Source organism: Prunus mume, linkage group LG6 (assembly GCF_029339155.1).
Source record: "Prunus mume cultivar Tortuosa linkage group LG6, ASM2933915v1, whole genome shotgun sequence".
Classification (NCBI taxonomy): domain Eukaryota; kingdom Viridiplantae; phylum Streptophyta; class Magnoliopsida; order Rosales; family Rosaceae; genus Prunus; species Prunus mume.
In genome coordinates this window covers 21,971,799-22,024,095 of record NC_142703.1, presented here as the reverse complement: position 1 = coordinate 22,024,095, position 52,297 = coordinate 21,971,799, and the positions used below count along the sequence as shown (strand labels likewise).

Genomic DNA, 52,297 nt, shown 5'->3' with positions numbered 1-52,297 from the left:
TGAACAAAACCACCATTTCTTCAGGCACAGAGCCAAACCAGTGAGGACCCAAGACAAGGGTGCTAACAGTGAAGAACGTTTTCATCAAAGTTCTTCCATGCATATGGATGAAGTCTGCTACGAACTTCAATCGCATACTGATCAATCCCATCTCCGATGAGTTAGGCAAGAGTGCGTAAAAAAGAGGAACTCTTGGCATGAGTGTTGGGAGAAGACATATTTTTTCTCTCTTTCTAAATCAGGCAAACACAAGGGGGAATTAGAAGGAACGGAACTAAAAGAACATGGGGTTTTCGAAAGAAGTGGAAAGTCGAGACAAAACTAGGTTTCTGGAACAGTGATTTGTTTTCGGCAAATTTTATAAACTGAGTAGAAAGATCGTGGGAAGATAGAAAGAATGGAGTTTTTTGTTCAGACTTAATTAGCCAATCATTAAGTCTAAAGCCGTTTTCAAAACGGTTCAAACATAAAGAGGCATTGTTTGGGCCAAAAGAAGTCACATGCCAGCCCACTTTTCACAAAGGCCCACAAATCAGAAGGGAACAAAGGATTGGGCTTCGATTACTACAAAAGAGAAAGCCCAATCCACGTCAGTAAACCCACGACTTTTTCAAAATGGCAGAGTTGTAAAAAATTAAATGGCGCTATAATTAAGATCAATGGATTGGGCCCACCTCAAAAATCTACCATTTCTCTCAAAAGCCCAGAACAAAATTGGCACTTCTTTCTAAAAAAACATGCTCTCAAGGAAGATTACGTGACTACCTGACTTTGAAAAGTCAAAATTTCAACTGAAATATGGATTTAACAGGGAGTTAGTGAAGGCACTCTTACAAGAAGATTTCCTCAGTCTATCACAGACAGAGAAAAGATCAAAATCCTTTCTATATTCAGAAAAATTCGGCATACATCATTTCCAAGGGATAAGCAGGATGTATTTCCTAAAAAGAGATAAGTAGAAAAGCAGGGAGTTGTTCATTTGAAAAAATCAAACTAACCATCACAGTTTGAGCTCTCACAAGGGGCAGTTAAATTGGGAAAAATGGATTAGGTTTTCTTTCAAGAAAAGCAGGGAGATGATGGCCATAAGAACTAACTGCTGAAAGCTTGCCCGCCACAATTGATAAAAACCCCCTTTTCCTTTGCATTTAAAAATGAAAGATCTTTTGAGAAATTTTGCCGCCCATTATTAAAAGAAAAAAAACCCTACTCCAAAGCACTTCTTATAAATATAAGAGGGGGTGAGCAGGGCTAGAGGACACACTCAATTCAACAAACAATAAAACAACCAAAAATCAACCCAAGACAAGAACTCAAAATGATCACTTGATCCTTAAGAACCCTCAAACAAACTGAGGCAACCAAAAGCTCAGTTAAGCCGCAGAAGAAACCAACTATAATTCAGAACTTCCAAATTCATACTTAGAAAATAAGTCATTCAAAACAAGATTCCTCTCGTTACAAATTCGGTTCAGCAACAGCCAAGACAAGCAGAGTTTGAATTTTCACAAATATGAAAACCTCAACAAATTTATGGAAAGCCCTGACCAGCAGAACAGATACCATAGTGCAGCCCTCAAGAATCCTCAAGTTCAGCCACTTATGTCCCTTTCACACCAAAGAAGTTGCTCTGCCCGTTCAAAAGCCTTCCAGTGGCTTGAAATAGATTAAATCTTTGCCAAACTCACACTTTGATATCGATTTACAAAGCTTAGCAGTTGAAGTTGGTGATAGTTTAGTTCAGCTCGGATATACCCACCCAGCCCGGATCGGTTACTATCCAGCAGAATGGAATCCCAAACTTCTTTTGTCTTCCTAAAGTTGATTTTTCCCTTCTAAATCTTGTAAAAGGTAGTTTGTCTAAAACTGTCCACTTTATTATCTTTTTTTATGGCCAGAAATGCCAATCTTTTACTAAGATAAATTGTGAAGTCCTCACCAGTTTGAGGCAAGAAAAGAACTTACTTGGGAAATCTTCCTCACCCAAATTCACAATCGCTTGTTTAGAGATTAATAACTTGGGCTGCAAGTTATCTATTCTTAAGAAGTCTGCTAGAATTTTTATTGCTAGCAGTGGCATGCTCACACACAAAGAAAGTTGACTTATTGATCAGTAGATGGTTCTCAAGGCAATGGGGAACTTTACCCTTCTATCACAGGAACAAACACAAAGCGGGTGAACAAAATCTCACTTCAGAATTTTTTATAAATATGAAAGAAGGTGAACATATTAAAGACAGCAAAAAAATCAATCAAAAACAAAAATAAAAAATGATCACTTGATCTCAAAAACCTTCAAAACACTGAAGCAACTAAAGCTCATTGAGCCACAACAAACAAGTCAGGTAGAATTCAGAATCTCTAGAGTCAGTTCAATTTTAGAAAAATAGTCATACAAAGCGAGATTTCTCTCATACAAATTTTGTTCAAGATAAGCCAAAACAAGCAGAGTTCGGGTTTTACAAATATGAAAACCTCAACAAATTTATAGAGAGCCCTAATCAAGCAGAATGTACTACAAAGTGCATTTTAGCTCAAGAATCATCAAATCCAACCACTTCCAGATCAAAAGGTTCTAATTCGCCTGCTCAAAACCTTCCAGCTTGAAATATATTAAAGCTCTGCCAAACTCGAACGTTGGTATCGATTTATAGCTGAAACTTGACAATTGAAGGTGTTGATAGTCCGACATCAAAGATGTATACATCCAATCCAAATTCGGATCAAAAGTAGATATCCATGTAGAAATTGAAGTGCAATGCTCTTTTGTCTTTTTTAGAGTTGGTTTTTCCTTTTTAGTTTTGTAAAGGGCAATTGCCTCAAAACAGCCACTTTCTTATCATTTATTTTGGCAGAACTACCAGCTTTATACTGTGAAAATTGTGAAGTCCTCACCACCTGAGGCAAAGAAAAGAACTTACTTTGGAGATATTCCTCACCTAAATTCACAATCGCTTGTTTAGAAATCAGAACTTGAAGTAAGTTATCCATTTTAAAGAAGTCTGCTAGGTTTTTACTGCTAGCAATGCCACGCTCATACACAAAAGAAAGTTGACTTTGTTGACCACTCAATGATTTTCAAGACAATGGAGAACTTTACCCTACCATCACAGGAACAAATCAAAAACGGGTGAACACCTACACCATTTAATTTCTATGAACACCCAAAAAATGACAACGTACCCTATTGAATTTAATTTTGATTATTAAATTACTTTGATTCCCTATTGAGTGTTTTGAGTTTTTTTTTTAAAGGCTTTGGGGTTTGGCTTGTTTTAAAAAATCGATGGCAGTTTTGTAATTTATAAGAAGTTAAAAACCTTTTTGTTATGTTGTAAATAAGTTTTGGGTGTGTTTCTAAAGTCCATTTCATATGGTTTTTTTATAAGTTGGGCTCTTATATTGAGTATAACAGTGAATCTCCTAACTTTTTAAGTGGAGGAGAGAAGATCAAGTTTGAAGCTTCATCAACCTTGGTGGAATAGTTGGATAGGGTTGAAGGCTCGCTTCTTCCATCTCCTTTTTACTTGGCTTAAAGATTTTGCTGTTGAACAAATGAATCTTTGAATAACCAAGGTTTCCTTCAAGTCGCGCCCATATTCTACAGACATTCATGAGTACAAGCTACATGTTGCATAACCCTTGTGGATTATGACTTGAGCTATATGTAACAACCCAATCCTTAATTATTTCTTAATTATTATTTTATTCAAAGAAATGACTAGAATACCCTCGGAATATTTTATTAGGTTTAAAAGTTGACTTTTTTGACCTGGAAGGAATTTGGAAATTTCAATTGTACTGCTGCATAGAGCACGTTGGTATGAGTTTGTAGACACGTAGTAACGAAGAAAATATGATCAAGTTACGGTGATGGGCAAAATGGTAATTTACCATATCATACTTTTAAAACCCCTCTCTCTCCTCTATGTGACACACACTCTCTCTCCTCTCTCTCGACGGCTCCTCTCGCGCGACATAGGTTGGCCACGCTTTGGTCGGCTTCTAGGCAGCTATGGCCATGCTAGGTAGTGGGACCGGCCGGAAAATGACCAGCGTTAGCTAGCGACCTGTCTGGCCTGGAGCCCCACCATGCTAGGTCGCCATGTCACCGCCATGAGCCGGGAAAGACCGGTTTCCTTTAACTTTCAGACGCGATTTTCGACAACTCCGGCAATGGAATCCGTTGATCCATGTATGGTTTCTCACCTACTCTATAAGCTCTAGCTGGTGGTTGGGTAGGTTTTCTTTAATTCGAAGCATAGATAGTTCGATTTTCGAGTTAAGGTTCGGTCGATTTTGGGATTGCTATTCCAGCCACTTCCAGCCAATTTTTGGGGTAGGTTTAAGAACAAAAGTGGCTCCAAATCATCTATGAACCTAGGGTAGGAAACCGGGCTTACAATTTCAAAGTTTTCCGTCATCGAATTAATCAAGCCACCCACTCGCCGCCAATGCATGTGGCGGCGCAGGCAGCATGGTGGGAGACCATATTCACCCTAGAATAATCCCTTGGTCCTCACGAGTGTGTAGGGACTCGAGGATTTCACTCCGGATAACGTTTGAACCCCGAACGGATCTCACATAGTGTGTGATTTCTAGGTTCGATATGTTTGGGCCTTTGGATCGTAGTCATTTTCAGATATGTTGATCTAGATAATTCCAAGATCGTATAGGATTTGACGGATCGTAAAACGGAGTCCCGGATACCCCAGAAACGCCAACCCTAGGGCTAGGTTTACAGTAACCGCCAGATCGTGTGATCGCGATTAATCCGATTGTTCAATCGAGACCAAACTCTCGAGACATGTGTCATAGGCATATGGGAACCTTTAGGGGACTCCTGAAGCCTGTGGTGTGAGGATTGCGCTCGGATGGAAGTGGTATCTCCGAGGCCTACGAGGAATGCGGTTGGGGCCTGCGAGGGTTGCAGCTCAGATGGAAGTGATATCTCCGAGGCCTGCGAGATTACGGCTCGACCGCGAGGATGGAGTTGAGATTAGTGGAATTGATGGATCAGGAATGGGGTATGCCTAAGTTAGGAGAATTTCAGTTCGAGATATTCTTAAAATAAACTAAAGGGAGTTCAGTGTTTGGTATATTTATATTCAATATATGACTATATGAGTGTTCACCCGCTTAGCGCATCCTATGATGGAAGGGCAAAGTTCCCCACGCCTTGAGAACCATAGACCGGTCAACAAGTCGCCTTTCTTGGTGTGCGACGCCAACGCTAGTAATAAAAATTCTAGCACTTAGTTTTGAATGGATAACTTGCGCCTAAGTTACTGATTTCTGCAAACAAACGACATTGTGAATTTGGGTGAGGAATATCTCCTAAGTAAGTTCTTTTCTTGCCTCAGGTGGTGAGGACTTTAACAATTTATCTCAAGTATAAAGAGGTTGTTCTGGCCAGAACGTTGATGGAATTTAAACTGTTTTTAGGCGGAACTGCCTTTTACAAAACTATAACAATAAATACTCATGCTAGAGAGAGATGAAGATACAGCTGGAACTCCATTTCGCGAGATGGAAGGTTCGATCAGTGGCCGGAAATGCTCGGGCCGGATCGACCATTGACAACTTTGATCTGCTAGGTTTAACTATAAATCGATACTAAAGGTTGATTCGCAGAGCTCAATGTACCTCAAGCTTTCAGAAGCTTTTGAGTGCGTAAGCTGTGGTTTCTCGCTTGCGCGCGTATGGATCGCTTTTGAGGGCTTTAGGGGCTAGAGACTGCACTGTGAATTTTATTGAGGTTTTCCATGTTTGGGGAAAGCTCAAGCTCTATCTATCTTAGTTTTTTGCTAAACCTAAATTTGTAACGAGAGAAATCTCGTTTTGAATGACTTATTCCTTAAGTCTGAGCCTTGGGACTTCTGATCTAAAGTTGGTTTCACTTGAAATTCAAGTGGGCTTTTTGGTTGATTTTTGAGTTGTCCATTTGACTGAGGGTTTCCTTGTGTAAGATTTTTGTTTGATTGGATGATGATTTTTTTTTGTGTCCTTACCCTATTCACTCCTTCTTGTATTTATAGTAAAATATTTTTCTGGAGTATGGTGATTATGTTTAATATTGGGCGGCAAAAAGATATCTCCCCCATTTTTCTTCTTTAATGGAAAGAAAGAAAATAGAATTTCATCTTTGCAGATAAACTCTCAAATAGGCAATCACTTCGCTTTTCTTGAAAAAGAACCTAATCTCTTTTCCCACTCTAACTCGCCTGTGAGATTTCACCGTGATGGTTAGTTTGACTTCTTTTCTCGATGCCTGCTTTCCTCGCTTATCCTTCTCGAGATTGTAGCTTGCTTATCTCTTTGGGAGAATTACCTTCTCTGTAAAAATAGAAGAAAAAATCTCTGAATATATATATGTAAGAGGGATTTTGATCTTGTGTTTTTCAAGTTTTTCTGAGCGATGCTTGATGTCATAAACTTTTCAATCACTTCTTCTATGGCGATGCCATTGTTGACTTTTCTTTATCCTAGAGATGTCACGGGTTTTGTTTCTGTTCTAGGCTCCCTTCTTATCGTGATCGAGCGTGAGGCCCAAAGTTAGTTTTGTTTGCTTTGATAAGCTTTGGGGGCTTTCTCGTTTTTGGGCTTCTATCTTCTTTTCAAGACCAAATTGCTTTGATTTTTTGCACTTTATTCGGGCCTTATTTTGGATCGTGTGTCAATTTTTAGGCCCAAACAATGAGTATAGGAAAGAACTACGTATGGCAGTAAGGGTACATAGGCAGCTTGATGTTACAAGGTGCAACCACGAGTTGGAGTCCTTGAGATTGCTAATATACCATTGGTATTCTAAAAGTTGAGATGAACTTTACTAACAAGATGATTCATTAGATTGGTTGAGGCCTGGGGCCAGAATTATATGATGTTTGATTTCTTGGACATAATTCGATACATGCTGGCAGTTGGGTTACATATGTATTATCACATCCCGGGATCGGCTCTGCCGTAGCACGATATTGTCCGCTTTGGGCCCCCCTCTCTACCCTTATGATTTTGTTTTTGGGAATTCATGAGCAACTTCCTAGTGGGTCACCTATCATGGGATTGCTCTAGCCCCCAACTCGCTTAACTCGGGTTCCTATGACTTCGCCGAGAGCTCCCAAAGGCCTCGTGCTAGATAGAGGCGGACATGTACATATAAGGCACATCACCCCCTCTCCGTTGGTCGATGTGGAATGTTACAATCCACCCCTTAGGGGCCCGACGACCTCATCGGCACAATCGCACCATACGGCAGAGTGGCTCGATACCAAATTGTCACATCCCGCATCGGGTTCGCGTAGCACGATATTGTCCGCTTTGAGCCCCTCTCTGCCCTCACGGTTTTGTTTTCGGAACTCACGAGTAACTTCCCGGTGAATCACCCATCCCGATATTGCTCTAGTTCTCAACTCACTTAACTCTGAATTCCTATGACTGCCGCTGAGCTCCCAAAGGCCTTGTGCTAGATAAAGGCGCATGTACATATAAGGCACATCATCCCCTCTCCGTTGGGCAATGTGGGATGTTACATGTATATGTTTATTTGATAGGTAGAAGTTTTGGGGAAACGAGTAGATTACAAGGAGACTCTCTGAATTTTCAGCAGAAGTCTAGTGATAGATAAATTGGTTTCTAGTTAGAAGGGCATTGTGGTCATTTGTGTCCGAACTGCAGTGCCTGACACGCATGAGATTCGACTCGGATTCCAAAGTAGAATTTGGGTCGGGTCTTGTCACTATATACTTTACTTCTTGATTATACTCAAGTCCAAATACCCTTTGTATGTTCACAAATAATTATATTGTTTTGCAAACGAACACTAATTCGACTTATTAATAACATGTTATTATCGTGTCAACTCATTATAAACCCGATTCAATAAGGATTGACTCAAAAAACACTTACTAATTTTTTTGCATATTCAAATCGTGTTATTGTGTGACGTGTCGTCCACTCTTTTTCCTGAAAAAAAGGCCTAAACCCTTGTTTTAAGTAATGTTACTTTGGCAACTACATCATGATTGTAATATAGTTTCGTTGCAACTTGGATTACCTACCTTCAACACGAGCCTCACGATATTCTTTTACTTTTTTGGATAAACCTTAGCATATTCATTGAATATGCTGAAAATAATTTCATTTACTAGAAACACTAAAAAAACCTAGCTTAAAAACCTCAAATGATGCCAACGTGGTCTAGTGTCCAGTGAAAAAGACTTTATAAATTAGTGATCTCAAATTTGAACTTTCATGGCGTCTTCATTGTGTGTGTGAAAACGTTATCCTCTCTTTTAGAGCATTTCCACTCATTTGCCATGGCAAAAGACAAGCGAGGCATGGGTTGTTACTATTTATTTGAATAGTATCTGCCTTAGCAATTTTTTTTGTTGGTTTTCCACCCATTGTCATGGCAACTCAAGAGTAACTACTATTCATATGAGAGATGAGAAGAGGAATTTGTACAGAGTTTTGGTGTGAGAAGTGAAGAATATGACTAGGTATTTATTTTTAAAAATTCCAAATTTTTTGTATTTTTTCACTTTTAATTTTTTTTTTTTGTTATTTAAATTGGCAACTGACGTCACAATGATGTCAATATTAAGTCATCTTCACAGTAACAACCAGCAGTCTTGTGCCTACTTGCCAGTATCAGTGGAGCCAGCGCTTCCCGGCAAGAATTGAGCGCTGGGAACAGGATTAGGGGCCTAGGAGGCCTCTTGCTTGGGCTAGCCCCTCCTATTGGAAATGCTTTTATAATTTAGAGAATCGTCTATGTAAAAGAAAAAAAAAAACTCAAATGGTTTCAGTACCTACCATATTGTTTTGTAATAGTATCACACATATATTACAATTCCTTTCCAAACTGTAGACCACTAGAGCTTTCCTTTGGCTTTTCCACTTGATAAACGAACCACCAAACCTTTGACTTGGACATAAAGTTAGAAACATTTCTCTGTGTTGTATACAACCCTCTTGGAATAATCTTTTGAGAGGTTCCTTCAATAAATGCTCATTGTTTTATAAGGCGTGGGCGGCTTTTCCTTGGTTCCAAAAACTTTGAATGGTATGTCGGTACCTACTACCCACGGCAAGATAGTGACAAAGGAGTGGTTCATTTTATTTATTTTGGTGCACACAAATGGGTGGTCCTTCTTCCTTTGATTACATGGAGGAATTTTGGTGCTCTATAGTTGGCTCTCAACTCTTAGCTCCCATAGTTTTTCTAGCTATTTTATTTAGGCATAATCATCATGACATTAAAATTATTGAGACCCAAGTTTTTTTTTTTTTTTTTTTTCGATTTAGCTTTATAAACGTTCACACAAAAAAAAAATAATAATAATAAATCAATTAACTTCTATTTAGGCCATTGTACGACGGGTAAAGAAGAACACTCCTGTGCAAGTAGGATGTTAGCAAAGACATAAATCATCATTTTTTTCCCCCATGAAAGATTGAGCAAGGGACTTGTGGGGAGGATTTGGAGGTGGGAATGGGTGTCGTGGAGGGAGGAGGCTTTGCACGATTGGAGACGGGAATAGGTACATTAACAGATGTACAATAAACTAATATTGATCTTGACGAAGTTAGATGAAGGTGGTACATTTCACACTGAAAGTGAAGTATGGGTGTCACATTGTCAAAAGTTTTTGTGTGTATGTATATGATGGATAAACTCTTGAAATAATTGAATATATTGCCCTATCATATTGATATCTTTTAGTTTCTATGGTCGAGGAGAGTCTCCAATGGGTTTTAGGCTTTAGCCCATCTTTGTTTTGTTAAATTTTTAAGAGATGGGTCAGCATTACTATTAAGAATAATTGATATCAGTTTTCAACTTATTTACTTACAAAGAGGTATGAAATTTTATTACAAAGGCCTCAGCTCCAAATGATATTAGTAGTAAACCGATTCATTACATTTTATATTATCGATATGAGATTTATATTCCTTAACATCTTATTTATAAAGAAAAAAAAAATCATCGGCAATAAACTCAACTGCATGCATTGGCAATATTCCAAAATTTAAATAAAATAAAATAAAATAAAAAAAGAAGAAGAATCAAATCCTACTATAAACTCAACTGCATGCATTGCAGCTGTGTACAGTATGAACTCGACCCACTTGGAGCATATCATCATCAGTACATAGTTGGCAAGTCACTCACAGACCGGCCTCTTATTGTATAGCGTCGGCAACTTGCCCTGTCCTAATTAATCATCTTTTTCTTTAATAAATTATTAGCTTTTGTCAATACACGAGGAAGATCAATAATATGACAAGATCGACGGACCAGATTTTTTCTTTTTTTCTTTTCGGTCAACTTGGCTTCATCTTGTTTGTCCATTGGTGATATGATCAACTGGGATGTGGATATTCAGACCACCACCTTAATTATTATTCAAATTATTCAACTAGCTACGAATTAATGTGGCACACGCAGAGCTGGCTTCCAACTTTTGGGGTCTTGCAATTTAATTTGGTCAAATAATTTTAATTTAATATATATATATATGTACATAATTTTTAGTCGCAATAGTCTTTGAACTTATAACGAGTTTTATTTTGATCATTCAACTCGTTTTTTAATTTATGCATTTCTTTGATTCTCTCCCGTGTGCCAATTAAGAGTGAACTAACAACTTTATGGACACAATTAAATAGTAGGGTAGGTCGTTTAATATGATAGCTGTACCAAAATTGACTCTTTACATCTTAAATAAATGGTCAAATTGACATATTTTGACGTAAGAACTAAATTGGCACGAATGAAAGAGAGTTGGAGGACGACATGACCTAAAAAATGAGTTTTGAGAATCAAAATAAAATTCGGGTATAAATTCAAGGACAATTCTAGCTAAAAACATTATATATATGTATAAGAATTTTATTGAAATAAATTTTAATTAAGGATTTGAAAAGAGAGTGAGGACTTTAGTCCTTTTAAAACGTCAACATTACGACAGAAAACGAGAAAAGGAAAGACAGAAACAATCAAAAACCAAAAAAAGAAAACTCCAGAAAAACGGAATAAACACGAAAAATATGGTTGTTTCATTGTTTGGTCTCAATGAGCCGATCCCACCTAGTTGAACAAGCAATACGAATCAAATCAAATGAAAAGCAGGCAAAGGGAAGGCCATGCAATGCATGATAATAATGCACGCAAAAATCCAGCTGCATTATTTTGTTTCCTTTGTCGGCTTGTGACATTCTCTACATGGGTCGCTATTCTAATTTTCTCAAACCTAAAGTCTTGGTGATGTAGGGTCGATTTATCCCCATCACTCCCCTAACTCCCACCAAATGATTGGTGCATATACACATCCATTCATGCACATACATATCTTCGTCTTAATTTGACTCAAAATCTTATCACTTTATAGATATGGCAAAATAAGAAATTATAAACACCACAAATTCAGTAAACATATGATGATTGAGAAAAACATTGAACATTTTATGTGTGAAGGGGTGTTATAGTAGAATCTCTCTACATCATTACGATATTTGGATATAGCTATACTAGTTTGTACCCTTTTGTACATACTAATTTGTGATTCTAAACCTGCTTGTCGATTTTCAATTTAATTAAGACATCATTTTAGATAAGTTCGATTTTCTTCTGAGTTGTGCTTCGGTTAATCGCTCATTCTTATATGGGCCTTCTCAAATGACGCCATAATCTATTCTAATGTACGACAGTGTATCGAACTACTTCAACAAATTTGAATATACCGTTGTTCATAGTCACGTGCTCTAATCATCTGATTTACAATTATAGGATGTCTCCGCTGAAATTGCCCCTTACCTTTCTTCTTTACTTAATTAAGTACTTGGTTCCAATGCACTTCATTGTACAAATTGAAGTACGAACATCGACATTCACATCACCAGGATCAATATCTTCTTTTCGTACACCCAAATGGATAAATAAATAAATAGAGTTCTTTTGGTCGTATTAGCAATTTACCAGACGCTACCACATCTCGTAATGGCGAAGCTTATCCTTATTGCATCATTTTCATAGCACACTACGTCCACAGTGTGGGCCACTACAAAGACCTAAAAGACCTCGAAAATGAGAACACGTGTCAATTACAAAAAGGTTTTTTTTCTTCTCTTTGGGGTCAAATTTAGAAAAAGTTATTTACCGAAAGGCAGAAGTGAGTGAAAGACGGTGCATGCATGCCTTGGAATTATTCTCCCAAAGTCCCCGACACCGCCATTTGATGGTTGACCAGGGCTTTTTGTCGACGTCTTTGCCGACGTTGCTTCCCCTTCTTGCCACTCACGTGAAACCAAAGCTTTTTCTTGTGCTCGAAACGTGAATCATGACCTAACCTTTTTGCCTTTTCCTCCTTCATTTTCTTGTAATGTTGTTTGGACGTGATCAAATTATAGGGTTTAAATGCTAAAGTTTTTCTTGTGTTTTACTATTTGGTCCCGTGTTTGGGTGTCATTATCTAATTAAAACGATAGTATCGTGAAGTCAAGATTAGAGAAAGATATTATATAAAAAAGCGACGCCGGTACTGATAACGTGTTCTGAAAATAAGGTACGAAAATAACAACATAGAAAAATAGCGAAGAAAGTAATTGTATTCCTTGCTTCTTCTCATTAGCACCTCTATTTGTAGGGTTCAATTTACGATTACATGGATGACCCACAAAAATTCTTAGTGATAACCTCATTTACAGTGGCCGAGCCATTAAGGGACCAAACTATATATTATTCTAAATTTTTTGTATACATATATATTTTTCTTTTACACAAGTCCGCCAAATCTAAGAGTCATTTTCACCTATTTCTCTTGCTAGATTTGTGACTATTTATTCTCTTATTCTCCATATAATATATTATTAAGTTTTAATTGGGTTGACTCACTTAATTAAGATTTGTTCATCTTTCTCTTATTTTTGTATTGTTTTCTCTCTGCTTATGGTTCGTTAAGGTTTGTGAACATTTGATTTATTCTCTATTGAGTTTAATGGGTCTTTCAATTAATGTGTAGACTACCAAAATAAAAAATTGTAAAGATTTCATTATATATGTATTATGTATGGTGTTTTGGTCTTTTTGGTTACTTTGGAAAGTATTGCGAGTTCAAATTATATACATATTTTTTGTAAAAAGCCTCCTCACACATAAAATCATGGCTCCACCACTGCTCATTTATTAGAAATTTCATAACATTAAATTATTTGAGGAAATAAATTTTCTTTCCCGGCGGATCGCTCGTCGAAGAGAAGATGAGAGGTTCAGTAACTATCTTTTCTTAGAGCATCTCCAAGGGAGATATCAAATATCAAACATTAAATTTGAATTTTATGGATTATGTGGTAATTAATTTAACATATAATAGAGTTTTATATTTCACCCGATATGTCACATTAATTGGAAAATAATAATAAAATAATGAAATAACTTCACAAAATCAAACAACCAAAATAACAGTATGAGATGAAAATGTTATTCCATGTAGAATTTAACATTTCAGTTAGAGTAAGACTTAGCTATGTATTCCACCCGTTAAAAGTACCACCTTAGATTTAACATGACAATACACATTAGTTTGCCATATCAAATGATACTGATATTTTTTTAATAAATAATTTTACATTTTTCACTTGGAAAGAAAAAAAAGGATTTAATTACCCTTACAAAACTGATGGAAATTGTGGATGGGTTACAACAAGTACTGATCTACAGTAGTATGAAATTTGGTTTAAATTACATGAACGCAAGAGGTGAAATTTGGTGTCCATTGTAGTAATTAAATTTTTTTTTTTTGGGCCAAAAAATCATTTTATTTGTTTCTTTCTCGGAAGCAGAATTATTGAATCTGTCACGTGCAGTCGGCAACTTGGACTCGCATGTTTAATGTTAGCCTGTTGCGTTAACCAAAAGCAAAGGCAATGTTTGGAAACTGCAACATTCAAGTTATCTGACGGCCAACTTTCCATGCCTACCATGTAGACCGTGGACCACCCTGCACACAATCATAACCCATCAGACCTCTAACTGTTGATACTCCGAGCTCTCACCGATTGAGAAACACATATTTAAAACCGCGATAACACTATTTTGATATTCCCGATCGATAATGATAACTTTTCACGATACATTGCTTTATTAGCCAAGATGGTAAAATAGTTATATTCCTGTTGCAACCAAGTTTTTCCCTTCCGCAAAAGCTGACGTCAGTTGAAAGCGCCAAACAAAATACTTGAGGGCCCCACTGCCTGAGTAGCTCGAATGTCCAGCTTCGAGTCCTCTAGAGAGCATCAAGCATCAAACACTATCATTTAATTTAATTTAATTTATTTTCAAAATCCCTGTTTTTAATTGCAACTAGACACAATCATGGGGGAGCTTTATTTTTAAAAATTAATTTAAATAATCCCGAAGCGCTGAACCATTCGGTCTCGGAGTCTGCGCCAAAGCAAAGCTTCTACTCTTCCTCTGGGTGATGATGTCATCACTTAATCAACTCCACAGTGGCCCTCCCTCTGACTCTGTCAAGTATGCACCAAGCGCTACCTAAGGCAGTCTTCTGTCCACGTCATGGCTACGATGGGTCATGGAAACCCTACTGGGGTGGGGCCTACTCTACTGGAATGGGTTTGGTAAAGGATGAGATTACTTTGGAAAAGAAAGGATGGAGGTTAGAGAGAGGAAGGTGCGAGAACAAAGACAAGAATCGTTTTTTTCATATGAAAAGACAAACAATCGTATGAAATGAAAATGATCGAGTACTCAAACGATCATAGACTGGCGTTTAAAAATTATAACAAAAAATAATTTGCACACTAGTCTTAAATTTGAATTTTCATAACACTCCCGTTCTCTTTCTTAACTTCGAAAAGGGCAAAAAAAAAAGTTGCAAAAGAGAAAATAAAAGGTATATACATGTAGGCGAGTTAGTTTTAAATCGTCGAGCTAACTATTCTCAACTTTTACATTTAAATTGATGTGGAGCATAAAATTACATTTATTACTAATTACGTAAATGAGATATTAGTTGGTACTCTTAAAGTTGTTGTAAACATGATTATCCAAAAATAAAAATAAAAAATTTGTTGTAAACAACGAACAAAATCCTAATAATTTGGGCAAATGCAAATGTTGTCGGGAGAGAAAAAGAAAAAGTTTTGTATTTGCATGTTCATATTTGATATGAAATTCTGATTTGAAATTGATTATAAACAAAACAAAACGTAATGTAATCGGAACTTTCAAACTTCAAATGATATAAACCAAATTGAAGATTAATTGAAGACTAAATATAGCCCATAAATAATGATGTAGCTTTGCAAATATGGTAAATTAACAAAAACATAATTTTAAATTTTTTTTATAAAACGGAAATAACAAGCGTGATAGCACTTTTATATAACGTAACATTATTGGCTGAAACTAGTAATAGCATTAATATCTAGGTGCACGCGGGGTAACGAGTCTGTCTTACGGTAAAGTCAGCATCAAGTGCCTGGAACAAACAAGCCCCCTTCCCTCCGTAGACCACCCACGTCAACCCCCCTTCCTACTATCAGAAATTTTACAGCCTGGCATAAGCCTCCAGTCTCGAGAGCTCTTTTCCCCCCAATTAAAATCCCCCACGTGTCGTCAGTCTTCGATGTTGACAACTGTCCTCTCTACAGCTGTTCCCCTTATCGTCCTCAAAACCCGAATATAAAAGCACACACGAACCCAATTCAGCTTCATTCACTGACTCACCTCCCCCACCCCATACAGCCTGAAAATCTCTCTGTGTTTGAAAACCCTGAAATTCTCGCCCTTCGAGATGGCTTCTATTTACCACTATGCCACTTCTTTTATAATCCTCCTCTCTCTCATCGGCCCCAATTTGAGCGCTCTGGTAGAGCAGCAGCCTCTGGTACTCAAGTACCACAACGGCGCGCTTCTCAAGGGCAACATAACCGTCAATTTCATCTGGTACGGCCGCTTCACCCCGATCCAACGGTCCATCGTCGTCGACTTCGTCCAGTCCCTCAGCTCCAGGCGGGCCCCGCCCGGCTCCGCGGCGTCCTGGTGGAAAACGACGGAGAAGTACAAGAGCGGCGCCTCGAACCTCGTGGTCGGGAGGCAAGTCCTCCACGAGGCCTACACTCTGGGAAAGTCCCTCGGCAACCAACACCTGGTGGCCCTCGCGGGCAAAGTCAACGCGCTCAAAGCAATAAATGTGGTTCTGACCGCGAGTGATGTGGCGGTCGCCGGGTTCTGCAGCCGGTGCGGGACCCACGGGTCGACCCGGGATAAGAAGACGGCGTACATCTGGGTCGGGAACTCGGAGGCCCAGTGCCCCGGCCAATGCGCCTGGCCGTTTCACCAGCCCATCTACGGCCCACAAACGCCGCCGTTAGTTGCGCCTAACGGCGACGTCGGGATTGACGGCGTCATCATAAACCTCGCCACGCTGTTGGCGGGAACCGTGACCAATCCGTACAACAACGGCTACTTTCAGGGTCCGGCGAGCGCGCCGCTTGAGGCGGTCTCCGCGTGCACGGGAGTTTTTGGATCTGGAGCTTACCCGGGTTATCCGGGTCGGGTCTTGGTGGATAAATCAACTGGGGCGAGTTACAACGCGGTTGGGGCCAACGGGCGCAAGTTCTTGCTGCCCGCCATGTGGGACCCGCAGACCTCTGCATGCAAGCCGCTTGTGTGAGTGATGTGGCAAGCATCTGGGGCCGCACGTGATGGTGTAGATATTATTATAATAATATAATATTAAGGTTGATATATATTATGGTGATGTGATGGTGTACGATGGGCTGGATAAGGTTTTTAGAAGGGGGTTTTGTACACACTTGAAGGTTGTCGTCTTGCGTGACGTGTAAATTTTATTTTCTCTGTCTTAAAAAAAAAATAGAGCGAAAATGTTTGTGAAAGCAAAAGGAGAAATGAAGGTGGCATTGGCATTATGAAGTTTGGGTTTGCTTTTGGGCAATATTTTATAGGATAAAAGAAAGCTTAATGATTTTATGCTAGGCCCTGGGAGACCATTGTGACAAGTATGCGAGAATAAACTTACCTATATTCGCAACCCATTTTCCTCGTTTATATCTATATCTCTCATCACGGAATTTTTTCTACAAACCAGACAAGCGATGTGAGAGATCGATATAGGACAAGAGGAAATGCATGCAAAATTTTATTTTATTTGGAGTGTAGAAACTGTCGTCTATAATACTCAATGCGCGTGTGACATACATAATTAATTTAAAACGTCGAGATGTAATTCTTGTGTCTATAACACTCATCGCGTCAATTGGTATAACACTAATTAAAGACGTCGAGATAGATGTAGACATTCTAGCTCCTATGCTTTCTCTTATGTAATATGCAACACTAATGGTTCAAATGGAATGGAAGGTTAACTTTAATTAATTAATTAATTAGTAAGAAAAAAGTCACGAGTTGGGAGAGACTTTGTTTTATTCTTCCGCCAAAAGTCTGCATATTTTTCGAATTTAAAGCGTATTGAATGGACCATGGAGTAAGTACATTTACGGTTTACCCCAAAATCAAAAGAAAATTAAGTACACTACAAACAAACTCCAATAAGTAGGCGGTGGGCCCTTTGGCTTTTTATCTTTTTCCCCCTTTTTTCCCAATACATCTCTCCAATAATCCAATTCTTGCTCCAACCATGTCGTTTCCCCATTGATTAAGGAGATATTTAGTCATATATCAATTCTTAGTACTAATATTATAGATAAATTCATTATTATTTAATTTTTATAAATAAACTCCAAAAATGACAGTTGACCCTATTGAATTTAATTTTGATTATTAAATTACTTTGATATCCTATTGAGTGTTTTGAATTTTTTTATGAGGTTTTGAGATTGAGATTGTTTTAAGAAATCAATGATAGTTTTGTAATTTAAAATAAGTTAAAAGCTTTTTATTATGTTGTAAATGAGTTTTGGGTGTGTTTCTAAAATTCATTTCATATAATGTTTTATTTATTTATTTATAATTTGGGCTTCTATATTGAGTATAATAGTAAATCTCCCTTGATTAAGAGGTTGTATTGTACCAATACCATGGAGGAATTAAATGGGGATATGCTTGCTCAATGCCATATGCTCAAGTTTAATTAAATGGAAGGAATATGTTCCAACATTTTCTTTTTTATAAAACCTTTTACCACTCTGGTGGGTGAGCGGGACTAGACTGAACTATTTGAATTAAAACGGACAAGAGTCCTATCGTTATTTGATGCTAGGACCGGTTCTTAATAAAATGAACAACTGTCCGTCTTATATAAATCCCACCGAGAGAAATGAGACTCATGAAGCAGGCCGAGATATAAAAGAACATTTGAACCACAAACAATATCATGCTGAAGACCCGGAGAAATGAGAGCTTAGGTCAAAATTACCTTTATACATATATAGAGAAATACATCATTACATGTCTGCTGCTATACATTTTAAACCATCATCACAAACATAAGTATCATCTTTGTAACTTGTCAAATCCATCGATATCATATTTGTTCGATTTCCTGATGCAGTTGAAAGCCTTTTGCTTTATATATCTCATACTATCACAGCTTCTACTCTATACATAATACATACAGCTCACCACGATTTTCTGAATTCAGATTCAAGCAAAGCCGGAATCTCCTATATAACAGCAGAGGCCGGAAAGTGCCTTGATCCAAGCCTTCTCTTACGTAGCCGCTCAGCAATGATAAAGGCAAGTTCAAGAGATTGTGAAGCGTTGAGCCTTGGGTCACAATGAGTGTGGTAGCGTGAACTCAGATCATTATAAGTTATAGTTCGTGCACCTCCGACACACTCTGTCACGTTTTGCCCTGTCATCTCTAAATGAACACCTCCTGGGTAGCTTCCTTCTTGATCATGGACATCAAAGAACGCTCTCAGCTCAGCCTGACAGTATAAAACAACAAGATCATTGCTGCTATTAGTATAGTTGGAGGTGTAATTAAAACTTCAACTAAAGAGAACAAAAATTGAACGTTTTGGACTTTGAAAAGCTTAACGATGCAAGCTTCCATGACTAGTAATCTTTCCAACCTTCTCAAGGTAGTCATCAATCAGGACAATTATGAAGGATCAATGTTTCAAGCATTTTTCTGACCATCTAGAGATCAATACATTACTCTATCTGAAATTGCAATCATATGTACAGTGTGAAGAAAGAAATCAAGCCCATTTGTTGGATTTTCACATTTCAAAGATATGTTCAAAGAAAAAAGTAACATGTATTATATGATAAATCATACAGACAACTTAAATAATTCCATGGACTAAGATATCTCATTTCAAGAGTGTCCTTGTCCAACCTACTGGACATGGGTCATCATGTTTTATTGGTAATTGACTATTGACCAATTGTGTCATGACAATGAAACACATAATGGAATGGATTTTTGAAAACGGACAACACTTAAAAACTCAGTGATAGAGAGAGCCATAGACTTCAAAAGATGCAGTTAATTTCCTTCTTTATTGTTATTTTATTTTATGAAAAGGTACCTTAACTTGAATAGATATTGGCAGACTTACTTGAACAGAATAGACAATTTAATTTATATATATAAGCAAACAAGTGGCAAGAGTGAAAGTGTGAATTTATAACATCATACCCTAATTGCATCAAACGAACGAGTTTTGAGTCCACAAGGAGCTTTTATTGTGTTTCCGTGCATAGGGTCACTAACCCATGTGACAATTTGACCTGCTCCGCGGACAGCCCTGATCAGATGAGGAAGCTTCACTCTCATGTTCTCAGCTCCCATTCTCACAATTACTGTTACTCTTCCTGGTTTGTTCTTGGGGTTTAGGATCTCTATGAGTCTAACAAGCTCATTTGGATCCATTTTATCACTCACCTGCATTACAATATTGTCTGTCATACACTGCCTACATTTTTCTGGAAAGAAAAAAGAAAAGAAAAAAAGAAAAGAAACCACCAGCATATCTCTCTACCAGGTTCACAATTACAAACTAAGATATTCAACAAAGACTTAAAATACATGACACATAATAGTGTTACGCTTGTTCATGCCACCGATGCAAAGGAATTTAGTATGAGAAGAAAAAGGAAAACGAGTGTTTTTAACATAAATGAAAGCAAAAAATGTGCCGGATACCTTGATGCCAAGGGGATTAGAAACTCCTCTCAAAAACTCAACATGTGCACCGTCCAGTTGGCGGGTTCGTTCCCCAACCCACAGCATGTGAGCAGAACAGTCAAAGTAAAGCCCAGAAGTAGAATCCTCCCTAGTAAGTGCTTGTTCATAAGGCAGAAGCAAACATTCATGAGATGTCCAAAACTCTGTTGTAGTCATGATTGGGTGGTCAACTGTGAGTCCAGTAACAGCCATAAATCCAAGAACTTCATCTACCCGGTTAGCCAGTTCACGGTACCTATTGAGCCAGACCAATTATATGGTTAAGCCTGAATTTTTCCCAAGTACTAAAAACCATGTTGAACTCTAGAGCTACTTCAAATCAACCCACATAGAAATAAACTGCATACACCCAATTTAAGATCGACAGAATCCGTATAACATTATAAATTCTATTTTAAAACAAAAACACAATAAACTTAAGTGCGAAGCTTCAAAACAAACTAATAACATTTCTATACATGATCACCTAAAAGATGCGTCACCTTATGCGTATGAAGTTATGCTAGAAATAGAAAAAGGACTCAACCATCCAAAATGGGGTCATCAAATCAATCATGACCAAATCATTAACTGGTTTTCTGGGCATTCTGGCACAAATTATTTAACTAAACTTTACCATCACTCAATATTCACCATATTGGCACCACTTGAAAAGAGAGTTCTACTTAAGATATCAAAGTTGACGCTGTGTGAAGCATAATTTGAAACTATAATATTCCATTAGAAAAAAAAAAAAAAACCGAATTTCCAGAGCAAGTTATAAATTTGAAACTAACTCACAGGAGTAAGAACCATACCTATCTCCCTGCTCGCTATGCTCTGTAAAATCCAGATTCCATTGGGTGACTCTCTGCATGGCGGCATACCCTCCAGTGGAAAATGCCCTCAAGAGGTTCAAAGTTGCCACAGATTGGCAATAAGCACTAACCATCCTGTGGGGGTCTGGAAGTCTTTCCTTTTCATCAAACGCATCACCGTTGACATTGTCACCTCTGTAACTAGGCAGCTTCACGCCATTTTTCTCCTCAAATGGATCCGATCTTGGCTTCGCAAACTGACCCGCCATTCTCCCTACCTAAATTATATACCCATAGTTTATGTCATCTATCAGCACCATTAACAATTATTATAATGTCCATCAGTTAAAATTCAATGGCTATTTATTATAGATACGATTTTTTTTGGCATGAACCATTTCTACGACTACAGTTCAATTATAGGAAAACATATCTCTCACAAATTAGCATTCCACCACCAATGAAGTCATATTATTTTAAACTGATATTTCAATATAATTTGTAATTCCACCAAGTATTATTTCTCCAGGACTAATTCCATCACTCACATATTATGATTCACAAACTATCACCAACCCAGAAGAAAAAAAAAAACTACACCTACACCACACGCATGATCCTGTTTCATACATAGTAGATTGATTCAACATTTACCAATCTAATATAATCTTATGCAAATTTCCACCCCAACCAACACCAAAAAAGAAAAAGGCGCAATATTTAAACACCAAAAAGGAACAAGAACGAGAGACGAAAGCAATCATAACCTTAATAACAGGCATTTGGCCACCAAACATAAGCACAACGCCCATCTGAAGAAGCACACGGAAGGTGTCCCTTATATTGTTAGCATTAAATTCCTTGAAGCTCTCCGCGCAATCACCACCCTGAAGAAGGAAGGCCTGTCCCATGGCAGCCTGACCCAGTTTCTCTTCCAAGCTCCTGGCCTCCCCGGCAAACACAATGGGCGGGAAGGTCTCGAGGGTGCCGAGGACCGAGGCCAGCTCCTCCTGATCTGGGTACTCTGGGAGCTGCAGGGCCTTCTTGGCCCTCCAGCTGCCGAGGCTCCATTCGGGTTGGGTTGGAAAGGTGGGTTGTGGTGCACCGGAGGGCTTTGATGGATCGGCGGCATGGACGGCTGAGATGGGTTTGTGGGTTGGGAGCTGAGGGAGTGAAGGATGGTGTTTGATGGGTTCAGGGTGGAGGAGGGATTTGAACGAGAGAGAAGAGTAAGCTGTAAATGCCATTTTCTTCGTCTTGTGAGACAATTTGGATGTTGGAAATTGGTATTTGGCTTGGCAGAGACGATTTTGTTATTAATTTTGGGAATTTGTACGAATATTTAAGAGGTGTGTGAATTTACTGCCATGTGCTATGTTTTACAATTTTGTCAACTGGCTGTATAAATTGAAACACATCCCCATTGTATCAAAGTTCTTCTTCGCACTTGAGCTTGACGCATACCCTTCCCTGTCTCTTTCATTCAGCCTTCCGCTCTCCCGTAGAGTTAAAAAAATAGGGTGAATTTGACTTTAATACCTGAAAGTCTACTTTTTTTGCTTCAATTTCGTACTGAAACATTCATTTTAGGGAGCTGGAGTTTCAGGCCCACTATCGGGCTAGAAACAGTACAAAACCCACCCATTTAGAATTTTTTTTTTATAAAAAAACCTACAAAAAAAATTACCACTAACTGAAGCCCAGCCCAAGTTTCATTAAGAAATCCAAACTAAATTACAACTTTCCCACCAGGTATTTAATAACAAAATACTTTCATAGAATTTGTTTATACCAAAATGAACAGCCAATGAATATCGAACGCGTGGCTAAATCAGGGACGGGTGTGCCTTCGACACCCCTTTTCGGCAACAAACCTACCGATCGTAACATTAGGGCAACCTCGCCCCCTACGGCCGCGTGGCGACCTCTGGTCGGCCCCGAGTCCCACATCGAAACTCTGACAAATTGCACCTCCCAAGGCCTATAAAGGGACACCCATCGGCGGCAGGTAATCAATCGGGTGTGGCATCTGCCTATTGATCTGTAGTTCAAACTTACTAAATCCGTACTTACTAAAGCATCGGAGCCTTCGGCGGTACCACACGGTGCCCTAGGATTTACCGTGTGTTTGTTATCTTGGATCGCACACCCTACCAAGGACATCATATATGAGAGATCTAATCACTAAATTCTGCGGGAAAGTATTAAACCATTTTTACTGCGTCAGCGGTTTAGCGTCGTCTGTGGGAAAATGATAAATCAACCTACAATTCCTAAAAACAAAACAAATGGGAACCGCCGGGACCCGATTCCTTTGGAGGGCGGATTACGTCACGGTATGCCAAGTGGAGCAAGCCCGCGCGCACCTAGCACCCTTTTCCGGTAATCCTCAGCGCTGGACCACGGTCGGCGGGCTCTAACTCAAATGACCTCCCGCCGGAGGAGATGGCTAAACTCAAAGCGTAACAATCTCCTTTCGTCCAAAGTAAGGCGAAACCGCGATTACTTAACGGGAAACACAAAGCGTTGGACCAAGATCTTCCGAGTCGTGGACCCGTGTCGGCGAAGAAGAAGCGGAGCAAAACAACGTCTGCGCCCTCAAGCAGTGGTGGTCCGCCACCCCAGAACCAACCTCACGTACCAAAGAAGGTATATCATTGCCGTCATCGGATAAATGATAAAAGGATGCGAGCGGCATAGGTCCCCAATCGAATAAGCGCCCGTTTGGGGACTCCGGATGAGGTCACGGGGATAAGTCGCCCATTCGGAAGGTTCGGAGTTTGGATTGGCCTTTGAGTCGATGATGATGCGTCCCAGCGGGGACAAAATCAAGCTACGTTCGGAAGGCTCCCGGAGTACTCAAAGCGCGACGCCAAGTCAGAGAGCTTAGAAGACTTGATTCTGAGCGTCCCGGTAGAGACCAGCCATCCGCCTACTCTTTCAAGAATCCGAAGATGGAGGATGGCCGACCCGATCGAGTCACGATTGGGAAAAGCCGGCCGGGACCGTTTACGTCGCATCAAGAAGTCTAGATCGGACGGGAGTACGGCCGTTGCGCATACCTTTCTATCACGGTGTGGAAGACCCTTGGCGCACCTTCACTCCTTCAATCGGCGGTTGGGTGTAAGGGCCTCGCTGACGAGGGCAATATACGCTATTCCGTCTTCCCCGGTACACTGGCCCCGGTTCTCGTCTCGAACCGGGCGGTGAACTCCTTTGATGGTGAAGCAAATTTTCCTCAACCACTTCGCAGATCCGGGACGGACCGTTTGTACTCTGCCGATGATTTATACGATTCGGCAAAGGCGAACCCTTACGTGAATCGCAGCGCGCCGTCCACAGTACTCGAGGTGTCACAGCGGGCGATAGGGCGCCTCGGCGCCTTGAAGAGTAGCTTACGGTCCTCTCGCCCGGTACCTTGTACCGCGGTAGCCGCGGCGCCGCGTCGATGAGTTGATAAGCGGCGGCGATCCATGCGAAGGCGAATACTTCAATTCAAACACGGGCCTTCGGCTCGGAAGGAGAGTCGGCCACCAAAGTTATCGGAACAAACCGATGGCTCGATGGCGGACACAAGCGGAAGGATGACCGTGGCGTCGAAACTCAAAGAAGGGCGCGGGAAATGCGGTCGTAAAGACCACGAGCTCCCCTACCAAATCACGATCGTGCTCGAAGTCTTCACTTTCTGAACACAACCTACGAGACCGTTCTAATGAGCGAGCACGGACCAGATCCCAAAGCCAACCAGCAGAAAGCTGGTCGGCGGGATAATCGGGATCTTGCAAGTCTGCGATACCACCGGCGAGCGACCACAATCACAGGCGCATCGGTTTGAAAAAATTGTCGGCGCAGTTCGGGAAGGAAAGTTGGATCGATACCTCGCGAGCCACGCGCCCCGGTGCCGAATGCGTCGGCGGATCAACATGATCCACATGATCAGCGGCGGTCCCACTCTGGCGGGACCCTCAAGCCGTTCGGTAAGCGGTATGTGTGTGCCCACCTTTGTCCTCGGAGTCTTGGCGCATGAGCGGCGATCGGGCCGTAAGATTCGAGAAGGTGGGATGGAGCCCATCACATTTTGTGAAGAAAGAGGAGGGTCATCTACCCCGACGACCGATGATCATTCGTGCGAGATCGCGATTCACGATGTGGGTGGTCTTGATTAATCTAAGGCTTCGGTGAGCGTAATCTTTCTTGATGCATTCAAGGGAGGAATTGCCCGGCGGCATGGTCAATCGGCAAATTACACCTCTGCACGGCTTTTACGGAGATGCGGTCCAGCGGTGGTAGCATCGGCACGCCCGCCGCCGGCGTCGCCCCGAGAAAACAATGACCTCGACCAATTCCTCATTGTCGATTGCCTAACGGCATAGCGTCATCATCGGACGAGCGGCCTCCACAAGGGTCAAAGTCCATATGCGCCACATGTTCTTGATGAAGTTCCCAACACGCTAGCGATGCGGGACCATTCGAGCGATCGGCTCGGTATACGGACATGCTATGCCCACGGCCCTTAAGGCGGTAGCGACAAACGCCCGCCATGGAGAGCCATGACCTTGCGGGGACTACGAGCGTATCAAACCCATTGTGACCCGGGAGAAAACCCGGCACGATGCCTGACCGGCGAGGCTGAGACCGTAATCTGAGCGAGGGTTCACGATCGGTGGGTAAAGATCGGCGCAATCTAGATCCGACCTCCGAAGGCGGTTCGCCGACTTCTTACGGCGGCAGCAAAAGTCTTCGCTTGGTCTATGGCGATATGCGGTATATCACTGATGTCATCGACCACAAGCTCGGCATTTCCGCGCCTGGCGGTCGGCAAAGCGCCCGTCGTGCGATGCGAGCGATGCGAGGCAATGCGTGCGAAGTTGACAAGTTCAAAGCCATCGGCTTTATTAGAAACTCGTACTGTTTGGCTTGCCAGCTTCGGTCATAGTCCGGAAGGCGGGGAGGATGGCGAATGTGTCGAGGACTATACCGGCACTGAACAAAGCGTGCCCGGCGATTTCCCCTTACGAGAATCGACCGGCTCGTGGATGCCACACGCCGGGCACGAGCTGCTCGGTTTCATGGGCGCGTATTGAGGATACAGCGATTTTCGCGAACCATGCCGATAGAGAACATCCGGCATTCATCACGGACGCTGATGCGTACTACTACAATGTCATGCCTTTCGGCTGAAGAACACGGGGCAACACCAGCGGCTCGTCAGCCGGTTTTGCCAAACACGCCGGCGGCATCATGGAGTGTCGTCGATGATATGTTGGTAAAAAGCCCGAGCGAGGATCACACAGAAACTGGCTCTCATGTTCGGTATTCTAAGGATGCGAATGAGGTTAAGCCCGGCAAAATGCGCCTTGGTGTATCTTCGATAAATTTCTCGGGTTCATGATCGGTCAAAGTATCGAGGCCAATCTGAGAAAATCAAAGCTATAATTGACATGGAGCGCCGAAGGCGCGGACATTGAGCCTTACGGACGTGTCGCTGCTAACTGCGCTTCATCTCCAAGGCTCTGGATAAATCGTGCCGTTCTTCAAAGCTTTGAAAGGGCAAACATCATATAACATGGACTCCCAAATGCGACGAGCGTTTCAAAACTTGAAGAGCTACATGGGCGAGGCACCATTATTATCAAAACCAATCCGGCGGTACTACTCCTGTACCTTCGGTATCCGACATTGCGTTAGCTTCGGTGTTGTCCCGGAGGCTAGAAAGCGAAGCTACCGATCTCTTATGTACGACAAAGCGCTCGGTATTGAGCTTGTACCCACCTGGAGCGGCTATGCGCACTGGTTGTCTCGGCGCGAAGACTCGCCCCTACTTCGGGCCATGAGTACGATTCGACGGCGAACCCGCCTCTTGGCGAGTCTTGCCGGCTGCATCGGCGATTGGTCAAATGGGCAATCGAGTTGGGAGAATTTGACATACAGTTCAAACCAAGGCATGCAGAAAAAGGCCAGGCCGTTGCCGACTTCATCTCCGAGCTCACACCTCCTGCGCTATTGGAGCCATCATCGCCGAGCGCCATTTCTCGACACTTCCGTTCCTCTCTGGGTCCTGCATATGGATGGCTCGGCAAACTAGCAAGGTTGTGGCGCCGGGCTGGTATTAACCACTCCGGACGGTAGCAAAATTGAGTATGCCCTCCGATTCAACTTTCGGACTTTCAATAAGCGAGGCGGAATATGAGGTCCTCTGGCTAGCCCGGCTAGCAAAAACATAGTGCGAGGCGGTCGGCATTCGCGGTGACTCGGCTCATAGTAAATCGGATAGCGGCGGACCGCGGCAAGGATGCCTCCATGTGACCTACCTCTCGGCGGCTCACCTACTACGAAATTCGGGCCTCGAGATTGGCGGATCCCGGGTCGAAAATAGCCGCCGGCCCGCTCTGCCGATTAGCCGGCGATAAGCGACAAGATCGGAAGGAAGTACGGTGAAGATATTATCGACTAAAGTACAACCGCGAGGTATGTACCGTTGATGCGAAGACACATGGATGTCTCAATCTATGTCTTCGACTACGGAACCCTTCCTGCGATAAGAGGCTCGAAAACTCCGTTACCGATCGGCAAGTGCGCGATCATCGGCGATGTCTGTACAAAGCGAGACTACGCGCCGTATCTAAAGTGCCTTCCAGGGGCGGGGACTCGTTCTTGGGAGGTCCACGATGGAATATCGGTGACCACTGCGGTTCCCGATCGCTCGCACACAAGGTCTTGGCGGTGTTATTTACGGCCAACTCTTCACGGGATGCGAACACATTAGTGGAAGGTGTGACAAATGCGGTGATTCGGTAGTGTCCCTCATATCCTGGCTGAGCCATGCGCGATCGTGAGCCGTGGCGTTAGCCCGATGGGGCTGGACCTGGTGGTCCAATGCGGAGGCAGCGGTCGAGTCAAATCGTTGTCGTTGCCATAGACTACTTCACCAAATGGTAGAAGCCAAGGCCTAGCGACAATAGCGGCGGTCGGTCGAAGATTTCATTTGGGCGAACATCTGCCGATTCGGCATCCTACTCCATCGTCACGGATAGCGGCGAGCGGTTTGATTGAAGTCTTTAAAAATTCGCACCGACTCAAAATCAACATGTTCTTTGCTTAGCGGCGCCTTTAATCGAGCGGACGGTCGAAGCCATGAACAAAATTGTCAGAAAGGCGTGAAGCAGCGACGGCAAAGCCAAGAGAACTGGCGGAAAAGCTTCGAGGCGCTGGGCCATCGGACATCCTACGAGCGGCAGCGAGGAAACACCATTCTCTATGGCTTTGGTTGAGGCGATAGTCGGTGGGAAGTGGAGGCCTTCCTACGAGCGGAAAGCCGTCTGCGGCGAGCGAGAGCGCTTGCTTTAAGCCTCGACCTACTCGAAGGCGCGAGCACAAGCCAACCTTGGGCAAAGCTTACAACAGCAGCGTCTCGGTACTATGACTCGAGGTCAGATCCGTTCTTTCCGAATCGGAGGTGGGTCATGCGGAAGGTCTCTCGGCAGCAAGAATCCCACGGAAGAACCTCGGACCTTCTGGGAGGACCTTACGAAATCATCGGTATCCAGCGATCGGGGACTTATCGACTTAGAGACTCCAACGGAAAGACCCTCGGCCATCCTTGGAATGTAGAGCATTTGAAGTATTATTTCAAATGAAATCACAGCCTCTGGCGAGGATCACGGAGGTCCCAGAGCCTCGGCACCTCTACAAGCTGACCTTGGCATGATAGCGTTTCTAATGGCGGAGTTTTAAATGTATAAGCGCCTCAAAATTATACTTTTGCCTTCGGCAGTATATCAATGAAAGGGCCTTCGGCTCATGCATTCAGAACCTTTGTTGTACCTTTCAATCTCTCCATTTTTGTTCAAAAAGGAATCGGTAGGGACCACCGGTCGCAATAAACTCCACACTTTGGCATCGCCATTATCCTACCGATTAAGGGACAACGTAAGACTTTATTGACCTTTATTATCTTTCGGTAATTACGGGCCGTTGCTTTGCCGCATCGGCAAGCACGCTAATAGTTTCAAATCATTGCGCTAGGAACTTTTGCTTGAAAGGAAGCGTTATTGTGTGACGATGACCTTTGTTTAATGGCATTCGGCATTAAACATAAAAATGAAAAATCTCTTAAGTACGTTACCGATTCATAAGAAAGATGCAACTAACTTGAAGTAAAAACATAACTTTAAATTGAAAGATGCCAGCGGCATCAGAGTTGTAACAAAATTACAAAAATGCCTACGGCATCAAAATTAAATTAAATACTTAAAAAAAATGCCCTCGGCATTAAGTTTAGAGATAAAAAAAAATCGGAAACAAAGCGGCTCCTTGAGATCCTCTATCGGTGGCGGACCTCATGGCACTGAGGCGGCACCATCGGCCTCAGCGGCACCCCCTCGGGATCGGCTAGAACCTCCTCTGTCATGTCCTCCCCTCGTACTCCTCGACCATCTCTTGGTTATGCCTTGAGGAAGGGGATCGGCAATGAGTGAGGTTGAGCTTCTTCCGGGTTGTACGCGCAAGCGGTAGAGAAGGTCCGCCATTTCCGAGCCTACCTCCTTGTCCAGCAAGGTAGAAAACTTAGTAGACCGGCGGTAGCACTGGATGCCTCCCGTCGGCGGCCTAGATCTCGGAAGCCACAGTCGCTCGGACTCCTCGAAAGCCACTGGGAACGCCTCCTTGACTCCAGGCCTCCTTCGCCATCAATTGCGCCGACTCCAGCTGCCGACATCTGTAAGCGGCAGTAAACCTTTACTGCCGTTCGGCTGCATATCCTTAGCCAAGTTCGCACTGGGCTTGGATGGCCTTGCGGCCGGCAACCTTTGCTCTGCCGTCTTCATATGCCTTCTTCGCCTTCTCGGCGGCATTAATGGCTTGTAGCGAGCCACATGTCAATCGATGCACTGCATAGCAAATAAGCGTTAGAAGGAGGCGGAAATGAGCGGCGAGGGAAATGCTAAAAGCTGATGGGCACTTACGAGGCAGAGGCGGAAAGCGCGGCCGACCTCCTCGAAGTAGCTTCTTGGCGGAGTCTTCAATCTCGGACAGCTCCATTTGTGAACCGAGATCATATGGTTCAGCGCACCACGTCTTGAAGGGCGAGCGAATGCGGACTTAAGCGCCTCGCCGTCTTGGCGAGAGAAGATGGCAGGCGAGCTCGGTTTATCGACGCGTTTTGGGCGGAGTCGGCATGAGTCCACCGTAAATGGCCTCTTGCACTGCAGCTTTAGAGGGTTGCCCTCCGTGGCGAAACTTCGGTGAGGGCCGGACCAGCCGGCGGCCGGCGCGCGCCGACTCGGCATGCATCGGCGGCGGCGCTCGTTGAGTGTCGCGTCGTCGAGTCCACACCTCCTGAAAGCGCGGTGCGTCCGGTCTTCTTCTTCTTCCCTGTATGCGAGCATGGCGTCTCTTGAGGACTCATTCATCCTCTTTGCCTCGGCGACCTTCCTCTCTTCGATCCTGCAAAAATTGGTCGGTCATTCGATGTACATTTGGTGTCAAAAAAGGAAAGTATACTTACTCTCGGCGGGGTTGACAATTTGGGCGCCGATGAGATTGGCGGTGAAGAAACTTAGTACACCCTCTCAGCGGCAGGAGACCTTGACCTAACCCTTTCAATCTGCGGATCTCCGCTTTGTGTGGCGCTCGGTACTTCAACACTGCACAAAAACAAGCGGGATCGGCATTAAAGAAGAAAGCAAGACACGCAAGACCTGCGAGCGGTAGAATAGCCTACCGGCCATTTGGGCGTAGTCGGGATGTAAAGCAGGACGGGGCTGTCCCGGCGACTCCCAATCACGGACAAAAGCACACTGCCGTTTCCTCCACGTCTTACGTGAGGTCGGGGCGGCATTGGCGAAAGTGGCGCGCTCGGTAGCCTTGGCTGGACCCGCCCGTGATCGGCACCGCCGACCGTCACGCTGCTGCTGGTGGGAGAATTGCTCGTCTGAAGGTTCTCCCTCTTGACCATGCGAAGCTGTGACTATCCCATCAGCGCCACCCGAAGTTGGGATTGAAGGCTGGCGGGGCGTAGCCTATTTGCGCCGGGATCCTCACGAGCGGGTTGCGAGAAGCCTCATCCCTTAGGAACGTCGTAAAAAGATGACTTGCCGTCCTTTGCTTAGAAGTCGGTAGGACTCGAAATCCTCATACCTACGAATCGGGAATGAAATACTCCGCCCGAAATTTGCAATCTCCCTTCGGTGATTACATTGGGCTCGAGATAATCACGCCGAAGACAAGCTCCTTGGAACCCCATCGGCACCTAGGATTGCGGGGTAGACTACGGATACTCTCGGCCGGTTGGATGGTTCGGCGGCCGCCTCACCACGGCCGGAGGTGGAGGCCTCTGGCTGGTGACCCGCTCGCCACCCGGCGCCAAACGTGGCGACCGTCGCTATATATGATGAACAGCGATGCGGGCGGTCATAAGCCCCTTCCGATGCCATGTATGGGGTGGGCTGGGCCTTCGCCGAGTATCTCGACATCGGTATCACTCCCTCCTCGGCCACCCTGCCGCTTCAGCGTCCAGTCAGAGGGACCGTCCGATGACTCCTCATCGAGCGCATTGGGCTCGCGCTCGGAGAATGACTTCGCTCTCGGACATCTACAAAAGCAGGCCAAAAGAAACTAAGGCTCATGCGGATGCTACCCTACCGACCCCTACATCACCACCTATGGCGACTAGACTACCGAATGGAACCCTATGGCTAGTCTAGTTCAAACCAAGGAAGGACGTAAACTCTTAGGGTATGTAAAGATGGAAAAGTAGGGCTACCGAGCGGTACCTTTGCTTAGCCACGGAGATGGGCGGACTGCTTCGGATCGTCTGAACACGGATCGCCCTTCCTACCGTTGGCGATGCGAAAATCGCACAGGTGCCGATTAAATCTAGTCGGAAATCGCACGGTTGCCGTTAGCACTGCGTCGGAAATCGCCTCGGATAGAGCTCTCACTTCTCACTTTGGATGCAAAGTGAATTCACCACCGGGTCATCCTATTTATAGGGGAGTTTGACAAGCGGTACTCCTTGAAAAACCAAGCGGCGCGTGTCGCGCGCTATCATTACTTCCGCCACGTGTCGCTCATCCTATGGGAAGCGGATGCGGCATGCGGCGGAAGTCAGCGCTCGAGATGTCCCTTCACCCGGTCATTTCGGCGCGACCTTACGACTTCACGGCGTCGACCTACGGGTGATGATGCGGAAGGAACAAAGTCTGGCCCCTTCCCAAAGATCGAGTTACGAGCGGTAGGGCCGTGGTTCCTCCGAAGGCGACTTCGTCCTTCGAGGACTCTCACAGGGGACTTGGGGACTCTGTTTATACCAAAATGAACAGCCAATGAATATCGAGCAGCGTGGCTAAACTAGGGGCGGGTGTGCCTTGGCACCCTCTTCGACAACAAACACGCCGATCGTAACATTAGGGCAACCTCGCCCCTCGGCGTGGCAGCCTCACAGCGGCGCCCGAGTCCCACACGAAACTCTAGACAAATTGCACACCTCCCAAGGCCTATAAAGAGGACACCCATCCGGCAGAAGGTAATCAATCAGGCGGCGGCATCGCCTGTTGATCTGTAGTTCAAACTTACTAAATCCGTACTTACTAAAGCATCGGAGAGCCTTCGGCCGGTACCACACCGGTGCCCTAGGATTTACCGTGTGTTTGTTATCTTACAGATCGCACACCTTACCGAGGACATCATATACCGAAGAGATCTAATCACTAAGTTCTGCGGAAAGTATTAAACCATTTTTCTGCGTCAACAGAATTGACAAATTCTTAAATACTTTCATAGAATTGATAAAAGTCACTAGTAAAATGGCAAGACTTTTGCTCTTAACAATTAGCCTTAAAAATATGAAAAAGTCATTCATTTAATAAGCTTTTTAAAAGTCATTAACTTTTTGAATACAACCAAACATAGCAAAATATAGCTAAAACTCAAAACAAGCCAAACCCACATTTAAAAAAAATTCAAACGAAGACAAAAGAAATTAGGCTAAAAGTCACTTTTTGTCCCTGTAGTTTCATATTTGTAGCAATTCAAGGACAAATGAGTATTTCTATTTATTTCTTTGAGGATGCAAGGGGCAATTTCGTCAATCCAAAATTCTTGAGCATAAAAGCTCGTCTAAAACTCCCCTAATTTCATATTAGGGCTTGAAATTGGTCATTTGGGTTTAGAGTTCTTCAAAAATTGGGATTAGTGGTTGAATTTCGAGTCCTAATATGAAATGAGAAGAATTTCAAACAAGTTTTTACGCTCAAGGGTTTTGGGTTGACAAAATTGCCCCTTGCATTGTTAAAAAAATTAACAAGAATATTAATATGTCCTTGAATTGTTACAAATACGAAACTATAATGGCAAAATTGACGAAATTGAAACTAAAGGGTCAAAAATGGTTAAAGTGCCAAACTACAAGAACAAAAAATGACTTTTGGCCAAGAAATTAATAATGGAAAACGGACCAATCATGCAACCCAAAAAGTCGTCTTTAAAGGAAGTGTAATTCTTCTTAAAGAATAAATTGTTACAAAGGCCTTTTTATACATATACATACCATCTATGTTGAGTTGTCATAACTAATTACAACTGAGAATATATTAGTAAACATAAAATATAACTAATTTAACAAAGTAATAACTAGTTATTGCCTTTAGCCTCCTTCAAGTTGAAAGGGGGAGAGCACACTGTAAGCTTTTCGCGAAGAAAAACATATTTGGCAAAAGATAAAGGTTTTGTGAAAATGTTTGCGCGCTAATTTGCAAAGGAAACAAATCAAATTTGTAAGAAGCTGTGTTGAACCAATTTGCAGCCCTTCGCCCGAGCCGAGCAGCAACTTGTCCAATAGGTCACGGTGCGGCATAGCTCCTGCAAAAAAAAATAAAAAAATAAAAGAAATAAAAATAGAGTCGCATAACCTCCGCCAGCAACAGCGGCAACCACCACGGTAATAGCCACCACCCGGCGGCCACAAAGCTCATGGTTGGGCTTAGAATCGACCTAGCTGCCAAGCTGCAGCAAAGGTGCGATCCAGCAACCAGGCTTGGGGCGCTAGGTAGAAAAAGAAAAGAAAAAGAAGAAAAGCGTCGTAGCCACAGCGCGCTGCCACCATCCGATCATTCCAGCCTCCACTTTACACAACTACTAGCTAGCCCACCAAGCTGGTCCTCGCCATGAGCAAAAAAGTGTATCCATATCCGACGACCACCGTTGGCAGCAGCGTCGATCATGGCGACAACCAACCATGCCTACCCAGCTGGTCCTCGCCGCGAAGAAAAAATGAAAGGAAAAAAAAAAAAAAGGTTCAACCTACCTTGGTATGCACAACAAACTCATTTCCTTGACAAGCAGTACAATCCTCCAAGATCTCTCTCATAGGCTAGAAAGTAGAGGATAACAAGTTTTCAATTTGAAAAGGAGTGAACAGAAGCTTTGTATTTATAAAGGTTAGGGATCCTAGGTCAAGGGTGAATCACAAGCCTATTCTCATTGGGAGCCCGACTCCAAGAAGAATTCAAAGGCCTACTCCAATTAGGAACCCAACTCAAAGAAGAAAGCCTAAATGCAGTTGGAGAGCCCGATAAATATTTCTCATCTCCTCAATGCCTCACAAGCATCATGTAGAAGATAAGGTGCATTTGTGAGAACACATATTTCGCCGGCCAATAAGAAGGTGACAAGTGGAATTAGGGTAATTATCTTCAATGTAAGATAGGAATATTGTTGATGCTCTTTTTGGGAAGGTCAACTTAGGTAGAGGAGTATTGGATCTTTAGCATGCGAGAAGATGTGAATCTTCAGTGTTCAGAGAACTTGCAGAAGACAATGGGGAAGAAGCGGTCATCAAGCTTCGGACACCGATGTAGTGCCTATCGAAGGCTCTCCGATGCTTAAGTCAGCTATAAGTGGTAATTTTGGCAAAGTAACAGTAAATATGGGAAAATAGTTACCTCTTTTACTTGGGCATTGTTCCCTATTTATAGGGAAATGAAAATGGGAGTTTTGCACAAAGTTTCGATGTGGGACCTTGTGCAAACTGCTGCAGAGGTGACACATGTCCATGGAAATTAGGTTCGGCAGCCGAAAGCTTCGGCATGTGGTTGCCGCTTCAGAAGAGTGTCTTTCTTCGGCCGGTTAGAAGGTGATGATGTCACTCACTTTCTAAGGGTTTGTTTGTGTGTCCCTTTGGGGTATTTCTTCTACTCGGAAGCTGACGTGTCTGCCTTGGTGCAAGTTGTTTTGATATTGGGTATACTCGGTTGATTAGGGTGTAAACAAATATCTCCCTAAATCAAGGAACCAATTTCTACCAAATCTCTTGGAGTAATTCCTGTCATCTTTTTGGGGATTACTAAACCAAATAAAGATTATTCTCCAAAAAAACCCTAGCACACAAGGAAACTATAAATACATGGCTACACAAGACTTTCAAGGTAATTCTAAATTCCTCCCTAATTCCAAAAACCCTAGAGAAATCACACACACACACACACACACTCTCTCTCTCTCTCTCTCTCATGGCTAAGGCCACCAGGCCAACACCCCCTGGGAAAATTCCATCTATTTTAGCTATTGTTGTATCTTTATCAAGATTCAATTAAACTAACTTAGGCATTGGAAGACCTTTGACCAACACCCCTCAGGTGTGGTCCATTTACTCATATTTATTTCGCAGGAATCGAAGTCAAGAGAGAAGAAAGATCGAAGACTGAGGAATTAACCCACAAATATTCCCCATGCAGAATACTCAAACAACTGCTTGTGGAATCACATATTCGCACCTCAACTCAGGAGATGCCTCGTGGACTCTCTACGTCAAGAATGACAAATATGCCTTTAATGGATTTTAATTTTTTTGTTTTTACTATCAATCAAAACCTCTCAACCATTTATGTCTCTCCTCCTTGTTTCTCTCTCCTCTTTCTCTTTAGTTTCCGGGAACAAAGGTCTTTCTAGCCGTCGGAGAGATTCATTCCCCACACTTCCAAAATTCTCTGATTTCATGTAACTTGGGACATGCAATGCATCCAAATATCCTTTCTGATCAACATTAATTATATTATTCTCATAACTAGAAAATAAAAAATACTCACTAGATACTGGATATATAGTACAACTTCAACTTTATTGCACACATACTTCCTATTCCATTCCAATACTGCTAGAAATACCTATCTTCATGCTTAATTTATAATACCAACAATACCATTTGTATTATGCTACTACCACTACAGATTCCCTCCATGCACAGGCGTAGAGGACGGATTGACCAATATTTGCATGCTTCGCTTATTGAGAGGCATTGCCAAAAGAGTTGTACCAATAGTCTTCACTTTCTCTGTGGCCTTGATAATAACCAAGAACAAAACTCGATACAGAAGAATCATCCCTACCAAGATTGCAAGATCAACCCACTTAGAGTAACCCATTTCGACTTGCCATTTATCTCTCAGAATATGTTCCCCACTGAGACTGGATGTTTTTCCTCCTTGATCACTGCTAGGAAATGTTGTGCCTATGAATTCATTTTTAAACAGTCCTTGGTATGCATACTTGTGGAACGCAATGTAGTACAATGGGAACTTCCACAGAGGCTTGGGAATATCGTTTGGTAGTTGGAAGAAACCGCCACACATAATCATAAGCCCTTGAATTCCAGCACCGGCGATTATTCCCATGAGGAAGTTGGGCACAATGCTAGCAACTATCATCATCAGGCTCTCAACCAGCATCATGCAAGCAAATAACACACAAGCAAAGTAGAAGAAGTGTTCAAATCCTTTGTGAAGTCCAGCGACGTAATAAGTTATGGCGGCAGGAATCACTGAAATCAATATCAAGAAAGGCACAGAGGAAAATGTGTTGGCAAAAACGAATGCAGAAACACCATAGTGCCCGTTTAATCTTTCTCGTTCAAATACCTGAGTTTACAAGAGAAATCCTATATTTAGCAACATTATTATATATGGCACTTATGATGTAAACTATATAGAAGTGCAAAACTTAGCGTATATATCCAACCCTATTCCAAATTAGTTTACCTTCATATCTTCCACAAAAGAGGGGAATCCACCGATAGCCATAAAAGTTAGAAATGAAGATACAAACATGATCAGCGAGCTTCTTGCCTGGAAAAATAGAAATCTATTAAGTTTTATATCAATATATCCAACGCTATAAGACAGCTCTCGAACAATTTCCTATGTAGTGTTCTCTTGTCAAGCAAGTTAGGTTTAGAAAACTGTCAATATGAACCACATATTACGTAATACGTACACAGAACTGCTAATGATCAATGGCGAAGATTGAGAGTGTAATGATATATAACATGTTATATTGTGAATTAGATGGAGAAATGATCAGGTTGATTGTTGCATAAATGTTTCGTCCAGACTAAATTGTTGCAACATAAGCATCTTATGTACAAAACAAATCACCTGAATTGATTCATAACTATGTCCAAGATCTTGATAGACAGTGCCCAAGCCTAATGCAATGGTAATGTAGATAGCCAGGCGCAACCAGTAGTAGCCTCGATCTCGATACATGTTCATGAAGGATCTTCTTGTAAGTACGAAAGATTGTGTAAGAAAGCCAGCATGGCTTCTCTTCTCCAATTCTTCACCAAAATCCTAAATTTCATATAAATTTATGTTAGTCATAGATTTTGGCCCCTCCCATGATCCTGGGAATCAACTACCGTTTGAAAGGATAGTGTTGCATGTTATATAAATAATTGGAGCTATATATGAATCTGATTACTAGCCTATACCTGCTTACATAGTTCAGCTACTTGTCCTTGAACTTGCTGATAACTTTCAGATTCTTTATAGGACTTTATTAGAGTATCAATCGCTACTTCTGTGGGTGTGCGTCCAACCATGCCTTGTTCAATGTCCTAAAAAATGAACAGTTTGGATCATGAGATTACATTTTGGATGGGCTCAAACGAGTCATTATAATGAGTGCTTGCTTGAGCACTCTTCATTACCACATAAAGAGAAAAGTTGCAATCAAATACGACTAGGACTTTACCAAAAAAAAAAAAAGGCTTACCTGCTCAAAATCTTTGTTTATAGTCTTAAGGAAGTGATCTGATGGATTTTGGAGAGTTGGGCAAGGGAAACCACATAAGGAGAAAAACTGCAATCAATTGAAAATAACAGCAGTTAACCATACAGCTACGGATCCAAATTTAGAAATAGTAAGCTAGGGAACTTAAGCTAGTCACTTGATTTGCTGCAGAAGCAGGGCCAAAATAGACAGTTCTTCCGGCGGACAGAAGGCAAAGATTGTCAAAAAGTTGGAAGACTTCAGAGCTAGGTTGATGGATGGATGTAATTACAGTCCTTGGAATTCCATCAGTTTTATCCAGGTTTGCAATTCTGCTCATGACATAATAAGACGCTGCACTGTCAAGGCCACTTGTTGGTTCGTCGAGGAAGAGAAGATTTGGGCGTGTAAGAAGCTCAATGCAAATGCTGACTCTCCTCTTTTGCCCACCACTGAGGCCTTTAGATCCCCACCCTCCAATCCTTGTGTTCATGGCATCTTGCAAACCCATCTCTCTTATTGTGATTTCTGCTCTCTCTTTCTTCTCTGCCTTGGACATGGAGTCCGGCAATTGCAACTGAGCCGAGTAGTATACGGCTTCGATGACCGTTAAAGTTGTGATCAAAGTATCATCTTGTGTCACATATGCCTGTGTTGATGATATTTAAATTATGAAAAGAGATATTGAAAGCTTTATAAATTACTCGTATTTATATCTTCATTAAGCCAAAAGAGAAAAGCATTGTGATATATAGTTCTTGATCTTCCTACCGAAGTTCCATATGCCAGTGCTTGTTTTTGCCCATTGATTAAGATCTTCCCTGTTTTCCTTGTGTTTGAACTCAATCTCCCTGCAGTATCATGAGCACATGACTTAAAATTAGACCTGTGCTTGGGGTTAATCCACACTACATATAATTAAAGAGTAATGCTATTTAGACACACAAAATTGACAACATTAGCTGACAATCTTATGTGGCAGCCGATGTGTGATGCCATGTCAATTAATGAATATTGACATGTGTATTTTTTTTTAAATATATTATCTTTTCAATAATCCTTTTAAACAAACAAAAGTGAAAAATTAATATTAAAAAAAAAACCAAAAAACCCTTAGCGTATCTGATCTGTAGCCTCACGTCTATTCTCCAAAAAACCCCTACTTAAAATTAGACCACACATCTGTATATAAATTAAATGGTCCCATAGTGTCTTTAATTTAGTAACCACACATCTGTATATAAATTGAATTTCGGTTATTTTTATTTTTATTTGTAACAATTGTGGTTCATGAGATCTCAACCCTGCACAGAAAATATCTCCACTAGGTTGTTTTTTCTAGCTATTATTGGACAAATAAAACAACTTATATTCCTATTTTGTTTTATTCTAAATTATTCAGTAACTACAGTACACATGATTTGTAATTTTGTACACGTTTTATGATAGTAGAAGTCGTCCTCTGCTTCAAAAAGTAAATAGATAGCGAAATCTTTCTAACAATAGATGGCGAGATCTTTCACGGAGGTACACTTTTTTTGTGATTGGCTGGCATTCTCTTTCACGTCACCAATCACCACGTGAGGAGAACCAAATAGGCATACAATCACAGGATAATTCTACAGTCACATACCGGGACGTCTCCTCTCTCTCTCTCTCTCTCTCTCTCTCTCTCCATTTCTATAAGCAGGCACATTCTAGTAGCAAATCCATATCAAGGATGGAATTAGGAATTTTTTAACGGGCTAGCTAAAATTATTAATTTAAAATCTAATGTTCTTTTTATTTTATTTGTATACTTACAATTTCTATATTTTTCTAGAAATAAAAGTATACATCATATAAACCACACACATAGGGTGACACCACAAGAAAAGTGGGCCAACTCTCCCCCTCTCCCCCAAAGTGCACTCAGGTTCGATTTGCTAGTTCATAACTCTATTGACTACAATTATCAGCCATCAAATCCAATTTTGATACGTATTATTTGACATCTCTATTGAAGGTACCTTTAGCTGAGCAAACAAATTAAATATAAGATGATTATAGGCCTATAGGTTGAGTCGACAAGGTGTTATTAGGCTACATTTAGGTGGACTACTAATCTTTTATAGAGTGAAATCACATAAAAATACATTTAATATTTTTTAAAGGCTACTAGTTTAGCAGTAGTAGCCTTATTCTTAGTTCCGCCATACATATCAAAGGGCGGCCTAGCATGGTACAAGTGGCACCACCGCACAAGATCCTGAATTTTTTATTTTGTATTATATATATTAATATTATAAAAATTATATATATTAATATTATAAAAATTATATATATTCTAGCGTGCAACACATTGACACATAAGTGTATTTGGTTGTGCTGGTTTTTTATAGCATATCCCTTAGTACAAAGCCCAGATTCGAGTCTTAGTCAATCTATTTATATTTTCATATTAGATTATATGAGGACTCATCATGTCGGTGAAAACCAAAATTTTGCTAACTAATTATTAAGTAAGAGGGTATGAATTGTTACCTCCTAAAGCATCAAGAAGAGTAGACTTGCCACAGCCAGAAGGACCCATTATAGCCAAGAGCTCCCCAGGCCTGGCATAACCAGTTACACCTTGGAGGATTGATCTTGATCTGCTACCATTTTCATTCTTTGCCTTAGAAACCACAGTCACCCACAAATCCTCCCACGTCAAGAAAACACCCTCTTCTAACTTTGGATAGTTTTCGTTCAGGTTTCGGTTTCGAGCAGCACCCGGCCCTGAACTAGTTACAGTTGTAGTTCTAGGCAGTGGATCATTATGGCCTACTGTTTCAACCTCCAGTACTGCTGTTCTAATATCAGCTGATTCATTACTATAACTATATTCATGTAGCGAGGTAGAAGAAGCCATATAGCTAGGAATTCTATTTCACAGAGAGAGAGAGAGAGAGAGAGAGAGTTTTGTTTAGTTTCTTGTTGGTGAAGTGCTTAAGGAGGATCGAGGCCGGGTATTTAAAGAAGCTTAAAGAGCAATTAAACGGGATTTGCATTTACATTTTTCTCACCTTAGATCTTTCTGCTGCTAATGTTTAAACGAGTACATATTACTAATAAATGCAAAAGGACAAGAGTAGTTCGTATAATAACACCGTCCAGTCGTTGGCTAGTACCGCACGGCACCTAAATTGGGAAGAAGTCAAGCATTTTTTTTACTGCAGAACTTTCATTATTCAACTTAAAATTTTAAATAAATAAAAAACCAAAGCACTAGGAGTTCATCTTTTTATTATAAAATAAATTATTAGTCTAATTAGTTAGTTGTTTATCTTTTTTTTTTTATTATCATAACAATATGAGGTTATTATTTGCGAATCACTTTGAGAGTGTTTTTAAGTAGGCCAAACAATGTCGTAATCCACCCTTACATCTTCATGGACAAACAATGTCGACTCACACACACTAACTGGCCACCATATAAACAGGTTTCCAGCACAATGCATGGTAGGAGTTAGATAGCCACAATGGCCACCATACAAAATTCAATATGATGGTTTTTTTCTTCTCTTTTATTAATTCTATGCATATAAAGAATAGGGATTTGCGAAATAAATTTAAAATTTACCTAGGGCCTTCAACTTCGTAGGGACACCCATGCGTGAATATATAAGAAATTTCACATTTCTTACGCAAGCGATGTGGGACTATATATACGTCATATTCAATGTGTAACACACTACATGTTATGTTCACCACGTCCACATGTCATGTTCAATGTGTAACACGCCACATGTAATGTTCAATGTGTCAGGTTTCTCACAATAAATAGGTGAATGAATGTGTTTTGGGGTCAACCCACTTGACTTCTCTGAAAGCTTAACCTGCGGCCACACACTTCTCTTTAGGGTGTGTTAAGACATATTCACATTTTGGGGGAACACTATCAGGATGTGTAAACTCTCCCAGAGTCTTTGATTTCTCCATTCGAGAGTCTTTACTCCTCAATTGGGACAAATCCAAAACGCCTCACTGATCATCTACCGCTTCATCCCGATTGCAAGGTAATATCATGGTGTCGGGATTTTAATTGTACTTACCGTTGCAAGGGCTCCACCTCAAATTGTAGCGAGAAAAAGTAATTCAAAATTGCTTTTGTTGTGTGAAGGCCATCCAAACTCGGCCTCGATCGAAGAAACACAACATGGTCCCTGAAGTTGTCGCCGCCAGTACAAGGACCTAACCCAGCCGTTCTAATTTTTTCTTCAAGCGGATATAGCGTTGCTAGCAGCTGAAAGCTTACTTTCGGCAGCTTCATAGTCTTTCGGCGGACTAGGACTTCCTTACCAAGAAGTCGGTGGCTTTCTCTTCGAATCCCATTGACTTTAATATATGTATATTTGTTTTAACGCAAATGCAAGCGGCCATATGCGTGCGGCCATCAAGGAAGAATTTTTCTAAATAGTTTATATAGGTGATCAAAATGCCCGTGCGGCCACTATAATTCGGTTTGATATGGAGGTGGCCATATGCTAGTAGCCAAAAACTCAAATGGGTTTTTCCTCGTTAAATCAATCATATACTGTTAAGTTCATAATTTCATACATATACATGTCTTATTTACTTAGTCTTTTTACTTAGAATTCTGAGTCATTTACTTCTCTTTGTATGTTTTGTAGATCAATAGAGCAAGAAAACATAATTCATGCAATTCAAGCACGTTAAAACCTGATTTGGATGAATGGAAGAGGAGCTTAAAGACAAATCCAATACGAGCTACACTCCCTTGTTAGTCTAGTTTCGTAGGTCACATTGCATGCCTTATTTCAGCAATCTACATAGCTCAAATGAGGAGACATTCTCGAGTAAAGTTGGCCCAAGGGGTCTCAAATACAACATATCCAAAATGGAGCCTAATTGGAAGTATATGGAGTCTTCTGCCCACTAAACATTGAACCGTGCTTAGGAGGAATTTTGTCTGCGCAATTTATTTCGGCCTTAATTTTTTCCTTTGACCTTGGATTGGCCCAAACGACATGTGGTTGGAAGATGACATTCTGAACTTCCAGATGGAGGGCTCAAAGTCGTCATTTGCTTAGGGGAATCCTAATTCGTGAGCCCTTGGAGTTGCTGGTCATGCTAATCTAAGGATCACTACAAAAAAACGGTTCATTACCGACCAAATTTTCCAAGGGCTCCCAAATTCCCTCAGTAAAAGTGTTTTTTCCGACGAAAAAATGTTGTCCGTTGGAAATATGTCATGGAACTGGAATTTATTTCCAACAAAGGAACGACCCTCGAAAAAAGTCTCTATGGTCGTCGGAAATGTAATTTATTTGGCGGGAAAACTTGGCGCCAACTTTATTAACGACAAAAATTATGTTTGTCGGAAATAAGATGATTATTTTCGAGGATTCTCATCTCGTCGTCATTGTTTGACTATTTCGAGAAGAAATATGTCCGCTCGTGATGATCTGTTATATTTACGACCAAACACATCCTCATCGGTAATAGTTGTGCTTGTTTCTGAGGGCATATTCGCTTTTGTCGGAATAATATAACTATTTTCGAGGGCAACACAGGGTTGTCGGTAATAATATTTCTATTTTACAAGGGGAATTAGCAGCCGTCGAAAATGATTATCTTAAAAAATTTATAACAAATTAAATAAAAAATAAGAAAAATACACCGAAAAAAGCTATGCATTCCTTACAACAAATCCTTCGATTTTAAAGGTCTAAAATCATGATTCTACATAATTGAGGGATCAAAGAAGCAAGAGTGTTAGCTTATCAAACGTTAATTAGCGTTTGGTGTGTTTACAAACTAATTAAAGTTTTTGTTGTCACTTTGAAATTTTATAAGTAAAAGTAATATTTTCAAAGCTTTAGGACGAAAAGAATGTCACTAGGAGTTCATATGAATTTTCAATGGATTTTTCAAATTTTTAATGTATTTATTATGATTTATAGGTGTGAAATCATATAAAATCCATATTAAACTTAATTGAGTGACAAGTCGCAACTTCTTACAGGTGCTTTTTCTGTTGGTGATATGTGTCATCATACCACAGCTCCACATGTCATTTTTCTTACTTTTTTGTTGTTTATCTTAAAAAATTCATAACTGATTAAATAAAAATTTGAAAAATACAACGAACAAAGATACACACTCCTTATGACAAATCCTTTAATTTTAGAAGTCTAAAATTATGATTCCACATAATTGAGTTCAAAGTAATTGGATCAAAGAAGCAAGAGCATTAGGTTATCAAATATTAACTAGTGTTTGGTTTGCTTACAATCTAATTTGAGTTTTGGTTGTCATTTTGAATTTTTATAAGTAAAAATAATATTTTCCAAGCTTTAGGATGAGGAGAATGTCACTAGAACTTCGTAGGAATTTTGGTGAATTTTTTGGATTTTTAATGTATTTATTATGATTTTTAGGAGTGAAATCATATAAAATTTACATTAAACCAAATTTATGGACAAGTGGCAACTTCTCACAGGCGCCACCTATCCTTTTTCTTCCTTTTTTATTTGTTGCCAATTTCTGCCCAATTTTGTTTTCCTATGGCGCTTTTTTTTTCACGAAAATTCTAATTTAGCGCTTTACTGTTACCCAAACCCTAAAATTCCCACACCCACTCTCAATGCCTCTCTCTCACCTGTCTCCCTATGTCTCTCTGTCTCTGGTTCTATCTCTTTCGGCCTCTCTTCCTCTTTCGCTCGAAGATTAGCCAGCAATCTCAACACTCCCTCTCGTCATCTCTCTCTCTCTCTCTCTCTCTCTCTCTCTCTCTCTCTCTCTCTCTCTTAGTCTCTCTATCTTTGATTCTATCTCTTTTTACCCAAACCCTCACTTCCTTTCTCTCATCTACAAACTCTCCAACTCTCACAAATATCTGAGTCCAACCCCAAAATAGCAAGGTTGTATATGCATGACTTGGAGAAGTGATTTTTTTTCCTTTCTATATATATCTGAATTTGGTTTTTTCTGAGTTTCAGGTTTCGAATTTTCCTTGATTTTGGTATAAATTCATCCGTTTGAGTCTTGGAAAAAGGTAAATTAAATTTTGTAATTCAGTTCGCTGCTTCATTTGCTTTAATTTTGTTAATTGTTAATTGGTTTTTTTTTAATGTGTTGTTCTGTTTTTCATTTGAGAGACTCTTTCTATTGCTATAGGCCACAAAAGATGTCAAGAACAGGTACTGATAAATATTGTGTTGGTGAAAGAATGTTGGATTGTCAATAATTTTGGTTGTCCTAACTTTTTTTCGATGCCATTGTTTTCTTTAATTGAATACGAAAGATGAAGCTGTAGAACTCTAGTAGATAATGGTAAATTGGTGTATGAACGACTGACAAATGAAGCACGTGAGATAGTTGGGATATCTCTTTATAGGCTTTGTTTTATGATTTGAGTGCTGCTGTATTTTAGTTTTCATTTTGGCTGCTGTCATGTTATATTATAATGTTTAGCCCTGTTTTGCAGTCTTAGTTGATATGCTGGTTAGACTAGTAAACAACTTTTTTCTCTTTGTCAAAAGGTTTGCCTGAATCTGCAAGGATCTCTCAATATGGGAGGATATATATTATTCTCTTTTCTTTTTATCTTACACAGTAGTGCACTTAAAAGACTTTTATAGACTTGTCTCTCTTACACTAGCACATGTTCTCTTACACTAACAGTGTGTTTCTGGAATGCTATAATATTGTTGTTTTGTTGATCGGTACAGGTGGAGCACTCTGTGATTACCATGTTATTTCTTCAACGGTTCTTCTATTCTATGTGTACTCTTTTATTATTATTTAACTAGTTTTGTTGCCTCAGTTCTTTATTTGATCCATTTTGTCATGTTTTAGGTATGTTATTAAACTCTTAATCATTTTTTTAACCTCATAAAGATCAATTTGTGATTATCATGATTAAAATCTTGAGTTTAAGTTTGAAATAACATTGAAATAAGAAGCCACTTTCTGTTATGTGTAAAATTTTGTTCAATCACGTCTTTATTTCAGTTAAGGCATGTGTTATGTTTTTTGATTCCTCATAATATTTTTTTTCATCCAAAAGAATATTTATATGTTTTCAATTCAGGATCATAACTATTTGTATGTAGGTGTGCTTGAATCATGGGATAAGGTTTTGCATTTCAAGGAAGCCATATTTACATACAAGTCACAGGAAGACCTGAAAGCTGCATTCAAACACCTTATTCGGTTGGAAGTGGGCTTCGAGGACCATTGATATAGGATATATCTTAGGATTGTAATGAGTTTTTGGAATTTGTTACATTGGTCTTTTACTAATAATAATATATATTATTTTTCGTGCAACAATTTCTCATTGGAAATCTTTTATATATTTCTTTTACAAAATATTTGTACATTCCGACGACTTTTCACTCTTGATAATTGCTATAAATGTCGTCAGAAAAACATTTTTTTCGACGCACTTCCATGTTGGAAATGCACAATTCCGACAAATTATATTCATCACAAATAGTAATTTAGGGTCGGAAATATTATTTACGGCAAATAGTCATTGGTCGAAAATATATTGTCGCAAAACAAAAGATCTCGATAAATAATTATTTCCGACAGTTGCATAATTATTTGTGACCAGAGTTATGGTTGGAAATGAATTTGTATCATTGTTTTGAAAATGCATTTTCGACAGAAATTTAAGCAATATCGATGAAATATGGGCGTCGAAAATACATTATTTCCGACGGAGTGGTTGGAAAAAAATTATTTGCAACCAGCGTTTTTTGACGACTTGACGGCAATTTGCCGTCAAAAAAGGGTATTTTCGACTACAAAACACCTTTTCCGACCATAAATCACCCTCGCTAAAGGCATTCTTTTTTGTAGTTCTTTTTTAAGTGTGCTTGGTCATTCTGACCTAAGCATGAGGTGTTATTGATGGTGGGGAAGTTAGGTGAAGTAGATTCATTGCTTATAATTGGAGTGGAGTTTTGCAGCAACAAAAAGAAATAAAAAAAAGATGAAGTGGGAGCTGCTGCACTAAGCCTAAAGAGAAGATAAATTGTTTTCCAATGCAATTGTGTGGTAGGTGAAGTGGGTGTGGTTGGTGAACTCAATATCCAAATCAAAATTCCTACTCACCTTAACCCTATAAATAGAGAGTCTTCAAGGAGCTAGGAAGTCAGAAATTCAGATATTCATTCATATTTCATCACATTGTACACAAAGAGAGGGAGAGTTGAGAGTCACAAAGGGAGAGAAAAGAGAAGGTAGAAGCTAGGAGGCTTTGGCCTCCTCACAGCCATGGGGATAAAGTTGTTCCATCTCTAACATGCTGCCCCTATCTTCTTCTCCTCCTTTTGCCTTTTATTTTCTTCTTGTATTTCCTTTGTTTTAATAAACACCAAGATGATTTTAAGTTTTTTAAGTTTGATTGGTTTCCAAGTTTCAATTTTAGTTATTGTTCTTATTCATTACACTTATCAGTTGATATCCTTGTTTGAATGTTTGATCACCATTTAAACTTGTATGCTACCTATCTTGGTTGGAATTAAGAGTAGACATCATATGCCTTAATTCCAAGTGAACTATGAATAGGAAGAGTATGTATGGACATTCAACAACATGGATTAGATACATACTTGGTTGTTTAAAACGTTCTCTATACTTAATGAATTTCTATTGCTTAATTTAAGTTCAACAACAAGGATCTAATTAGGAAATTATGAAGACAAGGTTTAGACCAGACACCATAGCTAAATTATACATTAGAGAGATTCAATCTTTTTACTTGAATTGAACTTGTTAACTTGATTGCTTGAGACTTAGAATTGTATTGTTCCCTATCTCTTTGCAATCTTCAAACTCAGTTTCCATTTCTGTTTTGTACAGGGAATCGAATTGAATTAATCTATCATCAATCCTCGTGGGATCTATGATATCCCGTTCCTAAATCAATATTCAATTATTAAATTATTCAAGTAAAAGAGAATTTTACCCCGAGAGTATTTTAATGAGTTTAAAATTGACTTTTTGTTCAGGAAAGAATTTGGGAATTTGAGTAGCATTGTTGTATAGAGAGTGTCGATCTGAGTTCGTAGACAAGTAGTAGGCCCAAATCGAGGTCTTAACGAAGAACTTACGATCAACGGAAGTGTAGTGGCACAACCATTAATATTTCGAACTCGGATTTTAAAAACACATCATATTCTCTCTCTCTCTCTCTCTCTCTCTCTCTCTCTCTCTCTCTCTCGATCTCACTCTCTGCACGGCACCTGCACCAGCCTTTAATTTTATTTGGTAGCTTCCTCTTCGACCACCTCTAGCCATGAGACCACTTCCATTAGAACTGGCTCGACTTCCTCTCTCTGACCCATCCCTTCTCCTACAAGCTCAGCAGTTCGTTCACCGGCAGTTGCTCAATAAAGTTCCAATTTTTCTCAAAACTTCTAGTGTCGTTTCCGGCGATTTCGACCACCAAAATTGTTGATCCATGTATACTTTCTCATCCTTTCAATGTGACTTAGCTGATGGTTGGGTTGATTAGGATCGATTTTGAAGTTTTGAAACTCGATTTACGATCTAAAGTTTTGACCGATTTTCGGCTCGAATTTTCGGCAAGTTCCAGCCACTTTTTGGCCATGGCCCAAGTACAAAAGTTGCTCCACTAGTTTTCCTAATCACGTAGATGTTGTTGAGTGTTTCAAGAATTTTCCGGTCGCTGAAATTTTCTCAAGACACCCATGTACGCCAACACGTCTTGTGGCGCTTGGGCTAAGGTTGGGCCCATTTGGTCCTAAAATTATCCTTATGTCGTCCCAAGCACGACAGTATGCTAGGATTCAAATTTGGTTATTGTTTGACTATCGAACAGATTTACGCATATTAGGCGATATCATGGTTAATTATGTTCGGACCATTGGATCGACTCCATTTGCAAATATGTTGATCTAGGAACCTCTAGGATCATGTAGGAACTCACAGATCAAGAATCGAAGTCTCGGATGCTCCGATTCAATGATTCAAAGATTATGTAAAACGGTGACCGTCCGATCGTGCGATCGTAAGCAATCGGGCAGCTCGATCTAGACCAAACTGTCAGGACGTGTTTATAAACTTTTTTGAACTTATAAGAACTTTCATATTAGTAATCGGAGGTCGTGGACCCCACAGTGGACCGGGTTGACTAATATAAGAATTTAATCGTATGTTTAATCTTGGGTCTTTTCAGACCATTCCAATTGTAAGAACTATTGAAAATGTGCCTAGGAACTTTCTTAAGTTACGCACACACAATTTAAGGCCGGGGTTCAGGGTTTTGATTAAATATTTGTGGATGAGTTGTTTTATTAATTAAATGTTTTAATCGCTTAAATAGGTACTCAGGCTCCACCAAACCCGCAGGCGAGCTAAGACGCATAGTGAATGGACATTTGTTTTATAAATGAATTTTATGCAATAAAAGTTTTATTATTTGATCATTAATGAATTGTTTATGGTTTTTGCTTTCCAAGCATACAGTTTGAATTCAAATGCTTTTATAAAATTTTGTTAATCATTAAATGTGAATGGCTTGGAAAGTAGAAAAGGAAATGGTAATAGGATTTAAGGATTGAATGAGAAACAGTATTATAATTTTTTAGGAAAGGTTTTTAAACCACCACAGATACCCAAAATGTTGCCTTAGTATAAACTATTGTCTTTGGATATAATGATGTCCACGGACATCTTAGTTGCCTTCGGTTGAGTCAGCACGCTGCTTGACAGTGCCTCACGAGTCCTAGGGATACTTGGACCGTGAGTGTAACACCCCGACCCCGTTTATTTTCCTATTTAATTTAATTAAGGGAAAATATTTAATTACTCCTGGGTTAAGGTGATTTTGGTCACTTTCTTAGCCGGGAAGATTTTGGGACCGTGAGTGGTGTGGTTGCGTAGGTGGTACTGAGATTTAAACCGTGACGGCGGTAGGCCTGAATCGGAGATTTAACGAAGCTTTGGCGATCAAAACTTGTTCGGTGGCGTAACAGTAATTATTTCAAGTAAGTTTGGGGTAAAATCAGATTTTTACATTTACCCTCACTTTCTCTCTCTTCCTCCCGCGTCTTCTTCTTCTCCTTGCGATTTTCTCCTTCCCATCACTTTGTTCACCGATCGGAAAACCACCACAGACCTCCACCTCCAGACCACCCCGTCAACGAGACCGGTCCGTTCGAACATGACCTCTCCCTCTCTCTTCCCCGGCCGGCAACCCTAGAAACCCGGGACTCGCGGAAAATGCAGAATCGTGGCGGAACTGACTGGAACTTCCAGCCGCTCGATTTCTCACCTCCCCACCATTTCCACGGGTAAGGTGAGGTTTCTCATCCTTTACGTGTTCTAGCTGATTTTGGGTTAGGATTGGATCGAATTGAAGTTTGGAACTGAATTGGATATCTAGGTTTTGGCCGGATTTCAATTTGAAATTCCGCCACTTGCCGTCCGAATTGGATGTTGCCGTAGTTGAAAAAGTTGCTCCATTCTTCGAGTAGTATCTAGGATTGGAAGGGTGAGCGTTGGTTTGGAGATTTTCCGTCGCCGAAATCTCTCTACACACCCGCGCACCGCGCGTGTGGCGGCGCGTGGGCAAGGTGGGTGAAGTTGTTTCGTCCTGTTGAGATCCTTAGGCTGTCACGAGTGCGTAGGATTTCGCGGATCTCAATTTGGATATCGTTTGACTATCGAACGGATTTCGCATATTGTGCGTTATCCGGGTTCGATAAGTTCTGACCGTTGGATCGTTTCCAAATTGAAGTATGTTGATGTAGGTACTCTTAGAAACCTATAGGAATTCGCGGATCGTGAATTGGAGCCCCGGATGTTCCGATTCAATAATGTGAAGTTTAGGAAATCGCGATCACCGTGCGATTGGGAAGCGAATTCCAATCTGTAACCGGACCTTAGGATGTTCCTTTGGGCGTGAGCGCACCGGGAACTTGGGGATTTAAGTATTTCCTTTCGTGAATTTCCGTTTTGGAAGTACGCATCGTTAATCAAGGAATTGTATCTTGGAATAGGTACTTGCTTGATCACTCGCAGCTCGAAGAGCGTAGGACTTACAGAGAAAGGCCGGGCAGCTTGGGATTACTTAGAGTGGACTTTGTTTAAGCATATGCATGGTTTTAATTATGAAAGTTTGTGCATATACTTTAAATGATGGTGACTTTGATTTAATAAGTCTTTGGTTGATGATTTGAATATGGTTATATGTCTTGGCTATATATTTTGAGTATAGACATATATATTTGAGTATGATTATGTTGATATGGATTTTGGATGGCTATCTATATTGTCTATGTATAGAGTATGAGAGGTTGTTGTGTGAGATTGTGGAAAGATAGGAGTTTGATGGATGGTGGTGAGATATGAGTATGGTAGGTGAGTACCATTCCCTAGTTACTAGGCTCACACACGCTGCTGGCGATCTTGGTGGGGTGGGAAGGCCATGAGATCTGGGTCTCACACATGGCGCTAGCGATGCGGTGTGTGAGACACTTTCCATACGTGTCGCTGGCAAAGATGCGCGATGGGGAGAGTATGATATTGCACAGTATCATCACGCTACACACGTCGTTGGCGCGGTGGGGTGATGATATCGTCGCGCGTAGGACTTGATATGAGATTGTGAGCTACACGCGTCGCTGGCGGCCGGCGCAGTTATGAGCTAGCGGAGTTCCCCGCTGACTACTCATCCCCGGACGCCTTGGGTTCTGTTCAAAATCCCTGCATCACACCGATAACAACCCACTGGATTGTCTCCCGGTACATTAGTTTGGAGTGAAGTATATATACTATACTAGAGTCCTAGCTATATGTATATTTATATATGGGTATTTACGGGTGTGCTGAGAGTTGCATATATTTTGGGAAATGAGTTGTGAGCCTGAGTTCGTGGTAGATGTTTTGGACTTTGGGATTTTTGTGCTTGAGTTTTGGTTTCTGAATTGTGAAACTGCATGCTAGAGCATTATTTTTACATGGTGGGGTACTTATGTTGTTTTAAAGTGAAACTTTATTTCATCCCACTCACATCTTTCGCATTTTCTGCTAGAGACATGTGAGTTGCTCCCTGAAGGCATTCGAGCAAGTCACGAGCCCGAACTTGTCATGCATTAATAAGGTCCGATAAATTCTTTCTACTAAACGCTGTTTGTTGTAAACAAATCTGCAGACGCCTCCGTATTGCCCATGTTAGGCTACTACTTGAGGCCGAGGCCATTTTGTGTTGGATTATAGTATGTTAAAAGC

The 52,297-nt window shown here is 41.0% G+C and overlaps 3 protein-coding genes across 4 annotated transcripts; 1 reads left to right on the top strand and 2 right to left on the bottom strand.

Moving 5' to 3' along the window:
* Nucleotides 1-15,725: 15,725 nt before the first annotated feature.
* Nucleotides 15,726-16,957, top strand: LOC148916455 (protein EXORDIUM-like 2). The gene has a single exon (XM_089055109.1). The coding sequence runs from the start codon at nucleotides 15,816-15,818 to the stop codon at nucleotides 16,695-16,697; it is 882 nt and encodes a 293-aa protein (XP_088911235.1). The 5' UTR covers nucleotides 15,726-15,815; the 3' UTR covers nucleotides 16,698-16,957.
* Nucleotides 16,958-18,404: 1,447 nt separating this feature from the next.
* Nucleotides 18,405-22,501, bottom strand: LOC148916454 (phospho-2-dehydro-3-deoxyheptonate aldolase 2, chloroplastic-like). Its single transcript, XM_089054598.1, has 5 exons — nucleotides 21,766-22,501; nucleotides 20,999-21,276; nucleotides 20,160-20,436; nucleotides 19,653-19,898; nucleotides 18,405-18,933 (listed from the first exon to the last, which is right to left on the bottom strand). Exons 1-5 carry the CDS (start codon nucleotides 22,243-22,245, stop codon nucleotides 18,667-18,669), a joined length of 1,548 nt encoding a protein of 515 aa, XP_088910724.1. The 5' UTR covers nucleotides 22,246-22,501; the 3' UTR covers nucleotides 18,405-18,666.
* A 13,524-nt stretch (nucleotides 22,502-36,025) lies between these two features.
* LOC148916453 (ABC transporter G family member 1-like) lies at nucleotides 36,026-41,089 on the bottom strand. 2 transcript variants are annotated; one of them, XM_089054248.1, is made up of 8 exons: nucleotides 40,565-41,089; nucleotides 38,813-38,892; nucleotides 38,220-38,690; nucleotides 38,045-38,131; nucleotides 37,761-37,886; nucleotides 37,426-37,620; nucleotides 37,030-37,116; nucleotides 36,026-36,909 (listed from the first exon to the last, which is right to left on the bottom strand). In XM_089054248.1, exons 1-8 carry the CDS (start codon nucleotides 40,932-40,934, stop codon nucleotides 36,217-36,219), a joined length of 2,109 nt encoding a protein of 702 aa, XP_088910374.1. In that variant the 5' UTR covers nucleotides 40,935-41,089; the 3' UTR covers nucleotides 36,026-36,216. The 2 variants fall into 2 exon arrangements, with proteins under 2 accessions (XP_088910374.1, XP_088910375.1); XM_089054249.1 differs by lacking the exon at nucleotides 40,565-41,089 and adding an exon at nucleotides 39,217-39,263 and having other exon boundaries at nucleotides 38,813-38,927.
* Between the last annotated feature and the right edge of the window lie 11,208 nt (nucleotides 41,090-52,297).

Coding starts and splice junctions, on each gene's coding strand:
- LOC148916454 (XM_089054598.1), bottom strand. CDS start 22,245: ATGGCATTTACAGCTTACTCTTCTCTCTCGTTCAAATCCCTCCTCCAC. Junction 21,277..21,765: donor GCCAAATGCCTGTTATTAAG/GTTATGATTGCT, acceptor TATATAATTTAG/GTAGGGAGAATGGCGGGTCA. Junction 19,899..20,159: donor CTAATCCCCTTGGCATCAAG/GTATCCGGCACA, acceptor ATTGTAATGCAG/GTGAGTGATAAAATGGATCC.
- LOC148916453 (XM_089054248.1), bottom strand. CDS start 40,934: ATGGCTTCTTCTACCTCGCTACATGAATATAGTTATAGTAATGAATCA. Junction 38,132..38,219: donor CTGCTTCTGCAGCAAATCAA/GTGACTAGCTTA, acceptor AATTGATTGCAG/TTTTTCTCCTTATGTGGTTT. Junction 37,887..38,044: donor TAAACAAAGATTTTGAGCAG/GTAAGCCTTTTT, acceptor TTCATTTTTTAG/GACATTGAACAAGGCATGGT.
- LOC148916455 (XM_089055109.1), top strand. CDS start 15,816: ATGGCTTCTATTTACCACTATGCCACTTCTTTTATAATCCTCCTCTCT.